General features: G+C 46.2%; 1 long non-coding RNA gene across 1 annotated transcript; it reads right to left on the bottom strand.

Moving 5' to 3' along the window:
* Positions 1–40,886: 40,886 nt before the first annotated feature.
* On the bottom strand, positions 40,887–63,161 carry LOC122210171. Its single transcript, XR_006197951.1, has 5 exons — positions 63,086–63,161; positions 50,557–50,653; positions 50,002–50,101; positions 49,158–49,301; positions 40,887–40,972 (listed from the first exon to the last, which is right to left on the bottom strand). It is a non-coding gene; the product is annotated as an uncharacterized LOC122210171 (long non-coding RNA).
* Between the last annotated feature and the right edge of the window lie 8,928 nt (positions 63,162–72,089).

The following is a 72,089-nucleotide window of genomic DNA, read 5'->3' as shown; positions in this document are numbered from 1 at the left end:
CCTAACCCTCAATTCTCATGTCTTTTGTCTGGGATTTGAGATTAGGTCAGGGGTGGACAGCGGATCTTAGCTGAGCCAATCAGATTATTGCTCCTGGAAATTTGGAATGGGACACGTGCGGCAGTCCGTTGGCAGTGGGGGTGCCATTTTGAGACCAGGATGAAGGCTCATTTAATGGCACAGAAAGGCAAATGGCTCATCTTCTAGGAAAGGAGAATAAAGCAGATCAAATAGATATGAAAATGAGAGAGAGAGACAGAGAGACAGAGAGAGAAAGGGAGAGAGAAAGAGAGGAGTGCTTGGTCCCAGTGTAGTTTTACATTTCCAAAAGTCAGTAGTCTTAGTAAAACATGGTGACACTTTCAGCCCCTTGACTTCTGTCCGTAGAAGCCCCTAATCCTCATTTTTATGACAAGGCTCTCTTGACTGAAGCTCCCTCCATGGGGGTTGTATGTGCGAGCCAATCCTGAATGAGGGCTAGTAGGTGCTGGGCATTGTGCTAAATGCCAATGGAATGAACTCCCACAATTCTCAGAAAACTCTTCAGACATATGTCCCTTTTTTTTTTTTTAATTTTTTTTAACATTTATTTATTTTTGAGACAGAGAGAGACAGAGCATGAACGGGGGAGGGGCAGAGAGAGAGGGAGACACAGAATCGGAAGCAGGCTCCAGGCTCTGGGCCATCAGCCCAGAGCCTGACGCGGGGCTCGAACTCACGGACCGCGAGATCGTGACCTGAGCTGAAGTCGGATGCTCAACCGACTGAGCCACCCAGGCGCCCCAGAGATATGTCCCTCTTATCACTGTCCCCATTTCCAAGATAAGAACGTTCAGAGAGATGAAGGAACTCACCTAAATTCACACCGTGGCAAAGCCTGAGTTTGAACCCATGCGGTCAGACAGCAAAGCCAGTCCTCCATAACTCCGTGCTCCCCTCTCCCTGGTCTCGGCTTTGTGAAAGGAATAGCAGTCCTATTTTACACTTGTCAGTTGTCCTTATCCACTGCACCCCTTTCTCCCCTGCCACCCCCACCTTTCTCTGCCTCTGTCTCTCTCCCAGTCTTCAAGAATATTAAAGATGATAAATCTAAGTTGAAAACGTGCATTTTTTTGTGAGACGGTAGACTTTATCCCTTTTTGTAGAGACAGACACGACAATTTATAAACTCTGACACTGCTCTGATGGAATGGAATCAGGCCTTTTCAACCACCTCGTGGTGGACAGCTCATCACCCCTTTCTCTGACCTCTAGTATGTGATTTAGGAGGAAATTGGGTCGGGAGGGGGAACCCTCTAGTGGGTGATTAGAAAACCTCTCTCTCAAATTCTGTAAGCAGTGGATTAGATTTTATCAGCCCTCATCCACCTCCTCCCCATGCTTCACTCCAGGGAGTGCATCCTGGGTGAAGGAAGGCTAAGACTGTCAATTTGTTAGTTGAAAACAGTTTTAAAATCCATTTCTCCCTGTGAAATGTGTCAGCCACAGAGAAGTTTCTCTCTGCTTTGACGGAGCTGTATGTATGTCGTTTAAGATAACAATGAAAGATGCTCCAGGCGGGGGACCTGGGTGTTCTTCCAAGGGGCCACTGTGACGTGGGAAGGTTTATTTCTCATTTTCCGCCATGTGATCATTCTCCTGCCCCCACCCCAATCCCCATCCCAATTTTATGATGGATTTCACTTTGCAAAACATAGGTGCGGGTGGTTGACTTTGTACATCAGCTTGACTGGGTTAGGGGATGCCTGCATCCCTGGTAAAACATTGTTTCTGGGTGTGTCAGAGGGTGTTTCGCCCTCACAGAGACTAAGGTTTGAATCAGTGAAGGAAGATGGCACTGTCCAATGCAGGTGGACATCAGCCAATCCACAGAAGACACCTGAAGAGAAGAAAAAGACAGAGGAGGGGCAAATGTGCTCTCTCCGCTTGAACTGAGACATCTGTTGGGCAATGGGGGTCCTGGTTTCTGGACCTTTGGACAACTTGAATTACACCACCAGCTTTCATGATTCTCCAGCTCACAGACAGCAGACTGTGGGACTTCCTGGCTGCCACAGTCACGTGAACCAATTCCTGTTTTTTAGATATATCCCATTGGTTCCATTTCTCTGGAGAACCCTGAGTAATAGTGTAGGCTTCTAAAAATACTTAAGTCACGTTTATCTCTTTTCCTACCAACCATCCTGACAGTATTTCCTCAGAAGGGCTTAGGTATCTAAAGTTATCCCAAAACAGGGGGTGCCTTTGAGGACCTTTGCATATGTCTGTACTAGGGGGAGCCCTTGAAATACTCCCCATGCCTTAATCCTCAAAGGATAACAATAGGTCTGAGCAGTCAGCCACCCTCCTAGATGGTGTACATGCATAGCCCCTCGATTAGCAACTTGTTAAACAGGATGTGAGTGTGGTCTTTCCAGTAAGAAACAGTGAAACCAATGGCCAATCATAAATGCACGTGAGATCTAGTGGCTATGTGTACCATGTCTCCACTTTTCTCTTAAAGCTCCTCCAAGTCCCCAGGGAATCACCACGTGAGGGGCATCCACTTCCCTTTCTCTCTCCGTCTCCTTCTATCATCCATGAACCATCTATCGAAGCCACGGGGGTCTTTGCCCCTGGGAAAAGGTCCTTGCTGAGGATGAGAGGTCCTTGAGAAGACTGTTCTCCACTCTCAGACTGTCCATGGTGGACATCGCACTAGCAAATAAGGTTTCATTTCTTCAGATCTGACCCCCTCTCCTAGCAGGGTCTCATGGGTTGTGATGCCAAAATACCCTTCCTCCTCCCCACCACCTGCTCAGAAATTAAGCTGTTCTGCGCGTGCAGATGGGCAGGTACCGTCCACATCCGCTCTTTCTGCAGATGGTGCTCAGAGAGGCTCAAGGACTTGTACAAGGTCCCAGAGCTAAGTAGCTGTGGTCTTTTTTTGGGTCTGAGATGCTGGCCTCCAAAGTACGGCATCTGGCCACACATTTATTCATCACATAGTAGGTGCCTACCACGTGCTAGCCTTTGTGTCAGGAATACAAGGATTCATTTAAAATAAAAAGTGGTCCTTCCCCTCCAAGTATTTGTAAACTAATTGGAGAGTGAGATGACCACAGAACAACTGATCTTACATATCCAGTGAAGGAAGGAAGGAAGGAAGGAAGGAAGGAAGGAAGGAAGGAAGGAAGGAAGGGAGGAAGGTGGAAGGAAGGGGGAAGGAAGGAAGGAAGGGAGGGAGGGAGGAAGGTGGAAGGAAGGGGGAAAGAAGGGGGAAGGAAGGAAGGAAGGGAGAGAAGGAAGGAGGGAGGGAGGGAGGGAGGAAGGAAGGGAGGGAGGGAGGGAGGAAGGAAGGGAGGGAGGGAGGGAGGGAAGGAAGGAACTCTGTAACAAGATGCAATGAGAGCACAGAGGAAGAAACACAGTACTGGCTGCATATCAGGGCTCAGGAAACACACTTTCCTTTCCTCCCCCACAGAATGGATGAGGCTTGACTGACTTGCTCAAGGTCACAGGTGCACCGAGTCCTGTCCACTGCCCCAGGGCTCCTTCCTGTGTGTACCACTGTCTTCTCAGGATTGAAAATGCTTTGGGGCCTCTTGCTTCCAAACCGATAATGAAGAAGAGCCAAAGCTAATCCCTGGGAACAATCTCTATTGACAGAGAGTTTGCCTTAGAACTGGAGGGGTCAAGGAAATAAATTAAACAGCAAAGACACCACTTAAGGAAATGGTGGGATCAGCCATGCTGATCAGAGTGGCAGCGGTATGATGAACAGTGTCAGCCCAGCGTGTGAGGGCAGGAGGGGCCGTGGAATCTGCAGATAGCAGGCAGGAAGAGCCCTCGCCGGGCAGCAGGTGGCCACCAGCCAGTGCCCAGGACAGGAGGTGCCGGGAGCAGAGTGGCCTCGGGCTGAGCAGTCGGCCCCGCCTCTCCCAGGTGGATGCTCTCTGCCCCCGCCGCAGGGAGGAACGGAGGGACCAGAAATTCAGAGCACCAGCTCTGCGCCTGCCCTCAAATCAGCTCTCTCTGCTCTTCCCCGCAGGGTCTTCATAATCTTTGAGCAGAGCACTTGAGCTCCAAAGGCCCACCCCATCTCCCTGTCTCCTCTGGTCGTCTTCTCCTTACACCAACACTCCCGCCGACCCCCTCTCCACACCACATCAACAGCACCGGAACTGGCCTTCCTGCTTCCACAACCCCCTTTTCCTGAAAAGCTCACACACAGAAACCTACTTAGAACCCCTCCACAGTTTCCCCACATACCTCAGGATAAATCCCTGGCCCTTCAAGAGGGTTTATCCTCCACCGTTCCCCCTCCTGACTCTCCAGACTCACCTCTCCCCTCTGCCCGCTCCGATCGTTCAGCCCCAGGCCCGACTGAACTCCACTTCATTCCCTTCCCTTTTACTCTGTCTGGGGAGAGCAACCAAACCATCCAGTTTTCTCTCCACCTCTCAGCTCTGCCCCACACTTACCTGTCTCTTTTCCCCTTTGTCTACGCATCCTCGTGGTGCTGGCAACAAGAGGTGACTTCCCTCAAGAGGCCCTCCCTGATTTCCTGTCCATCCCCAAAAGTGGATTCATTGCACCCAAAGTACTCTGGGTTGGTTTCAATGACAGGATTCAGCAGAGTGCAGGATCATTAGCAGCTGACTTATATCTGCCAACTCAAGGGCAGAGACTGACTAGGTGCTGCCTGCTGCTTTGTCTTACCACACGCATTCACAATCTTCCATTCGCTCTGTAATTATCTTGTACGTACTGTGTGTCGGAAACTGTACTAAGGACAAGGGATGCAGGGGTGAGTAAGGCAGACAAGGCCTTAGCAGACACTCAGCAGATATCTGTTGAATGAACATGTCCCATTGAAGTCTTTAGAAATGATCCAGTCCAACCTTCTTGCTGTTCAGATAGATAAACAAGACTCAACCAACAGTTGCCGTGAACTCAGGTCCACATAACGTGGCTGCTTTCAGAATCAAGACCCCTGACTGTGGGCCCGGAACTTTTCCATAGCACCAGCTCATCCTCAGCTGTCTGTAAGGCCGACCAACACGGTGCTTCCCTCCAAAACAGGAGGTGGGAGGGGAGGCCTGGCTGACTGTGGTGACCTGATGTGATTACTCCACTGATCTTTCTGGGTGTCCCCAGCTTTATGTTTCCACATCAGTGACTGGATGAGTGACCTTGGGCAAACCGCTTACTCCTGATGTGTCCCTTTTTTTTTTTTTTATTGACAAAGTCTTATGTGAAGATCAAAGGACATGCTGACAGGAAAAGCTACTGAAAAGAAAAAAGGGTGCGGGGGAAATTCATATTTTCTGAATCCTGTGTGGGCAGCTCACAGTGATTTAAAGCAGGATTACCCAATACTACAATCACCCAAGCCCTGAATCCATTATTGTTTCCCACTGCCCGCCATCTTTGAACAGAAGGTGTCATGGTAATGATTAGGAGTTGGGCTTGGAGTTGGGTGACAAAAATTCAAATCCTGATTCTGACTCGCATCCTAGATGTGTTTTTCCTTGTGCTGCTTTACCCCCTTGGAGCTCCATTTCTTCATCGGGAAACAGGAATGCATTAATAGTGACCACGTTATCCACTTGCTATGAGATTACATGAGATTACACTAACATAGTGCATGGGACTAGGAAGTACTCAATTCACCTCAATGAGCCATTCAATCACTTATTCATCTAGAATTTATTTAGCATTTATTATGTGTCAGAATCTGCCCTAGGTATGAGCAATATTGAGGTGCAATATACATGAGCAAGACAGACATGTTCTCTGTTCTTAAGAAAATCACAATATACCAAAGGGAGCAAATATTATACAGTTGATTCCACAGAGTAGTATAAATTAAAAATGGGGTCAGAGCTGAAGGAAAAATACAAGGAGCTGGGAGGCTGTAGAATTGGAAACATTTCAGACTTTGAGGGATTTACAAGAGAAATGAAGTACATCTTCCTTAAAATAACGGAGAAATACACAAATATACAAGGAAAGTCAATGTGGCAGGCAAAAAAGTAAAGGGAAAATAATAACTTTACTAATAACCTTTTAAAAATATTTTTTAAAAGTTTATTTACTTATTTTTGAGATAGAGACAGAAAGAGAGCAGGGGAGGGGCAGAGAGAGAGGGAGACAGAGAATCCCCATCAGGCTCCACGCTGTCAGCACAGAGCCTGACATGGGGCTTGAACTCATGAATGGGGAGATCATGACCTGAGCCGAAACCAAGAGTCAGACACTTAACCTACTGAGCCACCCAGGCATCCCTACTAATCGCCTTTTAATGGCAGGCACTGAGCTAAGAACAAGGAATAATTATTTTATTTAACACTCACTTCTATTCCACAAGGTGGTATTATCATCATTTTCTGGACAAGGAAACTGAATCTCACTAAATAGGCAATTCATCCATGGTCATAACATGGTAGGGTCACCATTAAGACCCAGCTCGGTTGGATTTTTATTCCAGATTGTGTAATACAGAAACACATAAAACTTATTTGAAATATAACTAAGAGATCAGTCTAAATGGGAAACAGTCGTTGGAGAGATAATGGTCAAAGGAATGACTGGGGGCCCAACTGTGAGCGTCAGGCTAAGGGGTCTGAGTCTGTCTGACATGTAACTGGGAGCCACTGAAGGCTACTGCTGGTGAGTGTCCACGAGCCACATTCCTCATCACAGAGAAGGCCTCTGGCAAACCCGTGCAACTCAGCAGTCTCTCCAAAGCCAATGTGAAAACACTTAAATCACAGCATCTGGTTGATCGTGAGGATTCCACAATACAAATCATTTTTGTAGAAGCTGCACTCAGCTGTATGTCCCTAAATAAGGTAACTCTTGCTGATGAGGTTTTCTAGACAAGGGAGAGCGAACCTTGTGTACAATCTGAAGGCCTGTTGACTAGTCATTGAATTCTGGACTTTGCAACCTCCCTGGCCAGTTATACATCACAGTGGTTGACACAAAGCTTGCCTAAGGCTCTGAATGCTGAAGCTGCATGTCAGAAATGCTTTGGCAAGATATAAATGACTTTTAATTTGCAAGAGGTAGAGTATGTGCATGTGTGCATGTGTAATGTGCTGGGGAAGGATTTACAGTTCAGAATCCCAGGCCGGGAAACAGTGTGAATTTCTGTGCGTAAATCTGCTCAGCCGTTTCACAGGAATGCTTTCCAGCGGGACCAACAAGTGATTTTATTATGTTTTTGTTCTCTCAAAATCCCTAAGTTATCGGCCCAAAAGTTAGTACCCAAGAAAGGATGGAGGTGGAGGGGGGAACATTTGATGAGCACCAGCTATGGAAAAGGCTCTGTCCTTGACACTTTGCAAGCATTCTCCAGTTAAGCAAGTCGGTGCATGATGCTGGTGTTTATTCACACACAAAAAGTCTTTCTGGGATCCTGGGAGAGAAAAGTCAGCCTCTTTGCCTTTGAATATGAACAAGAGAAGGCACCTTGTCCTGCTGACAGCCACGAATCAGCCCTAGGATTAGCTGAGGCTGAACAGAAGAGAGAAAAGGACAGAATCAGGGTCCTTGGTGCCATGGTCAACACCTTAATCACCCAGCTCTATATTACGAACTTCCTCTTGATCTCCGGTTAGGTGGAATGGGAAACGGACATAATGTTTAAGCCAATGTGAGGCTGTTTCCTGTTACTTGCAACTGAAAACATCCTTCTATTACAAGAGATAAGTAGCCTACAATTATCAAATACCCTACCTTTATCAAGCCCAGGGCTTCTGAACCTTGGCATTATTGATCTTATAGGCTAGCTATCTCTTTGTTTTGGGGACTGTGATGTACAATGTAGGACGTTTGTAGCAGCATCCCTGGCCTCTATCCACTAGATGCCAGTAGCATCCCTTCCCCCAGGTTTAACAACCCAATATTGCCAAATGTCCCTGCTGGGTAAGATCCCTCACGCCCCCCCCCCCCGGTCCCCCCTCCCCATAGAAAACCACTGATCAAGACTGGACTTTTAGGACTTCATCAATTATATCCCTTCAGAGCAATAATATTCTTAATCAGACAATAACAACCCGTCTATGGGACACTTGGTCTGTGTTCAGTAAAGGCAAGTTCACAATTATGACTCTGACGCCCAGCATGATCCTTATCATCATCGAAGAAAGATGCAATTATGTCACTAGCGTCTGCTAACACTAAGTGTGGTTATGGGCTTGGAATCATTTTACAAACTGCAAGGCATTTGGTAAGCTACAAAGTGCTTTGCAATGGTAACAAGGCTTTGGAAAATGCCAAAGACTTTCGAAATGATAAAGTGACACATGCAATGGAATGTGTTCACCATAAAAAGCTTTGTAAACTGTAAAGTCCCTTGGAAAAGGTGCAGCATCTTATAAACTTTAAAGTGTATTGTAAATGATGACTTATAAACTAAAAAGTACTTTGTGAAATGGGTCATACTCTGTGAATTACAAAAAAGATTTAGAATGGAAACACTTTAAGTTGGTATTACTCAGATGGAAATTGATCCAGGCATGTTAGAAAAATTTTCAACTTGAAAACTGGGGTGCCCTTTTCTAAGTACCAAGAAAAACTAAATGAATATTTAAAAAAAAAAAAAAAACAACCTTCTTTCGCCAAAGTATTTACTTCTTTCATTTATTTATTTTTGTCGCAGATGAGTCAGAATCCAGCTAGTAGAAGATTCAAACGTTATGTTTGCTTCACTTGGAAAAGAGGCTTCCCTAGAACGTACTGGAATATGGGACTGATAAACACTAATCAATTAGCCTTTAGCAAGCGCAGCATGCTCCGAAATCTGAAGACAAATATTTGGACAATTTTTACTTGGATTTCTGAAACAGCTCCCAGGGCTCTATTACATGTTTTTGCCTCAGCCTAGAGAAAGAGGTGCATCTTACAGCGAGCCACAGCTATTATGTCTCGGGAACCTGCCATTTAAAGATTCCCCCGCCATACACACGCATGCACGCACGAGCACGCACACACGCATGAGCGTATTCACATGCGCGCACACCGCCACCACGTAGGACAAGACCACCAGGCAAAGCTGTCTGAGCACTTTCCCAGCCTCCACTAATTGCTCCGGGAGCATGTCAACCCCAGAACCATGGAGCCGTCAAACCAGAAGGATCCTTAGAAAGTACTCTATTCGGCGATTTTCAAAGTGCATGCCTTGAAGCCCCAGAGCTCTGTGGAACGACCTCCAGGGGTCCCCACGAGGCGAAGAAAGGAGGAGCACTCTGCTCTAACTGGAGCACGCCCTTGTTTGTCTGTACTACAGACTGTAATTTTATGTAAAAGTGTGCCTGAAAGCAAGTGTTGTGCAAAAACACTTGTGAGGAAAATGTTGCTTATCCAAATTAGCCATCTTACAGATGGGGAAAGGGAAGGCCCAGAGCTGCCTTTTGCCAAAGGTTCCCCAGGTGGAAAAAGAAGGGAAGCTGGCATCTGGGTCCCTACCTCGATGGCCGACGTTTGCTCTCTCTGACGCTGTTAACCGTTTCTCTGTTCGGCAGGCCTTGGATGGAGCCCAATTTCCTCTTTCCTTCTCCTGTTCCCCTGGTGGGTTGGAAGGCGAATTTGTCTCGGGCATGCATAAGAACCCACAAAAATGTGCAGAATCCAGAAAAGGCACGTGACCATATTTGTGGGGGCCTTCTGGAAATGCCGAATCCAGAGAGGATAGAAACTTTGTGTTCCAGGGAGAAAAAGAAGAAAAGCATCCCACTGCCAGATTTGTGCAACCTCCTGGGATGGGAGTGGGGGAAAGGGGAGCTACACCTGCCCCCCACCCCTATTCACCAGAGGTGTTCATCTTGCCTCCGTAGCACTCTGTCAACAAGCCAGGAGATGTTTTAAATGGGACTTCTGTCTCCCCACCAAGCCAGTGGTAGATCTGAACGAATAATATAAATTCTCTAGCCATACCTTGGCATTTATTTCAATGTAAGTGTATTTTTTCCCAAGTATAAAGCCCAATAGTAATTTATCAAGAGACAAATCATTTTTCCTTGGCAGTGAAGTCTGCAAAGTTCCCATTTTTAAGGCCTTAAATCTCCCTATTTTGACAGAAGTAAGAAAGCATTAGAAGCTTTGATTTAGTTGGATCATACAAAATAGTTTCTCATAATTATCCTTTTGGATGATATATGTGTGTCTTTTCCCCCTTCTTATTAAACCCGAGGTCTCCATTTTTCACCCAGCTGTATTACTAAATTAAATTGCCTTTTGTTGTATTCAAGTTAAACACTTTGCCGAAAGCCTTTTCTTGTTCGGGAAAATAACATTTACCCAATATGTGCCCATGTTTTACTGTTTGAATTTACTGTTCACAATTGTTTAGTTTGCTGGGTAATTTGGGGATATTGTTTGTTTTAATAGGAATAATGAATCACTGTAATTTAGTGTAGTATCTTGGAGTAAAGTATCAAGGAGGTAGAAAAGGGGATATTGAAGACCCATCACATGGAGAAAATGATTTTTCCCACTGCAAAAGCAGATGGGGAAAGGTTAGAGGAAGTTACTGGAAGCCATAAACAGCTGTGAAGATGTTCTGTAGTCTCGCCAGCTTTTTCTCAAGTGGAAAACAAGCCTGGAACAGGGTGGGCGAGGCTGAGCTGGGCTGGTCTGCTCCTGATCCTTTGTAAGACTTCCTCCTTCCCTGCGCCACTCAACCCTCCCAGTTCTGTTGGACAGTTGGGGAGAATGTGGGTTTAGAAAGAGGTGTGGAGTCTGAGGGCAGACACTGCTGCCCCGTGGGGACAGGGGCGAGTCATTTCTTGGGCTCCCAGGCTCCCCGCCGTGAACACGGTAATAAAATGTCCACCTCGTTTGCCCTACCTGGTTCTTGTGGGAACCTAAATACAACAGCATATAGGCACCCGAGAGAGTGCATTCAACTAGAAGGGCCCACCACGATTATTAGCAGCCGCCACATCAAGTGCCCTTGGGGGAAGGAAGGAGGACCTTCATGTTAAGCCTCAGTTTCTTTCTAAAAACAAGCAGCTAACCCAGATGGCTCACTTCACTCTTCTTCCCGATCTGCTAGGATCTGATGGAAGGTTGTACACATTCCTTTAGGGACCGGTTGGGGTGAACCACCATCCTTGTCACTTCTCCCATCTCTGTTTGGTGCTGAGGATGGGTGGTCAGTGCTTTTAAAAGTTCGTAAACTAATCACTACATCCCAAAGACCCTCCAGCCTCCTGCATGACGATAAACAGGGTTCCTTGATAATCTGTGCACATCTGGTTTTCTTACTTTCTTTGTGGTGTTGAAGCAAGATCAAACCAGGTTGAAATCCCAGCTCTGTCTCCTACTAGCTGGGGAAATTGAGTGAGTTACTTAAGTCCTTGGAGGCTGACCTTGGAGTCCAAAGGGATGAATCTGAATCTTGGCCATGTCATGAGTTTTAGACAACTAAATCAGTATTGCTATTACGATCCTTAAATCTAAAAAGTGAAGACGGTGTGCCTGTCTTGTGGATTTGTAAAGACCAAATGTGGTAACACAAAGCAGATCCCTTCCAGTGGGGTCACCTAGAACCTATCTGATAACCCCAACCTGTACAGGAGGCAAAGCAGGGTCAGGCTGCTGAGCCAGAGCCAGAAGTACAGACTGACTCTCACCCTCGGTGGTAGAGAAGGAGGCCCTAAGGGCACAAATTAGGGTCCCATCCTGAGAGAATGTCAGGTTGAGCCTTAGTAAGATTTCTTTCAGCGTGTCAGAAGAAAGCAGAAAATCAATGATCTACACTTCCACATACAGAAGCCAGAAAAAGAAGCGGAAATGAAATGCAAAATAACCAAAAGAAATGGGGGGAAAGGGGAAACATAATAAACCAGAAAACTTTTAAAAATGAAGAAAATCAACAGAGCCCCAAGTTGATCTTTCAAAAAGATTAATAAAAATCGATCAGCCCCTCGCAAGACTGATCAAGAATAAAGAGAGAAACCACAAATGATCAATACTGGGAACAAAAGAGAAGACATGGTATGAAAAGCAAGATTAAAAGAATATCATAAATATCTTTGTGGCCATATGTACGACATTTCAGATGATACAGGTACATCTCTTGAAAGATACCAATAACCAAATCTGACTAAGGAAAGAATTTTAAAACTTGAGTAGGACTTTTTCTATTACAGAAGTTGAAACTGTTTTTTTCTTTAATGTTTATTTATCTTAGAGAGAGAGAGAGAGAGAGAGAGAGAGAGAGAGAGAGAACATGCATGAGCAGGGGAGGGGCAGAGAGAGAGAGGGAGAAAGAATCCCAAGCAGGCTCCAAACTATCAGCACAGAGCCTGATGTAGGACTTGATCTCACGAACCATGAGATCATGACCTGAGATGAAATCAAGAGTCAGACACTTAACTAACTGAGCCACCCAGGCACCCCAGACATTGAATTTGTAATTTAAGTACCTTCCCACAAATAAAAATTGAGGACCAGATGGCTTCACTGGTGAATTATATACTACATTTAAGAAAAAAATAATATGTGTTCTACAAATATTCGTTTCAGAACAGAGAGTAAGAGGGAACAATTCTCGTTTTCTTGTTTGAGGTCAACATAATTCTGAAATTTCATAAAGACATTATTACCAAAACAGAAAAAAAAACTGCACATCAATATTCCTCATGAACATAAAGGTAGAAATTCCAGACTAGATATTATCAAATTAAATCCAGCAATATTTAAGAAACATGATATATCCTGATCAGGTAAGGTTTATTCCAAAATTCAAGGTTGATTTGGCATGTGAAAAAAACATTAATCTACCTTATGAGATTAACACAAATATGAAAAAAAGTTATATGAACCTACCAACAGATGCAGGAGTTCAACAGAATTCATCATATACTTATGGAAAAAAAAAATCCCAACAAACTGGGACTAGAAGGGAATTTCTTTGCATAAAAGGCAGCTACAAAAACAAACAAGAAACAACAGCAATCTTTAGCATTAACATCGTTCTTCCTGGTGAAATGCTGAACGTTTTCTTATTTTATTATACAGGATGTCCTAACTGGCACAATAACACATGGGAGAAATAAAAAAGCATAAATATTGGAAAGAACAAAAGTATTTTTATTTACAGCTGACATGATTATTTATAAAGAAATCCGAAGGTATCTACCAAAAACAAACAAAAGTAATAAGTAAACTCAACAAGCACACAGATTTCAAAATCAATACTCAAAAGCTATATTTCTCTGTCTGCCAATAAAAATTTGGAAAATAGTTTTAGATTCTATTAATTAATACCACCAAAAACTGAAGCTCAACTCCTATTTTACTCCATACATAAAAATTTGAAATGGATCATAAATCCCAATATATAAGCTAAAACTATGAAACTTCTAGAAGAAAACAAAGGAGAGTATCATTAGAAACTAAGTATAGAGAGATTCCTTGGAGACAAGATGAAAAGCATGAATCATAAGAGAGAAAATCCATCAAGCTTTATCAATATTAAAGACTTATCATCAAAAGACACTATTAAAAATACAAAGACACTATTAAAAATACAAAGCTATAAGCCAACACCTCAGAGAACATATTTGCAACACAAATATCTGAAAAAAGGGGGCTTGTATCTATTATATATAAAGAACTCCTATAACCATCATAAAAAGACAACACAACTTTTTTTAACGGACAGGAGACTTGAATGTACACTTCACAAAGCCAGATATATGAAGTACATGAAAAGCCTAACACTTTAATCATCAGGGAAATGCAATTTAATAGCACAATGAGATATCATTTCATAGCCACTATAATGGAAAGTCTGACAATACTAAGTGTTGGCAAGGATGAGGGCACTTCATAGAATTCTGGTCTGACTGTAACATCTAACAACAATGTGGTGAAACCGTTTGGCAATGTTTTTACAAAGCTACACATAAATATTACTCAAAAATGATAGTCCTTGGTATTTATCCAAGGAAAATGAAAACATATATTCAGAAAATATGTGTACTGGAAGTTCTCATGGCAGCTTTATTCATAACAGTCAAATATTGAAACAACCCAAATGCCCATCCGTGGACAGATAAACATGGGGTTTTTGAGATTATACATATACATGTATATATGAATAATCTATTGATATATACAACACAGATGAATCTCAAAAATATACACTGACTGAAGGAATACAGATACTGAATAATTTTATTATGTGAATGCCAGAACAGGCACACACAGCCCCAGCATGTCATGATGAAGTGTAGATGTTACTGGGAAATTTCAGCCACCCAAGTCTTACTAAGTCTCTGCCAAGTTCCCCAGACAGGCTTCCTAGTCCCCACACCACAGAATAAGTGGGTTGGGCATATGAATCCACCTGTGTAGGACAAGGCTAACAAGGTGGAACCATGCCCCAATTTGTCCTGAATGGTGGGTCCAAGAAATGCATGTCAAAACAAACGCTATACTAGCAAAGCAACTTTTTCCATTTTATTATTTTTTCTCATAATAAGTATAGTCTTTAATCCCCATCCCTGATTTCCCCCATACTCCCACTCACCTTCCCTCCAGTAACAATTCATTTGTTCTCTATAATTAAGAGTCTGCTTCTTGCTTTGTCTTTTTTTTTTCCTTTGTTCATTTTGTTTCTTAAATTCCACTTTTGAGTGAGATCATATGGTATTTGTCTTTCTCTGACTTATTTCACTTAGCATAATACTCTCTAGCTCCATCCATGTCATGGCAAATGGCCAGATTTCATTCTTTTTGATTGCTGAATATATATTCTGTTTATATATATATATATATATATATATATATATATATATATATATATATATGTAAACATATATATATATATATAAATGCATATGCCACATCTTCTTTATCCATTCATTAGTTGATGGACACTTGGGCTGTTTCCATAGTTTGGCTTTTGTAAGAAACACTGCTATAAACATAGGAGCGCGAATATTCTTTTGAATTAGTGTTTTTGTATTATGGGGGTAAAGAGTAGTGTGATTCCTGGATCATAGGGTAGTTCTATTTTTATTTTTATATTTTCCATTATTATGTTTATTTATTTTGAGACAGAGAGAGACAGAGTATGAGCAGGGGAGAGAGAGAGAGAGGGAGACACAGAATCTGAAGCAAGCTCCTGGTTCTGAACTGTCAGCACAGAACCTGACGTGGGGCTCGAACCCACGAGCAGCGAGATCATGACCTGGGCCGGAATCGGACACTCAACTGACTGAGCCGCCCAAGTGTCCCAAGGGTAGTTCTATTTTAATGCAAAGCATTTTTTTCAATATATGAAATTTATTGTCAAATTGGTTTCCATACAACACCCAGTGCTCATCCCAAAAGGTGCCCTCCTCACTACCCATCACCCACCCTCCCCTCCCTCCCACCCCCTATCAACCCTCAGTTTGTTCTCAGTTTTTAAGAGTCTCTTATGCTTTGGCTCTCTCCCATTCTAACCTTTTTTATTTTTCCTTCCCCTCTCCCATGGGTTTCTGTTAAGTTTCTCAGGATCCACATAAGAGTGAAAACATATGGTATCTGTCTTTCTCTGTATGGCTTATTTCACTTAGCATCACACTCTCCAGTTCCATCCACGTTGCTACAAAGGGCCATATTTCATTCTTTCTCATTGCCACGTAGTACTCCATTGTGTATATAAACCACAATTTCTTTATCCATTCATCAGCTGATGGACATTTAGGCTCTTGCCATCATTTGGCTATTGTTGAGTGCTGCTGTAAACATTGGGGTACAAGTGCCCCTATGCATCAGCACTCCTGTATCCCTTGGGTAAATTCCTAGCAGTGCTATTGCTGGGTCATAGAGTAGGTCTATTTTTAATTTTTTGAGGAACCTCCACACTGTTTTCCAGAGTGGCTGCACCAATTTGCGTTCCCACCAACAGTGCAAGAGGGTTCCCGTTTCTCCGCATCCTCTCCAGCATCTATAGTCTCCTGATTTGTTCATTTTGGCCACTCTGACTGGTGTGAGATGATATCTGAGTGTGGTTTTGATTTGTATTTCCCTGATGAGGAGCGACGTTGAGCATCTTTTCATGTGCCTGTTGGCCATCCGGATGTCTTCTTTAGAGAAGTGTCTATTCAAAAGCATTTTTTTTTAAATGGAATAACTCCCAGAATTCCAGGGGAAGGTCCACCCAGTGGCTCTCACCAACATTAGACCCTGGTTAGGGACTCTAATCTCCCACGTGTCAGCGACAGGCTGGGCCAGGGGCTACAAAAGGTGTCTGATCCGTGCTACATAAGGTGCTGCCCATGAATGCAATTGTGTACAAATGTGTGATCTTGTTTGCCATTTATAATGGGGGAACGTGTGTGCAGGACAGGTATGTGCATCTGTGATGTGTGTGCACACAGTGCATATAAGTGTGCATGTGTGTGCTTGGATATACATGTACGTGTGCGCACACATGTGTGTTTGAAACCGATGCTCAGGACTCACAGAAGCAGATGCTGCTTATTCTAGAGTGACACTGAGTGATTCAACCACTAACACGGTGCTTGGCCTCTCTCCTACCACGATCTCCCAAAGACCTCTCAGGTGCTGTGGCCCTCCCTCCATCCTGATGCTGACATATAAGTCCCCCAAGAGCCTTGTTTACAGTCTCCATGAGAGCAGTGGGCAAACTTAACCCAGACGGCAGGAAAAAATGGACTATTCTCAATAGGTCTGTGGTCTCTGCGAGCTGATGAGCTGACACGCGGGGAGGGGTGGGTGGGTGTTGACTTAAAAATCAAGAGATTTTTATATTTCATGAGGTGTTTGGGTTTTATCAACGTCTCCTCACCCTCTCTGTTCTCGATGTTTCATTACTCTTGCGATCAGTTCTGACAGCCTAAACAGAACTTGATCCGGACAGTTTATTCTTTAAATGAACGATCCTCACATCTTCTGACATCCCTTTCCATCCTGCCTTCAATATGTGCCCTTCAACATCTGGCAGAACCGGTTGTAGCTGCCAGAACGTCCTTAATTCAATAATCAAAACAGGTGCCAAAGAAGTAAATCTCTGACTGTTAATTTTTCAAGTTCTATTCTCCCTCTCCACCTACCTAAATTGTTCAGAAATGAATGTCAGCTCTCTGCTGGGCCGATTACAGGCCACGGGCAGCCTGTCGGAGACAGAGAGAAAAGGGAAGAAATGCACAGCTGATACCCAGAAGGAATGTTTTAAAACCTCTTCCCAAAATGAAGCATGGTTTTATTTTATTCTTTGTTTAGAATGAATGAAGGTGAGGGAGGGCTCAGAGCAGGGAGTCGGATTGTCAGAGCGTGCTGAAAGAATGAATCCCCTGTGTCAGAATTACCAGAAAATCTTGCAAATTCTGTAAATTCGGGCCCCACCACAAATGGACTGATTCAAACTTTGGAGTTAGAGAGAGGGAGCAAACATGTGAAGTTAACCAGCCTCCTGGGTGAGTCTAGACCTAGTATAATTGGAGATCAACAGATCTAAAGATTTTTTCCACCACCCCCCCAAAAGAAACTAATCAAACCAGGGCCACTTACAAAAAGCAATTCAATCAGTCTCCTTTTGTCTCCCCCTTTGAAGAATATAAAACAGCCAAGTGACTTGCTTAAAATTAGAATTGGGGGCCATAAAAGTTTATTCAGTAAAGACAATAAATCCTGAAAAATAAATTCCAGTTTTATTTTACATCCAGTTAGGGGGTGCGTGGAAGGGAATGGAAAGGAAATAATGCAGAAGGAAAGAGAAAGAAAGAGAACAGAGAAGAATTTGCTTTTTGTGAGTAATTTCTATAGGATATTTGCTGCTCTAAACTTTCCACACAGATTATTCTGTTTCATCCAAGGAAGAGAGAGAGAGGGTAGGGGGGGAAACAGGGAGGATGTGACAGATTGGGGAAGAGGGGACACAGAAAAAGACACAAACAAAAATCCAGATGAAGTCAGAGAAAGACACACAGGAATATCGAGAGATATGGAGAGAAACCAAGAGCCATAGAGATCCGTTGAGAATGACAGTGCAGAAAAAAGTGGTATCAGTCAGCTCCAGCTGCCGTAACAAATACCCCAGGCTGGTGGCTTAAACCACACAAATTAATGCCCCACCCTCCTGGAGCCTGGAAGTCTGGGATCGAGGTGTGGGCAAGAGCTTGTTTGCTTTCTTCCTCTTTCTTAGGCGTGCAGACATCCATCTTCCCCCTGTCTGGTGCCTGCCAACGTCCAAACTTCCTCTCCTTCTCGGGATGCCAATCATGCTGGATTAAGAACTGCACCCCCCATCCCATCACCCCGTGTGAACTTACTGATGTCTATAAAGAGGCCATTTGCAAATACAGTCACATTCTGAGCTACCAGGGTTGGAACTTTGTCATATCCATGTGGGGAGACACAATTCATGCCGTAACCAATGCTAAGAGACTAAGAGGAAAGTGTAGGATACAGTAGGAGATCCCTAAGACCACCCAAAGAGGGAAAGATGGAAAGGAAACATTTTGAAGTCATTTTTCGCTGTGGTCCCTCTCTTTTGTCTGCTTAGGCAACAGATTTCAGAGTCTTATTTAAGACACATAAAATGGTGTTTAGCTGACTAACGATGTGTTCTTTATAGATTTCCAGCAACTCTCCTCTTTGGCTCCTTGGCCCCATCAAGCTCCAACCATCTGCAATTCTATTATTCTAATTCATGCTTCGCTATTTAATTTATTAAAGGAAAACTTTGTTTACCTGACCATCAAATTCAATATAAAGAGGACATCCCTATCCCCAAGCGGCAACTCACTTAAATTGTAAGGACAGTATTTTAAGGGAATCATCTGACTGTAACCCCCCAAATTTAATATCCAATTGATTTAGCAGTTTTGCTCCAAGCGAGTCCTAAGGAACTCTCTACTATTTTGAAGTTCCCTCCGACTTGTGATATTCTTGTGATTTATAAGAGATATGCCAGAGCACCGTATACTGAGTATCGGGATATTCTTGATCACGCTAGGCAATGGAGCCATTGATATCATATTGTTAATAATCCTCCAGGGTAGAGAAAAAGAAAACCTGTCCTGTGGTTGGAGGAAGATTAACAGTAAGTGGAAATCTAAGGAACTCTGCCAGTTCCCAGACGCCTCAGCACGGGTTGGGAATGCTAGCTGGAAGAGATCTTAACAGATAAAGTGTGCAGGGCGGGGACTCTCAAACATTAGTGTGTAGAAGGATCTCCTGGGTGGAGGGGTACTAAAAATGCATATTCCTGGTAGAGATTTTTAATCAGTAAGTACAAAGTGGGGTGCGATCATCTTCATTTTGACTGGAAATCCAGGGGATTTGGCTCAAGTGTTTATCGAATCGTTCGTTAAGAAACACAAGGATGCTGGGAAGGTAGCCTTGGGCTCAGCCAAGCCTGGTCTCTGACCGTTACATCCTGTGGCTCAGCACCTCACAATCAGCGCGGTCTGCATAGTGGGGTGTGGATACAGCTCAAAGGCATATTGCAAGGATTGTACAAAACTAGGTAAAACAAAGTGCTTAACACAGAGACCTGCAATAAATACCAAGGACTCCAGAGGTGTGCTTGCCCCAATCCCTGTTCAATTAGACAGTTTATTTATTTAAAATATGTAATTGGGGCACCTCGGCGGCTCAGTCGGTTAAGCACCCGACTTCAACTCAGGTCATGATCTCATGGTTCATGAGTTCAAGTCCCGCACTGGGCTTGCTACCATCAGCAGAGAGCCACAGAGCCTGCTTCAGATCTCTCTGCCCTTCCCCACTGGTTTGTTCTCCCTCTCTCTCTCTCTCTCTCTCTCACACACACACACACACACACATGATAAATAAACTTTCAAAATAAAATAAAACATATAATAAAAGCACATGACCTTCATGTTCGACAGACACAAAAAACTCACGGGGTATTTTCCAAGACTAGAGTCCACCATGATAGTCTTTAAGGGCACGGCTCTGAGCCATCCCCCACCCCGCAGCCAAACACCTCCCCACAGAACTGTAGGCTGGATGCCCTCTGTTGCTCATTTAGCGCCATCTGTACACTATTTTCTCAGCATCCTCAGGAAGTCCACAGTCAGTCTTGGAGATGCCCTCCTGATCTCCACGGTGGACTATCAAGTAATATATTCGTTTTGGCCTGGCCCTCAGGGCCTTGCTGATTCTCTCCTGTGAAAGCAGCACTACCTCAGTGAAATTACATTCAACGGTTCTCCAAACCACAGATTTCAGAGAAATCTCTTGACCCTAGGGGTCTGAGCGGAGGTATCTGAGAGAAAACGGTCTTTCAAAAAGCAATGATAGATTGGTGGTGTCTTATGTGGGTCACCAGCGGTTGGGGAAGTTCACATGTGACACACTGCCACTCCCATCATCTTGAGCAGCTCCTGACACCAACAGGGTCATCACCACTCCCTCTACTATTGCTACTATTACTCCTGCTCCTGTAGTAAAATGATTAATATTCAACATCATCATCATCACAAAAATAATAGCTAACATTAATATGTGCTTCCTATATGTCAGACACTATGTTAATTGCTTTGTCTATATTCTCCCACTGAATTCTACAACTAAAACGGGGAATTACTTATCATTCTCTCCATTTCACTGGTAAAAGATAAAAGTTTAAATTTTTTTATGTTTATTTATTTTTTGAGAAAGAACAGAGCGCAAGGAGGGGGAGGGGCAGAGAGAGAGGGAGACACAGAATCTGAAGCAGGCTCCAGCCTCCGAGCTGTCAGCACAGATCCCGACGTGGGGCTCAAACTCATGGACCGCGAGATCATGACCTGAGCCGAAGTCGGATGCTTAACCTACTGAGCCACCCAGGCACCACAAAGATGGGAGTTTAAAGGGGATGCACATCTGACCACAGGCCTGAGCCAATGCAGGGCAGCGCTGGAGACCCAGCCCGGCTGCATCTTTTGGCTCCCAATTGAATGGCGGGGTTCCCGACTTTGAGTGTGGGACTCCCTCTTTCACACTAAAGACTGAGCAGACCCTCCCACAGCAGTACCTCCATGTTTAGTGTCTGCTGAGAAAAGGCACTGCGGCAGAAAGCTATGATGAATTCCACAAATGTTTCAGTGACTTTGCATATTTTGCTAATCACGGAAGCATATGCAAGCGGATAAACACGCTGCCTATTTTGCCGGAGACGAACCAACACTGACAAGACAGTGCATTGTGGCAGACGAACTCAGGGAAATATTTCAGGAATGCCGGGGTCCCTCTGGAGGCCCGCTGCCCTCAGTCTGAAATGGGCTAACAGGTCCCCTGGCCAGAAATGGACTTTATATATTTTTAATATAATTTTTGTCAAATTGGATAACATACAGTGTATAAAGTCAGCTCTTCATTTTTAGAGTAGATTCCCATGGTCCATCATTTACACACAACACCCAGTGCTCATCCCAACAACTGCCCATCACTCATTTTCCCCTCTCCCCCTAATCCAACGTTCATGCAAGTTAATGGCAGGCAGTCCCCAAAGGAAGTCCCAGACTTCTGTCCGCTGTCGGTATATCAGTTTACCAAATCACTAGTTCATGTCTCAGAGTCCTAACTACCCACTGTCCCCATCTATGCCTGTCCCATGAAGTTGGAGCATTGCTCTGGAAAAGCATCAGCGAACCATAGCCTGCTGGCCAACCCTAGCCCACCCACCTCCTGTTTTGTAAATAAAATTTTACTGGAACAGAGGCACGCCCATTCATGTGCAAAATGTCCGTGTTGGCTTTCCCATCACAGCCCAGAGTTGAGTAGTTATAAAAGAGACCACAGGGTTGACAGAGCTGGAAATATCTCATATATGGCCCCGTACAGAAAAAATATGCTGACCAGTGAAGCTAAGGTGGGTGGGAAATTTGGATTTGCATCATCTGATGTCCTATCAAACATGCTGGAACATTCTGGAGTTTTGTTGCTTTAGATACTCACAACAGTTATCCAGACCTTCCAGAAAAGTTAGGTGGGAGGGGGGCGGAAAGAAGGATAAAAGTAAACTTTCCACGAATGGAAGAGAGGCCTCTCATGCTGCCAGAAGCCTCTGTAGGGAACTCTGGGCATATTGTGAAGCCATGAGCCCTTCCAGAAGAAAGATGTTGTCTCTTCTCTGTGACTTAGAGTAACTGTGCCATGAAAGGACTGTTACATGCTCAATCAGTTGTATGACCTAAGATGACAATCAGAAGTTACATATCATCCTACAATATCAAGGTTTAGCCAGAGACCACAGGGAGGTGAGCACTGGGAGGACAGCATATGAAAAGAGCCAGTGACTTGGGGTCAGAGACATAGTGTAGGATCTCCAGCAGACCCATCACTTAGCTGTGTGACCTGAGTGAGGGCCTCAGCCTCTCTGAGATTTTCCATTCATGTTGTCTCTTGTCTGGGACGCTCTTGCTGGAACAACAGCACTCCCTAGCTGACAGTGGCCAGCCCCTCCTCATCTTCCAAATATCATCTCAAATGTCACCTCCCTCCTCAGGGAAGTCATCACTACCTGCCTCCTGACATCACCTACCTTCCACACCGTCCTTTTCACCACCTGCTCAGAGAACTTAAATACTCACTTGTTCATGTTTCTATCATCTGCCTTCCCCTACGTAGATTTTTAACTCTGCAAGGACAAGGACCTTTTCTGTCATGTGCACTCCAGTCCCAGAACTGAAAAACGTGCCTGGAAGGTAGTTGGGGCTCCAAGAATACTAGTTAAATGAGTGAGTGAATGAATGCACATATGAATGAATGACATACCTCTCAGGGCTGGCAAGAACATCTTACAAGATAATGCTTTGTGAGGTGTTATACGGATGTAACTAACAAATGGTGATCTGCCCAGTGTCCATCTGAGAACTGAATACACCAGCCCAAGGGAAAAAAGTTCTGAACCAAAACGTTCACTAGTTCTGGAATATGACGATACAAATACTGTTCATCTGCTAGATCTGTTCCTTCCAACAATGCAGAAAGTTCTGGAAGCCCAAGTCATGCAGAGATACACCACATTTTATTGTGCCTCTCAGATACCATGTGTTGCACAAATTGAACCTCTGTGGCGACCTTGCGACGAGCTAACCTATCGGCACCATTTTCCCAACACCATTTCCTCACCTCGTGTCTCTGCGTCACATTTTGGTAATTCTCACGATACTTCAAACTTTGCCATTCTTCTATCTCTTATGGTGACCTGTGACCAGTGACTATGACTCACTGAAAGCTCCGTTGACAGTTAAAACTTTTAAGCAATAAGGTAATTTTTTAAAATTTTTTCTTTTTTAACGGTTTTATTTATTTTTGAGACAGAGAGAGACAGAGCATGAATGGGGGAGGGGCAGAGAGAGCAGGAGACACAGAATCGGAAGCAGGCTCCAGGCTCTGAGCCATCAGCCCAGAGCCCGATGCGGGGCTCAAACTCACGGACCGTGAGATCGTGACCTGAGCTGAAGTCGGATGCTTAACCGACTGAGCCACCCAGGCGCCCCACAATAAGGTGATTTTTAATGAAAGTACACATGTTGGGTTTTGTTTCGTTTTTTTTTTTTGACATAATGCTGTTGCACGCTTAACAGACTACAGCAGAGTTAGACGTAACTTCTAAGTGCACATACATTTGACTCGCTTTACCGCGACATTCACTTTTTTGCAGTGATCTGTAACCAAACCTGCCATATCTCCAAGGTATACATGTATATATTCAGAGACTTGTCACCACACACACACACACACACACACACACACACACACACACACACTAAATTACACTAAATTACCTGCCGATATCTGTAAGAATGGAGGAGCTAATTGGGAGCAGACATCCTCTCCCAGCTTGGACACAAATGTCCTCACACGTAACCTGACTTGTAGAATGGGAGAGGAGTGTGGGCTAAAGGCAAGGCTTCTGTTTCTGTGTTTATGTTCCAAGTTCCTAGAATGGACCTTGCCCTTCCTCCCAGACTGTGGAGCTATACATGTGAGCCCGCTGCTGGTCCCCCCTCCCAGCCCGGCCTTACATCACCCGACTCGTTCTCATGCACTGAATTTCCTCCAATGGTCCAGTTGTCAGAAAGCCTTTGATGACCTCTACTCATAAAATGGGTCAGAACCCTCATGGTACACAATTTTCCTGCTTACCAGGGTTCAACATAATAATTCATATAACCTGAATTCATATAACCTGAATGTGTCCCTGCCCCCTCAGAGACTTGTTTAAATTTGGACAGATCCCCAATACTATGAGACACGCTAACCCGAATTTCTCCCCTTCGAGTTCTGTAAGTTCCAGGAACCATGCCCCATGCATCGCTCTGCTTCTCCCACACCCAGTCTTGGACACTCAGAAGCTGTTCTACACTGTATCCACTCTTCACAAGTGAGGGCCCCCCTCTGGTGCACACTAAGCCTCTTACGCCAGCTCCTGGTGTGCATTAGAGAAGACACGGGGATGCACGTGGAAGCTGTATCATCATCTCCGTTAATGGCAATAGGCACAGCCATCTCCTGTCCCCACCTGCCCTTCTCCCTTCTCGTTTCTGCACAGAAATCCTCCCCTTATAGGAAGGGCAGGTCTTCCTATAAGGAAGGCCTTTCTGTCCCAAACCAGAGTTGCGCAGGAAATTGTCTTTTTTTTTAATGTTTATTTATTTTTGAGAGAGAGAGAGAGAGAGAGAGAGAGAGAGAGAGAGAACAGGGGAGGGGCAGAGAGACAGGGAGACACAGAATCTGAAGGACGCTCCAGGCTCTGAGCTGTCAGCATGGCTCAAACTCATGAACCATGAGATCATGACCTGAGCCGAAGTCAGAAGTTTAACCAACTAAGCCATCCACGCGCCCCATGTGGGAAATTTTCTGAGTAAACACAGTGCTCGTTAATTTTTTTTTTTTAATCAGAAAAACTCCTGCCAGAGTTTGCTTTGCCCGGGGACCTTGATGGTGTTGCCAGAAAATGATGGGCAAGGATGCTCCCATTTGGCAAAGAGGCAGTTAGCTGGGCAGGGTGATTGGGAAGAGTATACAGAACACCCACTTGCCTTCCAAAACCTAACGTCAATGCTAAAGTGCCTGAAGTTATCAACCCCCTGGCCTTGTCAATATCTCCAAGCCACATGGGGCAAATTAACTTCTCTTAGCCTCTAAGATTCTAACTCTGATGTCACTTCTGATCACCAACTGAGAATCTGGGACCAATTACAATGTGCGTCAGGAGGTTTCTCCCCACACCACCAACCAGTTCTCAAACGCCAGCTGGGTATCCTACAATTCAACTTAACTCTGACACCATCTAGCTGGAGACGGCATTGGATCCTGCAGGTTAAGGGCTCGTCCTACAAGATTGCCACCCTGCCCCCACCTTCAGATGCCGGTCACAAGTCCTGGTTATTTGTCACCCGTGCTTCTGATCGACCATCTGCACATTAGAGATTCCAACAATCCCCCTCCTTGGGTTTGATTAATTTGCCAGACTGGCTCACTCTAAAGTGAGTGGTTTATTACAAAGCCTATAACTCAGGAACAGCCAGATGGCAAGATGTGCAGGGCAAGGTACAAGGCAAAGTAAGAGCCCAGAGCTTCCGATACTTTCTCGGACCAAGCCACTCTCCCCCAACCCCCATGTGCCCACCAACCCAGAAGTTCTCTGAACCCCATCTCTTTGGCTATTTCTGGAGGTTTCATCACACAGGCATGGCTGATTAAATCACTGGCCACTGGCCGTTGAACTCAACCTCCAGCCCTTCTCCCCTCCCCAGAAGTTGAGGGGTAGGACTGAATGTTCCAACCCCCCAATGATGTGCTTGGTTCCCTGGCAACCAGCCCCCATCCTTAGGTGCAACCCCAGAGCCGCCTCATTCACATAACAGGAGACACCTTTATTTCTCTCCTCACTTAGGAAATTCCGAAAGAGCTGGCATTTCGGATAAAGACCACATGTATATTTCTGTTCATAAATCACAATATCACAGCCTCTGTTTCCTCATTTGTCAGGTAGGGATAGGGATGCCAACCTTATGAGGATTACGTTCCACTTCCTTTTCCCAGACCCCTCTCCTGCTCTTCGCAAAAAACAAAAACAAACACACACACACACACACACACACACAAAACAGATGCTAAAATCATGGAGTGGGAAATGGCCCTAAGTGCCACGAAAGATCAGGTGTCCCTTTGGACCTGATTTTCCTTCTCTTTGCAGATGCTTTGTCTCAGCAGAACATGGGGCACCAACTCAGAGCCCAGAAAAAGAGATCATTGCAGATGGCAAAGTGCCTTGCCCCCGCTTCCCCTATGAATTTAAGAGCTATGCCGGCTGCCATCGTCTCTACCAGAATCCATTCACACATCTCTGAGTCTGATAAGGGCGTCCTAAACCTTCAGTTCAGGCAGCAGCTTGGTGCTTCCCTCTTGCTCCCGGAATACGACTTTCCCCACTTTTTCAAAGAGCTGAGGGAGACCGCGCTAACTGGGGCTGCCTCTCCCCCAGCGCAGCTGGAGAGCCGGGAAAGAGCGTGAGTTTCCTGCCTGTGCCCCAGTCACCTTCCAAACCCCTGGCATCAATGGGATGTGAGTGCTGTTGCTGTCCCTCAGGAAACAGTCTTCCAGCCTCAAGCATGATTTATTAATTTCACTGCTTTGGCGGGGTCATTTATCAAAATTCCCTCAACAGTTCAATTAGGAACGGCCTGCCTCCCAAATTGGGGTTGGTTTTCTCATCTCCCCTAGCCAGCTTGTGGTTTACATCACTGCCCTGACCACCCTTGGTTTGGGGAGCACCACATGAAATAAATCACACCACCCACACACCGACTTCACAATTTTTGCTGCACGACAGCACCACCGAGGAGATGGGGCAGATAAATATTTTCCCTGTTGTTCGGTGCCTAATTGTTGCTTCTACAGAACCCAGGGGTGAGACTTCATCCTTCCATCCATCCTACCACCCTAACAGCACCTGTTCCCCACTGCCCTTGGGGAACCAGGGGTGGTGAGACCTTTCTGCTGGCTCAAGCTCCCATCATCCCTCTTGTTGGTTTCTTGTGACTTTGTCTCTCACGTCCATCTCTCTCCCTCAGACCCGGATTTCCATACGGCAGCAAGAGGCATGATTCCAAAATGCAAATATGATCTCACGGCAATCCTGCTTAAAACCAGCCATGGCTCCCCACTAACCTGATGAGAAAACCCAAACTCATGGGTTTTCTCATGGCGGTCAACCCCTTGGAGTCTAAACCCACCATATCCACAGTTCCCAGAACAGGGCATATGGCCCAGAGGACATTCATAGACTGAATAGCCTGGCCGTTGCTCTTCCCAGCCTCACCTCCTCTCTCTTATTCTCAGCAACACCAACTGTTTATATTTATAGTCTCTCCCACAAACCACACTGGTTCCCACCCACTCCCCCTTTCTCATAAAAGTAACCTCCCTGCCTGAAGCATTCCTACCCCCTCATGAGCCAGCATCTGTTCAACCCTGCATTTCCACCCATCACCTCCTTTTGGGAGCTTTCCCTCAACATCCCTCCCCCCGCAACCACCACCATATTGAACTAGAGACCCCTCCTTCCACAACACCCTGAGCACAACCTGATGAAACAGGATCACAAGGACTGGAGGGAACCATCGTGCCTTACTCCCTTCTGTTTCCCCAGCACCTAACATGTAACCCAGGTTCCCAGCACTGGCCGCCAAATCCATCCCGAGCTCCCACAGTACTTCTCCATGTTTCTTAGTTGCCACTTCAATGCTCTGCTTCTGAAGAAATGGTCAAACACAAGAGTTCCCTCTCAAGCTCTTTCTATTTCTATTTTCCTCCAAAGGGCAGCCTGTGGCTTTCTATGTCATAGATTTCTTTCCCAGAAGAAACATGAAGCATTTTCCCCAGAAAACTAAAACCCTTTAAAATGCCCCCACCCCCGCCCCTCCGCTGACCACACATGGTGTCAAACATGTTTCATTACCCTCCTACCTCAGAGTGAATGCCCATCCATTCCCTCCTACCTGTAGGACAGGTAGCCTCCTAGAAAATCTGGCTGTCACCTCCAAAGTTCCCCGAACCCCTTCCCCTGGGGGTCTAGGTAAGAGTCTTACATAAACAAGTCTCTGGCTGATATGTCCCCAAATCCCCACCATGCAAATTAAGCCCCCACTGTGACCCTCATTAGAATAATAACAATACTGAACACTCCCATGGTGTTAGATTTTTTAGTTCACTCATGCTTTCAAAAACTATTGAATGTTCCCCAAGCAAGGCATTGGTCTTGGCAATGGAGAATCAGCAATTAAACAAGTCAGCAGGTGTGGGCTCAGGGGCTGCTGTGAACTGGTTTTGAATCCTTGGTCTGGAAGTAACTCGTAACCAACCTTACCCTGACCCTTTCAATCTGTTAGCCAATTCAGATTCTTTGACCTGACCCTGTGTGCCGCTATGTAGACAAAGTTCCTGTGCTTGGACGCTAGTTCCATCCACAGTGGTTAATTTCCCCCGTGCCATCTAGACTAGCCCCATAAGCCCTACTTTACAACACTGACCCTGGCAGTAAGTGAGAAGAGAGCAAATCTCCAAGGAATTATTACATGAATTCCCCGTAATTAAGTAATCAGTTGTGCATTTTCTTTTTAAATCCCCGTGTTCTCTGCTTGAGGGCGGAGGCCACCCATGTCTGTCCTATCTCCCATCAGAGCCCAGCGCTGCACAACTGGGTCTTCAGCAAACACGTACGGAGTGATGAATAAATAAGCAAAGAAATGCATCCCTACGTTACAGGGTCCTCAGCCCAAGCTAGACTCTGACGCAGCCCTTCTCCACTGTTTTATTCCATTTTGACCCTAACAGCAAAGATCCCCAGAACTTTATTCATTGCAAAGCAAGCAATCGGGCTGGTGCAAGCAGCAATGGCCTGTGTGTTGGTAATGCCATTGCACGTTGATGGACTTCCACGGTAATTCAACATTATTATGTGTCAAATATAATTTATGGTTTAATACAATGCCAGTTTTATAACTGCATTATTGCTATATATTTACATCTGGAAAAAAATAAATCACACTGAAATTTTCCACTTTGAAGGACTTCGTCTGGGATTAAGTGCTGTGCCAACCAAGGCTGCATTTTCTCGAGCTAAAATTTGGGGGTAGCTCCAGGCCTTGAAAAGAACCAAAGTCAGCTCATTGCTTCCAGATTGCATCCATTTTTTTGGAAACGGTTCAGCATGCTTTTGTCTTAAATTTCCCAAACGTGCACTGGACGCCTACCCCTTGCTTTTAGGAACTCAGGAGCCCCCGGGAAGTCTGGAACTCCACCCAGTGAGAGAAACCGTCCCTCTTAGTGCTATGAAACATTAAAGAAATGCCCCAAACACTACATAAATGGCCTCTCATCACTTACACTTTTCCGTTACCTAGGGTGATATTGTTGTTTTGCTGGTTTTTCAGCCAACAATTTAGCAGAAACTCTTCTATTGCAATAAATATAGATCTCTATCATTTTAACACAGGTATCTGATTTACATACATGTTATAATTGATACAAATCCTTACCTCACTCGTAGCCATTTGAGGTTGCTTCTTATCTCTCATCATAAACAACACTGCCAAGAACATCTTCAGACAGTCATTTGCACACTCGTGCAATTTTTATGTCATTGAGGAAAATCCCTAAATAAATTACAGGATCACAGGATTAAAAACATTTTTTTTAATAATGAAGAAAAATAACAACGTTCCCTCCAGCAGCCTTGATGGACACAAATGCTTCCACTCAGCTCCTGACACCCACTCAGACGTCACCTCTGCTGATTTCCCTTCTGCTACACCATTAGCAGAATCAAGAGAGGAGACTCACTATCACCGCTCGGCTCCCTCATTACCTTATAAACCTTTTCTGTGCCAGTATCACACTACAGTGTAAATTAGGCACGTATGCATCCATTCACACTAGTGGATTATAATCGTGTACGACAGGTGTTCGACCTGCCCTGTCCCATTTCTCTATATAATCCCAATGTCAGACACATGAGAGGTATTGTGCACATATGCACTGAATCAAAATGCAGTTAGGGAATTACTGGAAAGGCTACCAAGTTTTAAGTTTTTAATTCATGATCTTATGGGCTATAGGAAAACCTTCTGAAAAGTTACAAAAGGTCTTAAATGTAGATTCCCCTCTGGAATAATTTCTGTGTGTGTGTGTGTGTGTGTGTGTGTGTGTGTGTGTGTGTGTGTTTCATTACTGGGTGAATTGTATCCTCCCTTCCTTCTCCTTCCTGTTCTCCCTCTTACCAGAGGTGCCTTTGAGAACTGGTCACCTGGCTTCTTGAAATGGAACAGCCACTCACTCTCAGAAGAGAGGAGACTCAGAAGGTTCTCTGTCTTGGAAGGGCTCCCCCCAGGTAGCCTTACACTGTAGGGGGCCCCTGAGATTGCACTTACTGAGCTGCTTGTGTGGGTGGTGGAGACACTGACCCTAGACACGAATTTGCCTTTGCTGAACCCAATGCTTCCGCCAAAACCCTGGTCCCTGGACTTACAGAACAAGATCCGGTGCTCAAAGGCAACTCACTGGATTTTTTTTTTAAGTTTATTTATTTATTTTGAGAGAGAGAGAGAGTACGTGTGTGTGCGTTTGTGTGTGTGTGTGTGTGTGTGTGTGTGTGTGTGTGTGTGTGTGTGCACACATGCGCGAGTAGAGCAGGGGCAGAGAGAGAGAGAGAGAGAGAGAGAGAGAGAAAGAGAAAATCCCAAGCAGTCTCCAATGTGGCGCTCGAATTCACGAACCTTGAGATCATGACCTGAGCTGAAATCAAGAGTTGGATGCTTAACTGACTGAGCCCCCACTCACCTGATATGATGAGCCAGCTTAATGCTCCTTGGGCTAGACTGCACCACTGAAAAATTTCCACGTCCTGTTCTTCGCAATATCACAGACTTCCTTCTAGAAAGAAATGCACTGTGCCAGTTGGGGCAGGTTGTTATAACAAAAATGCCATAGACTAGATGGCTCGAACAACAGAAATGTATTTCTCACAAGGTGCTGGCAGACCCAGTGTCTGGTGAGAGCCCACATCCTGGTCTGCAGTTAGCTGTCCTCTTGCTGTACCCACCCATGCCGTCCTCTTGCTGTACCCACCCATGGTGGGGAGCCTAGAGAGGAAGTGGGTTTTCCTGTCTCTTCTTATAAGGGCACGAATTGCATCATTACTGTCCTCATGACCTGACCACCCCCAAAGGCCCCACCCCCTAATACCATCACACTGAGGGTTAGGATTTCAGCATAAGAATTCTGCAGGAACATAAACCTATGGTTCGAAACATGCACTTCGCCAAATATATAATAAAAACCTTCTAGCTGTCCCTTCATGATCTCAACTAGTAAAAAAACAAAAAAACAAACCCACATCTTTGGGAAGGTAGTTGGCTTCTCCACTTTGCAATAACCATTAAGCCTTTCTTCCCTATCCCAAATGCGCCTTGTTATTATTTCTACCTGTTTTATTGTTGATGATGACTATCAATTAGATGCGATGTAAACAGACCATCTTACTTTGAAACAATATACACAAAAATCTCCCACTGGGAGAAATGCAGAACTTTACTTAGAATCCTGGAACTGGGGAGTCAGAAAAGACAAGAAACCATCTGAAGCAACATCATACTTTTTGCACAAGGAGTCAGGATCAGAGAGGGAAAAGGGTGGGTTTGGGGACACACAGCATCAGCCCAACAGAGGCTGTATCCCAAGTCCCCCTTACAAGGCAGCACTTATGATCCTTCTTTGTCTCATCTCTTTGATAGACATATAATTGCCATAACTAATTGGAAAAGGCATCAGGCTCGCTTTATGATGACACAGGGTGGAAAGGAAACTCGTTGTCACTGCACAATTTATGAGGTCGTTGTTAGATTCATTACTGGAAGATCACTGGGTGTAATTAGTGACCCAAATCCAAGTAGATAAAACAGTTTGGCCCTTGTTTAAAATCTTGTCTTAAAATTGAGTAATTTCCCCTACTCTAGACATAGTGCCTTTGAGGGTCATATTTAATGATCATACATCCCAGTGTGAAGTGACCCCAGGAGAACAAGAGACGACTTTGTAAATTGCACTCTGACTAATTTGCCCATCAGCTGGCATTTTCTCAGCCACCTTCACATTATTTTATGAGACTTTAGTATGATTCTTATATTTATTCAATATTTTTCTCTAACTAAAATGTTTTTTGATATACAACTCATGCCTGGGACATAGCATTTGATCAATAAATGTTTGTTGGAACTCTTTGAACAAAACCATCTGAGTAGTATCTACTCTAACCTTGACAGCAAGGTTGAGTGGTGGTGGGTACAGCAAACTTTAAATTCCCTATTTCGCATGAAAACATGGATTGAGGACTCCTTGGATTCCTGGATGCTTAAATCCTCATTCTCAGACTTCCGCTCTAGCTTCTAGTCTCCTTTCCTTGTTTCCTCCTGGGTAGAGACATTGAGTTCAGGCTACTGAATCTCAGGAAGAAAAAAAAAAAAAACACGTGGAATAGTACTTTCTCTAAAGAAAGAACTAAGATCCCTTGCAGCTGACGTCCTTCTGAACAATGGGAAACTTTCTAAAATAATTTCGATGGTCAAGCCATCTGAAATAAAAGATCCTGACATGGTCTCTCCCCAAAACAATCTACAAGAAAGACTACAAATGGTCTTCTGGAGATGTTGAGGAGACACTGGGGGTAGTCACAAACTTGTAAGGTTTTAGAGATGAGGAGAGTTGAGGATCTAGAAGTAGCTCCCATCTTCTCAGGGGTTAGGTGAGAACCCTGAGGTCCAGAGAAGTTCAGCGACTTAGAAAAGTCGCACAGTGAGTTAGTGTCAGAGCTGGATTAGAACCCATTTGTGGGACATCCTTCGTTAATACACCCTCTCCTCTTCCTCAGATGTATGTCTGGACCAGGGTTTCTCAACCTCAGCACTACTGACATCTGAGGCTGGACCATTCTTTCTTGAGAGAGGCCACTCTTTGCACTACAGGATGGTTAGCAGTATCCCTGGCTTGCACCCACTAGATGCCAATGGCACTAGTACCTCAAGTTGTGGCAAGAAAAATGGCCTCCAGACAACACCAAGAGTCCTTTAGCATAGGGGAGAGGGGCAGGTGTTGCAAAACTGCCCCCAGTTGAAAACCACTGGGACAGCTCGAGATAGGGCTGGACTCCCTAGGGCACTCCCCTTGTCTCTGGCCACCACCTTTCCTTAAGGCCATTCTTCTAAGTGGGGTAATCATTGTCTAAGAGTTGCAAAGTAAATCTACTCTGGTTGGTTCCATCGGACTCTTCTAGAAATAACAGAGCTTGTTCACAATAGAGAAATAGCCTGACCACTCACCCAAACAGGGCCTGGTATTTTCAGGTCCAAAACTCACCTGGGAGGGGACCCAAAGGCACCTAAGTCTCCCCATGACCAGATTCTTAAAGGTTCAATGTAGAAGCCAGATGTCAGTGTATTCTTGCATAAGGACAAATAAAAACCTTCCATGCCTCACCCCTGAATGCTGATTAATGAGTAAAATACTAAATCAGACATTTATTCAACAAACATGGAATCCAAGAGGGACTGATTTCTTAAAGTAATCTTAGATGTTATTTTAGTTTTTTTTTTTTAACATTTATTCATTTATGAGAGACAGAGAACACAAGCAGGATAGGGGCAGAGAGAGAAGAAGACACAGAATTGAAGCAGGCTCCAGGCTCCAAGCTGTCAGTACAGAGCCCAAATGCAGGGCTCAAACTCACAAGCTGTGAGATCATGACCTGAGCCGAAGTCAGACGCTTAACTGACTGAGCCACCCAGGCGCCCCTCTTAGATGTTATTTTTAAATAACATCTTAGTGTTATTGAACTATGACAGCTTGCTATCTCCATCTTCAGTCTAAAGATCTCCCAATGCATGGCCCCAACATCCCTCCTTTCATTTCTTTACTACATGTGTGTTGAACTCTTATTGGATATAGTAAAGCAATATGGTCATCCACAAGACAGCCATGTTCTTTGACCTCGTGATTCAATCAACTTCGGTCAATTTGACCAGCAAAAGTTCTCAGATCCTCTCATCTTCCCCATCCCCACTGTCTTTATCCTTAACAGCATCATCTCTCACCTGGTATAGATGCCTCCACTCTCCTTGTCCAATCTCCCCTCAAGCCAGGCCCTAAAGAACCAGCACAAAGATTTTTCTGCAGTGTGTTCCTGGAAACATCACTGTTTCCAACCAACAGGTGGCTTCTCGTTGCTTCTATAAAGGCCTGACTTCTAAGATTTAGTACACTTTGTTCCACCATCCTCAAACACCTTTCCCTGCTCTCTGACTCACAACCTTCTAGACTTTGAGGCTATTTGGCATGACTTGCCCCTCCACTAGTTTCATGAACCCTTCAGGCTTGCTTATGTGTCATTCCAAATACAGTACCTGGGGCTCACCTCTAATATAACATGTATCACACAGACATATATTCCCCAGGCCGAACGCAATGAGTGGCTCTTCCCAAGAAAGCAGATCTATACAGAATCTTTGGTAAAGAACCATGAGTTGGTCATCTAAAATAAAGTCCGGGAAATATGAGTTTGTTTTACAAGTGTCCACACCCACCTTTCTATTTCTTCTTTGTTGGGCCCAAGATTTGTCCCTTTCTTAGAAGACCCGACTAGTGAGGCTCTTTGCAGAAGTCAATGTGGAAGGACTTAGCACTCATTACTACCGCTGTCTCCGTCAGGAATTCACCACACGTCAGATGTGGGCCGTTGCTTGCAAGCCATGGTTCCATTCAGGGAAACCAGAGAGCCTAAAAATAGGAAAAGAGGGACCAACTCAGGTTCGAACAAGAATCTCTTGAGCGTCCTTTTAGAGCAACAGAGTAGACAGTGTTCTAGTTACCTACATGGGGAAAACCAAAAGGGGAGTGGGCTTGAGAGCAGGCGTTAGTCTCCATACACTTTAGCTCCGGCTTATATATATTTTTAAGTGTGTTGTGTTAAATCGCTGATAAATGCCTCTGCTGGCTGCCCAAAAGTCTCTGACCACCCGGAGGCTGAAACTCGCAGTCCATTCTCCAACTTCACATCCAGTCGTGATGCATCCGTAGTAGTACCCAGACCCAGTGTGCACTGAGGTTTGAAATAAATTCATTAGGATGCCATGCTCACACATGTCTAGTCCACTGTAGTTGGGTCTGGGTTTGCCTGTGGGGACCTCGTATTTACTGTACTCGTCGTTCTGTTTCAGTCTGAGAAACGTCACCCCGGAATGCCTCTTACAAGTTCCTCTTCATAGAATGACAGTCTTTACAAGGGCTCACACTGTACCAGGTGATTATTCTTCACAGGAATGCTCATCAATAATATGCTACAGTTCCTGCCCGAACACAGATGTCTGGTAAATATTACATGCTTATCCATACTGAGGGAGGGGAGTAAACAATGAGGGTCCTCATGCGGAGCTCTCCTCGAGAATCACACTCATTTTGGGGCGCTGGGACTAGGGTGCTCAGCAGAGGGGAGGTGGGGAGGAAGACGTCCATGGCATGGCAGCTCGAGTCTGGTGTGATTCTGACCACCACTTACTAGCTATATGACATGAAATGAATACGCTTATGAACCTTCATTTTCTCATCTATAAATTGGGGAGGACAATAGTACCTAGCACACAGTAAGTGCTCAAATGCTAGTTGTGCTTTTCATTAGGAGAGAGGACACAGACTGTGATCTAAGACACTGGGTCTCCTCACTGCATTTTCTGAAATAAAAGATTTCTATGTTTCCCAATTCTGACTTACAGCATGAAGAGGAGAGAGAGAGAAAGCCCCAAAAAGAAATGGCTAATGAGGCATTCTGTTTATGGAAAAAGGATGAAGATTGGCAAAACACCCTCCCTTTAAAAAAAAAAAAAAAAAAAAAAGACGGTGAATCCTAGATACTCTATTTACTGTGTGGCCTTAGTAAGGATACTGGACCTCTCTTATCTCTAGTTTCCTTGCTTTTAAATGGAGGATGAAAATAGCTACTTCACAGGAATGAGATGGGGATTCAACAAGGGCACATAATGCAGGCACAGAATAGTGTGCAAATAAATCGTAGCGAAATTGTAGGATTCTACAATCCTGACCCACGGTAGCCCTGTCTGCTATGTGATAAAAGAGAAAGCAAATACACATTCTGTAAAAGAGGAAGGATGGATAGATAGATGATAGATAGATAGATAGATAGATAGACAGACAGACAGACAGATAGATTCTTATCAGGTAGAGATGCTTTCCCTTCCCCTCCCTCTCTCTCTCTAAATACACACACACACACACACACACACACACACACACACACACACACACACACACAGGATGGATGGATGGATGAAGAGATGGATAGACAGAGAGAGAGAGAGATAATACAAGGGTAAGGAGAGATGTTATCTGTATCTGCATAACAAATTATCCTAAAACGTAGTGGCTTAACACAACAATCATTTGTTTTCTCCATCTTTGCCAGTCAGGAATCAGAGTGCAATTCACCTGGGTGCCTCTGCCTCAAGATCTCTCACTAGGCTTCAATCAATGTGTTGGCTTGGGATGCAATCTCATCCGAAGGCCCAACCAAGGGAGGATCCACTCCCAAACTCTCTAACATGGTTGCTGCCAGGACTTGGTCTGTTATGGATTGTTGGACTGAGGCCATGAGTTCCTTGTTGGCTGTTAGCTAGGCCCACCGCCAGTTCCTAGCCACCCAGCCCTCTCCACAGGGCAGCTGAGAGCCTGGCAGGCTGTCTCCATCCCAGTGGACAAGGGACAGACTATGAAAAAACATGGGATGGAAGCCAGTCTGTGTGTAAACTGTTCTTAGCATTAACAGTCCCTCCCTTCTGCCCTATTCCACTGGTGAGTCACTAGGTCCAGTACATACTCAAGGGGAGGGAGATGAGTGGGGAACAACTTAATGGCTGCTCACTACTATCCCAGGGAATATGAAAAAGCCTCCATTACTCTATCAAAGCCCCTGGACCCACCTGTTGACAGGAGGCAGCTCATTCTTCTGTATCTTCCCATTTTAATTGCATATTTGACTTTTTCCCACCCATGCTCATTTCCTGTGCTTTTGGATGAGGTCTGTGAGGCAGGATTGGGACAGTGTGCTTGGTGGAAAACAAAGGAAGGCAGTGAGCTTTGAATGATTAGCAAGGGAGAGGCAAGCCCTTAGCTGTCCTTATAATACCTGAGCATTTCACATTGCACATTTTCTCCATGCACAGCTGCAAGACGGAGTTACCACTTTGGAAAATTAAATTTCATAGAAAGTTGGCCATGGTTCCACTTCCCTCTCCCTATGGAAGCAAAAGATGGAAAGATCTCTGACTTGTCACAACTGCCAAATCATTTTGGGGCAATATTTTGAAGGAGCCTGAGTCCCTTCTCTGGAGAGATTCCCTAATAGAAGGCCTTAAAAGCAGCTGAAATGAGGTTAAAAGCTTTTGAGAGTAAAGTGATAAAATATCCACGTGATCTGTATAAGACAGAAATAAAGACACACACAGAGAGACACAAACAAATAGACAGAAATTAGATGCTTCTCAGAAATTAGGGAGGATGCTTTCTAGAGGGAACAGTCTCCTGCTGAAGAGAGGATTTAGTATCCTGACCTGCCAGCAGCCGTGTTGGATGGATTCCTCCATTAGTTTATTGGAATGCTCATAAAATAAAGGTTAGCCCCATCCTAAGGATATCTTCCACCTTTTCCAAACCATACTATCAAGTTGTATTAGCTCCTTGGGTTAAGCCACCATAACAAAGAGAATGTGTGCTAATGTGACTTGCCCGGAGTTAAGCTCATTTAAAAATCTAGAATACCATGGAGAAGTTCCCCAGGCTAAGATAAGTTTAATGAGTCTAAATCCCAGCAATGAACTCACCTCCAAAGTTTCTGAAATACTTAGCCCTGGGAAGGGCATCATTTGTTTATTCGATGCAGAAAGTCCAGCCTCCACCCCCATCTCAGTAATGTGGGTGCTTGAGAATTAAAAGACAGAATGAAGAATTTGTATTAACTTTCTCAGTGCTGTGTGATTGGAAGGTGAGCCTCCATATACACTCAAAGATACTTATACACCCATTCTGCCCAATGCAGAGGGTTGGAGACCTTTGTCTTTCAGCTTCGTGTATAGCCAGTGTTCTGATCAGCCCATCGTCACTCCCTCCTTTTCGTAACAGTGCCCAAATCTTTCAGGAACCACACTTTGGATATCCCACATTGTCCTTGGGAAGCTGTTAATCATGGCGTCCTTTCCTGCCCTTCCCCAACTAAAGGGTGGTCATGTGACTCAGGCTGACCAGTTGGAGGACTCCTTCATCCAGATAGGGTTTGGATCCAGAAAGAGCATAACTCAGATCAATTAGTCTTCTTTAAATTTTGATGTGTGGGGGCGCCTGGGTGGCTCAGTCGGTTGAGCTTCCGACTTCGGCTCAGGTCATGATCTCGCTGTCTGTGAGTTCAAGCCCCGCGTCGGGCTCTGTGCTGACAGCTCGGAGCCTGGAGCCTGTTTCAGATTCTGTGTCTCCCTCTCTCTCTGACCCTCCCCCGTTCATGCTCTGTCTCTCTCTGTCTCAAAAATAAATAAACGTTAAAAAAAAAAAATTTTTTTTTAAAAAATAAATTTTGATGTGTGGGTAGTTTGGGCAGAAAGTTCTTTCCTTTTGGATTTTGAGCCAAGAGAATGTAATATTATGGCTACCAGCAGCCCTTTTTACCGCCACGTGAGGAGGGGAAGCCTGAAAAAATAGCCACAGAACACTGAAATGAAAAACTCAGAGCCCCAAGGAATATTGTCTAAGCCCCGGTACAGCCCCAGACTTCCCAAATAATGGTCAGAGATTTGTGTCACTAGCCATGAAAAGCATCCTGACCAAGGCTATGATAAATACTGGAGCCATTATAAAGCGTTAAGCACTGACGATACCAAGAAAAAGGCCATAATATTTTGTCCTGAACGTGTCCTCAGTCAAGGATTTATGGTGAGTGGTTCAAAACATGAACACCAGAATCAAACAGACCTGCATTTGAATTCCAGTTTCACCATTTCCTACTTCTGTGTCAGTAGTAGGCAGAATTCTAAGGTAGCCTGGAGATTTATCCTGCACTCACCCTGGGTACGTGCTCTGCATTAGACCCTTCCCCTTTATGTGGGCAGGGCACGTGAATATGAGGAGGTCTCGCTCCAATGATTAGGTCACATTATATGGCAGAGGTGAGGGGATTTTGAAGGTTCAGTTGAGATTCTAAGTCAATTGGCTTTGAGCTCATCAAAAGGGAGACTGTCCTGGTGAGCCTGGCCTAATCAGGTGAGGGTGTCTTAAAAAGAGATTGGACCCTTCTGTAGAGAGAGGCATTCTCTTGCCTGCCTTCAACAATCAAGAGCTATGCTTTGAACTGCTTACAAGGAGAGGCTGCCTCTGGGAGGCCTCAGACCCAGACTATAAAGAACAAGGTTCTTCCAACCTTTCAGGAGAGTTTGGAGGAGAACCCTGAGACACAGATACAAGAATGCAGCCCTGATCAACACTTCAATGGCAAACTTCCACAACCCTACTTGGAGAACCCAGCTAAGCCTTTCCCAGATTCCTGACCCACAGAAACTGTAAAATAATAAATGTGTGCTGTGTTAAACCATGAAATTTGTGATGTGTGTTATGCGGCAGTAGAAAAGCAATACAATGTCTGCTCAAAATGAAGCTTTCTGACCCTGAATTTCTTGGTCTAATAAACGATAATCATAGAAACACCTACTTTTATTGGCTCTTGTCAATATTAATTGGCAATTCCTATGTAATTCACTGCTTGATCTATGGTTCAATACCTATTAATTGCTAGCTTACCTCCTCACATGTTAAGTGTGTGTGCCCATATGGGGTACTTCCATCACCAAACACCCAAACATCAGGAAGGTCATCAATCTGTAAGGTCATCCTATCTATCTTCTTGCTTTTATAGCAAGGGAAGCAAGGTCCAGAAAGGGACAGTGACTGGCCCCAGGCCACAAACCTTGTTAGTAGCTTCAATAAGGACTTCTGGCTCTCAGCCAGGTTCTGCCTGAGTTGCCCCCCTTCCAAAAAAGGAGGCTCTTTTGCCATACTTGATACAAACATTCCAACAAGGTCAAATTGTTTGAAGGGTCCAATGCTTTTAACTCCTGTATTTTGTTATCTATTGCTATGCAACAAGTTATCCTAAAACTTAGAAGTGAAGAATGGAAACATTTATTTTGACTTATTTAAATTTTAGCTATTTAACATACAGGACAATATTGGATTCAGGAGTAGAATTCAGTGATTCATCACTTACATTCAACACCCAGTGCTCATCACAACAAGTGCCCTCCTTAGTACCCATCACCCACTGAACACATCTCCCACCCACCTCCTTCCATCAGCCCTCATTAAGAGTCCCTTGTGGTTTCTTTCCCCTTCTTCTTTGCCCCCCACCCCATCCCATATGTTCCTCTGCTTTGTGTCTTAAATTCCACATAGGAGTGAAGTCATATGGTATTTTTCTTTCTCTGGTTGACTTATTTTGCTTAGCATAATACATTCTAGCTCCATCCACATGATGGCAAATGGCAAGATGTCATTCTTTTCGGTGACTGGTAATACTCTATAACATTCCACGGAGTAATATTTGACTGATGAATGGATAAAGAGGATGTGGTGTATGTATAGACAGTAAACACATATTATCTCATTGTTTCTGAGGGTCAAGAAGCTTGGTGTAGCTTACCTGGCTGCCTCTAGTTGAGATGTCACATGGGGTTGCCCCTAACCCGTGGACAGGGGCGACACTCATCCGAAGGCCTGACTGAGGCTGGTGTCCATGTCAAGCTCACTCACCTGCTGGAAAGGGGCTCCAGTTCCTTGCCACATGGGTCTCTTCAGGAAGCTGCTTGCAAGCCAGAAGCCAGTTTCTCTCCGAGTGAGGGATCTGAGACAGAGAGCATTACCATGATGAAAGCTGCGACATCTTTTAGAAATTAATGTTGAAGTGACGCATCATCACCTCCACCGAGTGCCACTGGCCACAAAGATCAACCGTAGTACAAAGTGAGAGCGCGCTCCACCAGCGTGTCATTGCAGGAGATGCCATCACTGGGGGCCGTCTCAGGGGCTGGCTTCACGTCTCTCTGTAATGCCTAAATAGCCACACCACTGCCGGGGGAGATGGGATGACTTCGTCCCAGCCCTTGTGGTTAATAGAAATATAAATACCGTGACAGTGGAACCCCTGCCAAATAGCACATGAAAATGGCATTTGAAAAGTGCAATTAGTACTCTTTTTCCTGAGAAGGTCTGCTCTGTTTAATGATCTACATATCAGTGCGTTCCAAGCAGAGGTATTAAATGTCTTAGAATACATTACAACATTACAGCATCTTCAAAAGATATCAGCAAAATGACCATTACTTGAATTGGCTATAAGCAAAGCTTCAGAAGGTCCAGGTGGCCTTGAAATGCAGAGCCTCACTGTGGCAAGAGGGAAGGGCTATGGAAGTCTGGCTTCTAGAAGTCTACATCCCTTGTTATTAACAGGCTCTGCACTCACGTTGTGACCACAGCCCAGCTCCCAGGCTCCCCCAGCGGACCCCTGAGCCCTGTACAGATGAAACGTTGTTTTGCAAGAACAGAATGATCACAGGTGGGGTATGGGCAGGCTTGCCCCAATATGGTGACCTCAGTGTGGACATTTCATCACATCCCTGACTTTGTCCCCCTGTCTGTTCTGCAAACTGGCCAGGTAAATTGTCCTGAAATCTAAATCTACTCATGTCACCTCCCTGCTTTTTAAAAAGATTTTGGAGGTGTCTCCTGGCTTCTGGGGAGGGGGGACATATGAAATTCGTAGCTAAAAAAAAAACAAATTCTGGCTCTAATGCTTCTCTCCATCCTTCTCTGGGTGACAGTTACCTTGAAGTCTCTCGATGTCCACGCTCCTTTTGCCTCTGGACCTTCCCCACTACTCCTGCTTGGTGGCCCACTCCACCCTCCTCCCCCCCCACCTTCACCTCCCTGAACCCCACACCTCCCCTTACTCAGTCCCATGACAGCTTACACTCTCCCTCAGAGAACTTGCAACAATAGCAGATAAGCATTTAATTGTATTGTTAGTTATTTGTTATCTGTTCCCTGCTTTTAAACTATAGCCGCCCTGAGAGGAGGAATAGTATCTGTCTTGCCCCACTGCTGTATCCCCAGTGCCCAGGACAGTGCCTGGCACATGTGGATGCCCCAAAATATTTGTTAAATGAATAAAGATGGAGAAACACAAGCTAGATCAGTTATTACCAACCACCGCCCATGGACCAAACCCAGTCTACCACCATTTTTACAAATAAAGTTTTATTAGAACACAGCCATACCCACTTGTGTTTGCCCATCTTCTGTGGCTGCTTTCTTTTTTTTTTCTTAAGTTTATTTATTTATTTTGAGAGAGAGAGAGCTCAAGCAGGGGAGGGGCAGAGAGAGAGGAAGAGAGAGAATCCAAAGTAGGCTCACACTGTCAGCACAGAGCCCAACATGGGACTCAGACCCATGACTGTGAGAACATGACCTGAGCTGAAAACAAGAGTCAGATGCTTAACCGACTGAGCCACCCATTCTGTGGCTGCTTTCGTGCTACAAAGGCAGAGATGAGGAACTGCCCCAAAATCATCTGGTCCATGAGGCAAAAATATTTACAGTCTCACCCTCTGCAGAAAAGTCTGCTAACTGCCAGACTAGATTCCAATCTCTCAAGAGGTAACAGGAAAACCGGAAAGTTTTATGAGGAATAAATGCAATTTCCTCCCAGGCCCATCCTCCATCCAACAAGATGGTGTAGATGGGAATGGAGCTGTGTTTTGGAAACTTCAGGAACTCAAGGTGTGGAGTGCCTGAAAGGAAGCTCTTGGACAGGGCCCAGGAGGCACTACTGATCATGCTGCAGTTAGAACCGAACATAATGAGCCAAGGCATTGATTGAGGCATAAGTGATGGCAAATACAAACGTGATGACCAGAGGTGACAGTGTTCATGGTCAAAGTCAGAGGCTGAGCTCTGGCGTTGTCACAAGCACCATGGAGGAGGAAGGGCCTTGGCTTCTTGTCATTCTTGGTCTTAATCGGCTGTAATGGATGTGTCACCTTCCAGGGCCAGGTGGACCCACAGCACGCTGTGATTGATCATCGGTGCCATCTGAGTTTCTCAGCAACCTCGGCCTATTCATTCTGCACTAAATGGACAAGGGCTCATTGACATCCATGAATGAATTCATCGATGTGCGGAGCAAAGTGTCAACCCAATGGGGCAAGGTAGACCAAGAGGCATTTGAGAGCTCAGGTAAGCAGCTGGGGTCTGGGCAATGGCATGGAGAGTCCAGCCTGGGCTGGAAACTAATGGCAGGGACTATAATGTGCACATATACATTGTGGAGGGGCAAAGACCATGAGAACAGTACCAGGGAAGAGTTGGCACTTGGGGCAAGGCCTCTAAAAACAAGGTCTGTGGAATGTCAGCCTTAGGCTCACAGAGCTTATAAAAACTGAGACTTCTGGAACCATTCCATATCCACTGAACCAGAATCTCTTGGGGGAATCTGGAAATCTATATTTTTAACAAAGATCCCAGGTGATTTTTGTGCCCCTGAGAATTTGAAATCTACTGAACTAAGACGGTAAGATTCCTGTCTACTTCGGTTCATACTACCTAGACTCATAGCCAATGGGTGAGGAAGGAGGAAGAGGTAAGTAAACACTTCTCGTTGGAACAAAAGGGGTAATTCTGGGATCTTACACTAAAGAACACAAGTTTTCTTATGTACTCCTCTTGAAAAGCCATGATGTGCTTGAAAGAGCTGATCTGGCCATCTTTGGTCCACTCAAAAGCATTACCTTACTTAACTATTGCACCAACCCTGAGTCAGTGATAGTCTTTCCTGAGAAGGCTAGACTAAAGCAGGGAAATAATATGCAAGAATCAATAGCTGGTAATGACAGAGCTGGCCTCCCCTCTTCCCTTCCTCCCTCCTTCCCTTCCTCCCTCTTCTCCTTCTTTCCTTCCTTCATCAGAGTGGGTCAAAAGAATGTCTTAGGTCTGATCACTAGGAGGCAGACTGTGAACCAAGGATTCAAGTGCAAGTAATTCCTCAAGGAAGGGGTCCAGGAGCAACCAATAAGGAAGTGGAGACGTTAGCACAGGGAAGAGAAAGCAGGTAACCAAGGGCAGTTACAGGTGAAGCTCCAAATGCACCCTGAACCCACAGCCATCTCTGGGCTGAAAATTATCTCCAGGCCTTGATGCAAAGCCACCAGACTTTTGTACTTGCCCATCAGTCCTTGGCAGCTGCCGTTGGGGTGAGAGGCAAAACTCCCAGACATCTCCAGCTTTCAGAATAAAATCTCAAGAAATACCAGCATCCAAGGGCATTGTTCCAGAAGTCAACCATTTTGGAGCAATTTCACACTTCCCAGCCTGAAGCTCCGTCCCAGCCCTTGTCTGTGTTCATGTTGGTGTCAGGGCCCCCAGAATGACATCTATCATAGGACTTGTGATGATATTAAAGTAGAGAAAACTTATGGGCCAACAAGGGCATCTTTTATCACCCCACATCCTTTCTCTTCCTTTTGCCAAGGCTGTGGTTTTTTTTCCTGTAAGCAGGAAGGGTTGAATGCCCACCAGCTGCATACAAATTCTCCCTGTGTTCCTTGCTTAATCTACCTCCAGCTCAATTTTTTTTAGGAACTTCCTGCTGATTCCCCATCACCTTCTTGCTTCAAGTTTTTTAGGGCCTTGATGGAAACTCTGGTCTGCAAAAATTATTCACCTTGGGGCTGTCAAATACAAAATGCACCAGACAATTAACAAGAAGATTTCATGCAGACTACTACAATAGGAAGATAATTCAGTAATAAGGATGTCTCAGTGGAAAGGAAGAGTGTTTGAGGTGGGTTTGGAAGTCATTTGTCGGGAGGGTTGGAAGGCATTTCACAAGCCTTGGGGGAATCATGAAAAGGTATAGAGACCCTCATATCTGGGTCACTGAGGAAAGCGGAGGTGGGTCTTATGTTGGAATATGTAAGAGGGAGGGCGGTACTTTGTGATAAGGCATTTCCCTGGAAAACAAAAACATAAGGATTTTTTTTTATGTTTATTTATTTTTGAGACAGAGGGAGAGACAGTGCGCGAGCAGGGTAGGGGCAGAGAGAGAGGGAGACACAGAATCCGAAGCAGGCTCCAGGCTCTGAGCTATCAGCACAGAGCCCGACATGGGGCTTGAACTCACAGACTGCAAGATCATGACCTGAGACGGTCAGACGCTTAGCCGACTGAGCCACCCAGGCGCCCCAAGATAAGGATGTTTCTTAAGCCTCAACGTTTTGGGGCACCTGGGTGGCTCAGTCAGTTAAGCTAACTCAGCTCAGTTAGTTTAGCTAACTCAGTCAGCTAAATCTCCAAGGCATGTTGAAGAGAGGGAGTTTCTGTGATTCACGGACTCCTGAGCCAAAGCTCTATCCTTTGAGAGGAGCTGGGGTCATCACTTGATATTTTCCCCCAGACTCCTGTCTTTGTGAGGATGACCTCCCCAAGGTTCAATAGCTTTGGGCTTGGTTACTACTGGTCTACCTCACAGCTACGGAAGACCGTGGCTAAAGGGAAAGTAACCCAGCGCAGGAACAGAGAAAGCACGTGCACGAAGTCAAGCGCGGCCACCGTGCAGAACAGCCGCTGAAATCAGGCAGCCACGAGCTTGGACTCTGACTTCCCTAAGCAGAAACCGTGACTTCTCACATATGGCGGGTCCATGCCCTCTTACAACTTCTCAGCAATCTTTGCAAGGAATGCCTCTGTTATCTGTAGGGTAAAATGGTAGGAACAGAATGAACGCTGGACCCAACTTAGTGTAACAGGCATACAGCCACCCTCCACTTGCCAGGGAATGGGTGCCGTCGACCTGCTCCTGCGGGCCGGTCTTCATCATCCTATTGTTTGTCTCCTGCCCATTCAGGGTCACAAACTCAGCTTCCTAATCCAACAGCATGGACTTGTATAGCAGTCTAGATTTTGCCCCACATTTCATCACACTTGATCCTCACAGTGAGGGAGGGAGCATCTATCCCACTGTACCTATTTTTCTGAAGTTTGCTTATCTTGAGAGAGAGTGTGCAAGTGGGGGAGGGGCAGAGAAAAAGAGAGAGGGAGGGAGGGAGGGAGGGAGGGAGGGAGGGAGGGAGAGAGAGAGAGAGAGAGAGAGAGAGAGAGAATATCCCAAGTAGTTCCGCACCATCAGTGCGGAGCCTGATGCAGGGCTCAAACCCACAAACTGTGAGACCACTACCCCAGCCAAAATCGGACGCTCAACAGACCAAGCCACCCAGAAGCCCCTCCACTACATCTATGTTTAAAGAAGAAGCCAAGGGGCGTCTGGGTGGCTTGGTCGGTTAAGCGTCCGACTTCAGCTCAGGTCATGATCTCACGGTCCGTGAGTTCGAGCCCCGCGTCGGGCTCTGTGCTGACAGCTCAGAGCCTGGAGCCTGCTTCCGATTCTGTGTCTCCCTCTCTCTCTGACCCTCCCCCGTTCATGCTCTGTCTCTCTCTGTCTCAAAAATAAATAAACGTTAAAAAAAAATTTTTTTTAATAAAATAAAATAAAAAATAAAGAAGAAGCCAAGAATGGAAAACGACTTGCCCAGTGTCACACTGCTGGTAAGTAGCAGAGTTAGAGAAACCCTAGTCTCCTGGGTGACATTCCCGACATCGTTTCTCATCTCTGCCAAGTTCCTCCCCTGCGTTATTTGCATTAATAAGTGGGACTTGGAGACAGAAACAATCTTTTCCCTAATCGTGGACTTCAGCTACTCCTCGAGACATGTATTCTATGTTTCCCCAATTACTTCACCTCTGGAGACAAAGAATATGCTCCAGTGGGGTTTTTCTAACCAGGATGATGCCCTTATCTGGCAAGGATGCTGCCCACGGAGAGATCTTTCCATTTTCCCCCAAAGGTTAGAGAGAGAGAGAGAGAGAGAGAGAGAGAGAGAGAGAGAGAGAGCACGCGAAGCCTTTTAATTCTGTTTTCATTTAAATAGCCACGGGAATTGGGAACTCAAGATAACCAATCAGTTATTTGCTAGTGGAATTTTCCTGGTAAGGAGAGAGAGCACTTAGACCCAAAATGTATACATTTCTTCCAAAATGTCATTCAACATCTATCTCTTTCCCAGATAGTGACAAACGTTCCGTGTTCCTGTCAAAATGCCAGCTTTCAGCACCAGCCTTAATAATAAAAGCCAGATCCAAAATCCAACAGAGAAATTGCAACTTTGCCAGCAAAGAGTTTATCATCCCATTTTATTTTAAGGTGCCAGGGTTACTTTTTTTTTTTTAATTTCCTTTCTGTTTTCTCTTAATTAAAAAAAATCATCAGTCTATTCCTTTCATTTGATTTCCTTCCTGAGAACCTTTCACTAATACATGTTTTTCTTTTTCTAAAATATGATTGTGGGATGTCTCAAAATAATTTGCTTAAAAAATACCCACACAGACATCACTTGCGGTTCTAATTTGGCTAAAGCTGTTAACAACTGTGTGACACTAAATAATAAACAGTATGTAAAAATAGAGAATTGCCCTTATTTATTTTGCAAGACTGATTTTCCCCTGATTTTTCTTTCCTCTCCTTCACCAGCAGCCCCACACCGAACACACACACATACACACACACATCTATCTGAGGAGACAGGGGGAACTTATAGCCCAGAAGCATGGCCAGGTTATCCTGTAAGCAGGTATCCTGTGAATAAGATACAGATTTTTCCACCTTGTACTTGCACATCTCTGCAGACACTCTGGGGATCACAGTAATGAGAGATGCACTGGCCTGAATCCAAGGGAGGGCCTCAGGATACAGTGAGGACCCAGAAAAGTAAGGAACACTAACCGTAGGGGCTGAGATGTTGGAGGAAAGAGACCTCTACAGAGGACTTACTATGGGATTGTTATGTCCTATGCACCATCCTGATTGCTTTACGCAAATTCTCCCATTATAGCCCCCCACAAACCACCATGAGATGGCTATTAATGTTACCCCCATTCTACAGATAGGAAAACTGAGGCTGCTAGAGGGCAAGGGACTTGCCAAAGTCATCCAGCCATAGGTGACAGAGCCAGGAATTCATCTGGGGTAATCTGACTCCACAGTGCAAGCTCTGAAGAGTCCAGAAGGCTCCAGAACACTCTGTGCACATTGCATTGTCATTCAGAGACCTCTGCTCTCTCCCTGTCATCCTGGGGCAGCCCTCCTAGCCCCACCAGGACTCCAGAAATCCAGAAATCGTGCTCTGGAGAGACGTCTGAGCCATGGTCGGGGCTGCCTCACCCCTCCTTCTTCCCCCATCAGACATCAATGACGAAGGGCTGTCTCTGGGACTGTGGCCACAAGTCTCTTCCTGTGGCTCCTTTTGGTCACTGAGGCCTGCTGTCCTGTTTCTTGGCAACTTTGCCTCTTTGTAGTGTCCAAGTGTTAATTGCTTAACACCAGAGATTGTGCAGCTGTTGTCATGGTACCTCCTTGGCCCCTTCCCACCATCATCTAAGACACACGTAGCAATTGTGGCCTCCAGAAATCTCCCACCTGGGCCCATCTGTGGTTCCTTTGGCCTAGCCCCAAACTCACTCTTTGGCCATCTTTCCTACCAAACACGGCCTCACCTAGGGTCAGAAACATGTTTATGATGCCTGGGCCAGGAACCACACTCTGCAATTTGTAAGCAGTGCGCTCAGTTGCCCCCAACCACCCTTTGATGTGAGGACTGTCATTATCCCTCCTCTACAGATGGAGAAATGGACCGGAGGTAAGTGACAGAGCAAGGACCTGACCCCAGCACTATCAGACTAACGAGCCCATGTTCTTACCACTATGCTAAACAAATAGTTACAGCAGTGTCAATAATAACAGGGACAAAATAAGCTTCTGAAAAAGAGGGAAAAATCCACAAAATTCATTCAACTCTCTGCGAGCAGGTAAACTCCAAGAGGGAAGGGGACTTGTCTCAGATACCAGAACAGGATTCAGTGCACGGCAGATGTTTCATCAAGAGCTTTGAATAAATGCATGAATGAATGGTGTGTGGACTCACCTGGTTCCTTTATTCTTTCAACACACAGACCACGTGTCAGGCTGTAGTCTAGAAGCTGGGGTTACAGAGATGAGCAGAGTATGTTTCCATCCCCCAAAGAGCTCAGGGTCCAATGTCAGGGACAGGCACATCTGGTACAGGTTCCTAGGCGAGAAGGAAGCCCAGAGAGATGTTCACCTTATATATCTAGTCACCACACCAGGCTCTTTGCAATCACAACAGGCCAGGTCTCCCACTCAAGCTGTGGGTAGCAAAGGTCGTCATTCCCCTGAGGAAGTTTATCCTTCCTGTCATCATGGACTGAGGGGCAAAGACGGACTCCAGGAACCCCAAAGCACAGGGTCCCGCATCCGAGGATGCTGTACCGGGTTCATCTGTATGGCGAATAGCTGTATGCGTCAGATGTAATGAATCTGGTAGATTGCTGCTTACAGGCGGCCCAAAATTATTCAATGGCTAGCGCAGGGAGCAGCTGATAAACAGCCAGACTGTGAGAGTATGTCAGGGCTTTGCCACCTTACAAATTACATAAGAATGGGCAAATTAGCATAGATGAGGAATCGATACACACAGTCCCTGGATCTTTCTTTTTCTGCAAGTACCTGCATGGGAAGAACTTAGAATAGACAACAGGCCATCCTCTTCTGGAATATGCTGGAATACAGAGGAAGGTGGCTGAAAGAGGGCACCTCCAGTTTACAAATACTGGAAAGGGGAGATGCTGCCTGGGTTGGAGGTGGGGCAGTGGGGGCAAAAGAGGTACTCGGTGCCGTGAGCCCCAACATAGCCCTTATCATTAGCCTTGGACTCAGACATCTCTTCACTGAGATGTCTGTTCACTCACCTGTTCAACACATAGTTATGTTTTCTGAGCACTTCCTGGGTCCCATGCACTGTTCTCCATGTCTGGGGCACAGGAGTAAATGCCTCTGGGGACTTACATTCTGCTGGGGGAGACAGACAATAAAAATAAAAATAAACAGGGGAGCCTGGGTGGCTGAGTCAGCTAGGGGTACGACTTTGGCTCAGGTCATGATCTCGCGGTTCATGAGTTTAAGCCCCGGGTCGGGCTCTGTGTTGACAGCTCGGACTGGAGCCTGCTTCGGATTCTGTGTCTCCCTCGCTCTGCCCCTCCCCGACTTGTACATGTGATCGCTCTCTTGCTCTCTCTTTCAAAAAAATGAATAAACATTTAAAAATTTTTTTAAATAATGAAACAAAACAAAAATAAACATATAACAAAAGCAAGACCAGCAGGGGGCGATACACACTGTGCAGACAGCTAAAAAGGATGCTGGGATAGAAGTCAAAGGATGGAGGTGGGATGCCATTCTGATTAGAGGGTTCAGGGAAGTGACTTGTGGGGGTGACGTGTGAGCTGAGAGCTCACCCTCCCGACCTGCACTGTCCGCACGGGTAGCCACCGAGCGCTTGAACTATGGCCAGTCCGAAGAGAGCTTGCCATCAGCATAGAGTCCACACCAGACTTCAAAGACCTAGTACAAGAGAAAGAGGTAAAATACGTAATTAATCCTTTTTACAATATTGATCAGATGTTATGATGATAATATTTGGGGCAATGGGGATTAAAGAAAGTTAATTTCCTATTTCTTTTTATTTTTTAACGTGGCTACCAAAAAATTTAAAATTTCCCACAGGGCATCCATTCATGGATGGCACTGCATTTCCAATGGATGGTTCTGCTCCCGACAGAAAGAAAGGAAAAACAAGAGCAAAGGTTCTAAGCGTTGGGGCAGCGGGACATGTCTTTGTCCTAGATCTACCGCTCGTTGGCTATGTGAACTTGGGAGTTTCAGAGCATCCTTGGTGCTGAAAGGGGTGTTAATCACACTTTCCTCCTGTGGGCAATGGCAGGAATGCATGAGATAAGGAGTTTACATTAAGGATTTCTTCTCGATTGCCTGCCATGTGGGAATGGAACAGAGCAGGTATGATGGTGGCCCATGTAGCCATGGACATAACCCTTCCCTTCTGGAGATTCAGGAGAGCAAGGCTGAAATAATCTACTGGGCTTTCTTGGCTGTCAGCCTTCCTCTGCCTCCACCGTCTGTCTGTCCCGAGACCCCAGCACAGGCCCTGGGCCTCGCCTCCAATCCCAGCACCCCCTTCTTCAGCTGCTGTGGTTCTTTCTAGGTGTGAGCTCATTGGAAAAAACAAGAGCCAATTTTCATCACAGAAACTTGGGAGATTTTACTATCATATCGACGTCTGGCTGGGAGCAGAATGAGCTTGTCCAGCCTCACTTGAAATTGGCTTTTCTGAAGCAGGCTTCTAAGGAAGAAAGGATCATTCCACCGGATGGACTTCAGGATACCTCTCCAGCAGGAGCGGAGGTGGGGGCAGGGGACGGGGGACAGTGGCCTTCCACAGTCACTTCTGCTGTGGACTCAGAACCTCCCCTCCCAGGTCTCTCCCCAGCTCGCTCTGTTGGAGGGCTCCCGCTGTGGATGGCAAGTGGCGATGTGGCGACATGGGGCTAAGAACCACTGGTTGAGGCGGACGGGGTCGTAGGGAGCTTTCAGTGAGGTTATTGAACCTGCTTTAATGCACAGCAGGTACTGTTCTTTTACCACTCTCTTCTCCATTTCCTGTGGCTTGGGAAGAAGGGGAGGCCCATCCCATGTCTCCGCTTCTGTCCTGAGAGAATCAACGTAATTCTACTCCACAGCCTAGTGGGCTCTTAGAATTGAAGACAGCATGGTGGGCTCTTACCCAAACCCACTTCTGGTCTCCAGTGGTCATCTATGGGCAGCACACTCTATCCTGTGCTTTGTAGACATTATCTATTTCTCCATTTGACAGGAGAGGAAAGTAAGTCTCAGACTTCACGAGACTTGACAAGGCCCCGTGAACAGCTAACTGGCAAAACCAGGACTCCAAAGCCAGCATTCCCAATACTCCATTCCTACCTCCCAGGATCATCCCAGAATCACCCCAGAACAGCAGGTGGTCTGTCCTCTGCTTAAAACCTCCAGCGACGGTAAGCTCACTACCTCACAAGACACCTACCAGCTAGCACTTACTGTGCATGAATTGGATGCCACACTCTGTTCCAAGGGCTCCGGTTACTCAAATTATCCTGATTCTACTCCTGTGAGGCAGGTACTGTTGCTTCCTTCTTTCCAAGGGGAAGATATCGAAGTCTCCTCTGTTCACTGACTTGTCCGCAAGATAATAAATGACAGACCAAGAGCTAACAAATACCAAAGCCCAGACCTTCAATCCTTCTGAGGAATTTCATGACCTATATGCCTAGGGGGACCCAGGAGAGTCCAGTGGGTCCAGTGGGCACGGCAACTGGGCGTCTCCACCACTCACTAGAGACCATCACCAATGCCTACAGATGGGAGGGCATGTTTCCAATGGCCGTCATCCTAAAGACGCCTCAGACCCTCTGTACACAAGACAAACCCCGCCTAGAATGAAAGCTGTCTGTGAATGACCCATCAGCATTCCTTAAGAAGGCCATGCTGCTCTATTCACGATCGCCTCCTACCGTATGTGATAAGCTGTGACGTATGGTGTTCATTTACTCTACTGCTCCCGCAGAAATATGGCGGGCACAATCAATTTCCTTGTTTGTTCTCTGACCCACTGTTCTTGGGTTAAGCAGCCTGCTTTGTCTACATTTGTCAGTTGATACACGCTTCTCCCTGCCATAGGCACTGCTATTGATGAACATCGTCAGAATACGGAGCCTTGAATAATGTATAAAGGATTCAACATGCAAAGTGTCCCTAGGAAAGGGAGGGGGGTTGGGGGTGGGGAGAGAGAGTGTTATATGTTTTCTCTGTTGGAGCGCCTTCATTTACAAAGCATATTTGTCAAGTCTTTTGCTAAGAGTAATGCCACGGAACAGCCTCCCATCATTCTTGTTAATGGGACTGTCTGTGTGTTACAGTAAACAGCTATAACTCTTCTGCTAGAGCCATTGTACAAAAGGCAGAGTTTTTCAGCATCCAATTAAGGGTGTCTCCAATTTGCCAGCCAGCTTCATGAGTGCTGTGGCTCAGCCATCAGGCAACCTGGGCATTGTGAGGCTTCTCAGAGGACAGAGGGAGCTGGGAGGGCTGGGCTGCCCTGCCTACACTCAGCCAAGGGGTCTGGAACTCAACCCTCATCCTGAACAACCGCTGCTATCCTTCAAAGGCTACCACGTCATACCAGCTGAGTGTTCAAAGATGTCGGCCTGGTATGCCAGGTCTTTCCCAGACTCTTACAAAGACAGGAGAACATACGAGCTCTGGGACACATCTACATGCATTCCAATCTCAGCTCAGCTACACGCTAGCTGTGGGACCTTGGGAAAGTTACTTGACTTCTCTGAGCCTTGGTCTCCAATGTGTAAAAGGGGACAAATCACAACACTTGCTTTAGAGGGTTGTTTTGAGAATCAAGTGAGACTAGGTGATGTACAGTCAGTCACACAGCCATTGTCAATCATCATCACCCCTAGCCTCGGACATGGCTTTTTCCTCACCTCTCTGTGCCTAGTAGATCAGTATGCATTTTTCACATTTCACCTCCTGACAACTGCACTCGACACTCGTCTCCATTAAGATTCCCAGTAGGGAGGGAGCTGCCAAGAACCAGGTCCACACATGTCTCCCATAACTACCTTCTGGGGTAGGTTCCACAGCCCCATTTCACAGATGAGAACACTGAAGCTTGGAGGGTTGCAATCGCTCACTGAAGGGTTCATGGCTCTCAGGTGACAGAGTAAGAGCTAGATACCCAGCCTGCCTGGATCCAGAGTCCTGTGCTCCCCACTTCTCTCAGGTCTAGCCATGATGCCAGCCCAGGGTCAGGCCTCCCCACCTGGCCCTAATTACAACCTTTTCGGACCGTATTCCCACATGCATGGGTCTCAAGGAAGCATCTAAAGTCCTTAGAACCACAGAATGTCTCAGTTTTATTCTTGCATGTATTTATTTTTTAAGTGTGTGAGATGCTAAGAACCTAAGGTTGTCATTCATTTCATGTGCCTGCATTTTGTGGTCTGAGAAGCAAGGGTCTGGTTTCAGGAGCTCACCCAAGGCCATGCATAGAGTGTGTGGCAAAATCAGGGTTAGCACCCAGATCCCCTGATCTGTAATGCACCCCAACCAGGCAGACACATGATCTTTCCAAGATGTCTATTCACTGGCTCTGGTTTTCGTGCCTTGCGGGAAGAGGATGGAAGGGTCTTCAGTCACCTGCCTCCTGTCCTGGTCTGCATCCCTCTGCCTACAGTCCTGCCGCCTCCTCGGTGTCACTTTGTCCAGGGAGATGGAGAGTGGCTTAAGCCTTCCTCCAAGAGGAAAGCTTTCATATCCACTCACTCGGTCCCCAGCAAATCATCTGAGCATCAGCCGTGCTCCCCATCTTGTGCTGGGAGCTGGAGAGCTGGTGATGGGCAAGACACGGACTTCATTTGCAAGGTTCTCCTACAACACTGGGGAAGAAGGAACAGTAACCAGGTGCACACAGAGGGGCTGAGGGGCGCGTGCTGCAATCATGACTCTGTGGAATGTGTCCAGTGCTCGGTTTTGCATGGTGCTCTTCTAAGTGTTATGAAAACATTAACCCATTTACTCCCCCAAACCACAGACAAGTGGTTTACCATTTCTTTGATCACCTAAAGCACAGAAAGGCTCTTAAAGTGTTCCTTAGTTGATGGAAGCACATGCAAAGGGCAATAGGACCACAAAAGAGCATCCAAATTTGGGAGAGATTTCCAGACAAGACCTGGTCGTGGAGGAGATGATTCTTCTTAAAAGGGAAGTGGTTCCCCCAAAGATGGTTGCACATTGTGAGCAGAAGCCCAGATGAGGATGTGCAGGCACAGGTCTAAGACACTGGGGCACGAGAGAGCGTGACTTGTTTGCGGAACCAAAGTAAGGCTCCTGTGCTCTAGGGGAGGCCTCTTCCGAGGCAGGAACAGACCGAGGACATCTCTCAATGTCCCATTCCTCAAGGCCGTTTGTCCCTTAAGCAATTTCACTGAGCACTCACCGTGCGCCAGGTTGTGAGATGACAGAGGTAAATAAGACCCAGCATGTACCCACAAAGGGCTCCCCGTTCAGAGGGACAGGCAGACTATTTTAAGGATTGCATTGCAAAGACAGTGCTTGACAGTCGCCTGGGGCACTACGGAGTGTGGGTGACAAGCGCTGAACCAGGGACATCCAGAGAACGTGGTGCCTGTGCTGCATCTCAGTGTGACGAGGAAGAAGCCAGGTGTTCCCTGCGTTTGAGGTCAAGGGGCAGCAGCAGCAGAAGACGCGTCAAAGGAGCACACAGCGTGAGCAAACGTACACGGACAGGAAGTTACCTGTCGTGTGCAGCATCCTTGGCTGTTACAACAGCCATCCTTCCCTTGGCGCGTGTCCAGGCATCAGCCCACCAGGTGTTCTGGGAAGATAGTCCCCGCCCTCGGAAATGAACCATAATCTGTCTGGACCAATCACGGTCATGTCCGTGATTGGTGTAGGCACGTGGTCCAGTGGTAACCAATGCGGGAGCTTCTGAGGAAGATATTTCACCCACAGTAAGAAACAGACAAGGAGGCACGCCTGGGTGGCTCCGTTGGTTGAGCGTCAAACTCTTGATTTCAGCTCAGGTTATCATCTCATGGTTCATGGGATCGAATCCCTCAGCAGGCTCCACACTGACGGTGCAGAACCTGCTTGGGGTTCTCTCTCTCTCTCTCTCTCTCAACCTCCCCTACTCAAGCATGCTCTCTCTTAAAATTAATAATAAAAATAAACTTAAAAAAAGAATAGACAAGGAAAAAAACTCCCCTTCCTTCCTGAGGATGCAGGAAGGCAGGATACCTCTCTCCAGGTTTCTTACAAGGATGAGGCTGGAAGGCAAATGATTTATATTCTACGTGCAGAACAAAGAATGAAAAGAAGTTGTATCCTTATTGAGATCATAGTGCCTCCAAACCAACCAGCCGGGGACGGTCCACCTCTGGACGTTTTATTATGTAAGACATTAAAGACCTGTATATTCTAAGCCTCTTATTGGTTTGTTTTTGTTTGTTTGTTTTGTTTTTTTAATGTTTATTTATTTTTTGAGAGAGACAGAGCGCAAGTGGGGGAGGGGCAGAGAGAGAAGCAGACACAGAATTCGAAGGCTCCAGGCTCTGAGCTATCAGCACAGAGCCCAACACAGGGCTTGAACTCACGAACCGTGAAATCATGACCTGAGCCGAAGTCAGACACTTAACTGACTGAGGCGCCCCAAGGCTCTGTCAGTTTGAATTCTCTTTCTTATAACGCAAAGTATCATCATGGCCAAGGAGAAGCTACCAGCAGCAAAGTGTGACTAACGCAAAAGGCAGCAGTGGTCAGTGGGGATGGGAAGGTAGGTTTGGGATGAGGAAATTATCCCGCACATTAAAGGAAAGTTTCATTCCAAGGTCAGCAGAGAGAAGGAGAGCCAGGGAGGTGTGGGGCTGCAGGAAATGGAGGTTTAATGTTTGTGTAAATTGAAAGAAGGAATCTACTTGGAAATGAGAAAAAGCAAGATTAAAATGGAAAACACAGCCCCAAAGCTATTAATACCCAACAGATCCAAATTGAAAAATAAAAGCAATGGGTGAAGCATATAGTTCTCAAAATGAATTCGTGTCATAAACCATTAACATCAGCTCTACCTTATTACCTGGAATTCCAGGGAGAGGGGCCGCAAGCCGCACGGGGCACATGTCTGATTGGAGGTGTGCCAGAACCCTGCTCCCAGGCCAACCCTCCTCCCTCCTCTTGAGACCACCCTGCTCTCAGCATCCTCTCTCACTCTTTCAGAGGCCAGGGAAAACCCAAGCTGCCCTTGTCCTGGAGAGGATCTCAAGCATCAGCAAATGTGGTTGCCAAGAGGTTCTGAAGGTGTGCAAGCTCCTGGTGAGGTCACCCCTTCTTTCCTCCGTTAGGCATCCCTCCCTATATAGATCTCCAAGACCACCCTGTCCATATTAATGTCCATTAGTATTGAGCAGTGTCAGCTCTGACCAGTAAATGTCACCTAAACCTGGGCCTCATTCAGGGGAAAAGGGGGCCTGGTCGGGGCTGTGATGTCCCTGAGGATCCTCAAGGCCCCCCACTGTAGCACCCACACACATTACCGCTTCAGAACCCTTAGCTCTGGCATATGACAGCACGTTGTTACAACGGCTTGTGCTTTGAACCCAGACTCCGATTCAGATCTTAGCTCTGCCATGTCCCTGCCACATGACCTTAGAATCGCCAAGCATCAGCTTCCTGACCCACAAAATCAGGCTAAGCATGCCAGAGTCTCATGGGGACCGTGAGGATTAAATCAGAAGTCGTACAGGAGTGCTGAGACCAACAGGAGCTCAGGCAATGTTGATTTCCCCCCACTGGTCTCCCAAGCTCTCATGGCCTCTTCTGAGGTTGTTCTTCCTGCTCTAGAAAGGGTTTGGGGTCTGCAGGGTGCTGGAGAAGAGACAGGATACTTGTGTGTGGCCCATTTTTCCATCCTTGAAAGTTTAGGTCCTCTGTAGGCTGAGAGGCTCCGCTGCAGAGAAGCATCTCCTGGGAGACTGAAGGCCACGTGTCCTCTGCACAGGAGACTCAGGGTGGACCCACAACACCTGAGTGTCTGGCCACCAAAGGCTGACCCACTCTCAGCACCCACATCAGCCAGTGAATAAGTCCAGAATGGCCTTCAGTCGGGAAGGATCTGCCACAAGCTGTCTGTCTGCAGAATGCATCAGAAACCCCTTCCCTGCAAACAAGCTGGCCCAAACAAGCCACGCTGTGGCTTCGTGTGGAACACTAAACAGCTCTTTGTTCTCCCTCTCTCTGCTCTGCCCCTCTCCGTGTCATTACCACACAGCAGCCAGAGCTATGCGGAGCCACTCAGCTCTTCCCCCCCGCCCCGAGCAGGAAATGCAAAGCCGTTAATTGGCCCTAAAGTTCTTCTATGATCTCACTCGTCTTCTCTCTCACTACTCCCCCGGAGTCCCTTCCTCAGCCCAAACTTCAGTCTCCTCACCTGTGAAATAAAGACGATGCTGGCTAAGGGTGACGGGGGACTAAGCAGGAGAAAACACAGAAGACACGTTGCACCAGGCTAGATGGCTCCCGGATGCTACAGAATTTCCGAAAAGTGGTTCCTCACCCAGCAGACGGGCTTCATCTTGTCTAAGTAAGTACCCTCTCCTCTCTTCACAGGAGACTCTGCTGGCACCCCATTTCTCCTGGTCTCTGCCAACCGTGCTGCTCAATACACACACACACACACACACACACACACACACACACACACACGCGTGCGCGCACCCCTAATAGACAGCCAGCCATGGAAGATTAGCTCCAGGAGAGCTGAGAGGAGCTGATGCACCATGCCGCTAGAAGCAAATGAGCACTCCTTTGCACAGAGCTGCAGGGCACAGCAAAAGGCTGCCACAGCCCCCAAAGTGCCCACATGTCTCCCCAAGGCTCCCCACCTTCTTCCACGAGCCCAGCCCCAGTAGCCAGCTCAAGACCAAGCTCCCCTCCCCAGCTGGCCCCACCTTCTCCTCCACGATGCACACTCTGGCTGTCTGGGCTCCATGGAGTCAGCACCGAGAAGGCCCGTGCACGTCTCTGCCCTTGACCTGAGTCTCACTGCCTGGGGTCCAAGGAGCGCCTCACGTGAGCCACAGTTAATTGATCATCAGTCTCCATGGGGGACAGGCCCTTCAGCTCTTCCTAGGGACCCCCAGCAAATGTGAGGCGCAGTCTAGTCTTTCAGGGGACTCTTCCTGTCTCACGCATCCACTCCAGCTTTAGGGGTGTCTTTCTGTTAGGCAATTCTTCATAATCACCTAAAATATAGTTCTCACTGGGGCAACAGAACGCATCTAAGACCGAGATGGAATGCCCTCCACCTGGGCATCTGTACGACCTGGGCATCTCTGTACAGCACTCTGTACGACCTTTGTGGGTTCGGGTCCCGTGCATGGTCCCACATTATGCTATCTCGTCATCTTATCATGCTTGCGTCTTCGAGCAAGCGTGGAGCTCCTTGAGGACAGAGGCCAGGTCTTCATCCGTTGTTCCACTGAATTGTTTTGTTAATTATTTTTTAATGTTTATTTATTTTTGAGAGAGAGAAAGAAAGAGTGCAAGCAGGGGAGGGGCAGAGAGAGAGGGAGACACAGACTATGAAACAGGCTCCAGGCTCTGAGCGGTCAGCATGGCTCGAACTCATGGACCACAAGTTCATGACCTGAGCCGAAGTCGGATGCTTAACCAACTGAGCCACACAGGTGCCCCCCATGCAATTGTTTTTTTTTTTTTTTAAGGCAAAGCAAAACAAACAAACAAAAAAACAGACTGTGGAGCCTCACAGACATGAATTCAAATTCTAGATCTTCCCTGCACCAGCTAGGCAACCTGACGAGACACTTAGTTTCTTTGAGTCTCCTGCTCTTGTCTATAAAATAAAGACGAGAATCCCTGCCATGCAATGTTATGGTGTTGAATAAAGTGAATATAAAGACAGACACGAATGAGAGAAAGAAGAGAAACCAACCATTGCTGAGTATGTACCATTACTCCAGATGCGGAACAGATGCTGAATCCGAGTTCCTCCTCTGCCTTGTTTCTCACACACGCCCTCCCTCCGCCCTGCATGCCCTCCTTCCGCCCTGCACGCGCCCTCCGCCGCTCAGCACCCCATCCACTCTCTGTGCCCCTATCCGATGTCAGCATCGCACTGAGTGCTGGCGGTGTGACCACAAAGCAGGCGCACTCCCCATCATCAAGGATTTTGCGCTTTAGTGCAGGATAAAGCAAAGGAAACAGAGAAGTTACATTGTCATGAGACAAGAGGACGGCTGTGCAAAGACTGGCGGGACCCCGCCAGAGGAAACGTCTCAGGGACATAATAGCCAAGTGATCCCTGAAAGCCGAGCTAGACGCGGCAGGATGAAGGAAAGGCCTGAGGCACGTTCAGGGCGCTGGAAGGGGGAGGGGATAAGAACGCAATAATGGGTGGAAAGCTAATCATGCCCAGCCTCATCAGCCAGGACTAAGGGACAGGCACGTTTCGATGGCAAATGACAAAAACTAAGCTCAAACTAGGTTTACCCAAAAAGGAGAAGACAGTCATCCACCTAGCCTGGTAAGGTACCTGCATAGCCACAAAACCGGAAGATTCAGGAAGCAGGGCCTCAAAAGCCCCATCCATCCTTCCTCCACTTAACATCGCTCTTCAGACAAGGTGCAGTCAAGTGCTTGGAGAGGAGAGTCCGTATTCCCCTGGTTTTATCAGTCCCAGCAGAAAAAACGATTTTTCAACATCCCTATATGTTGCCCAGGCTGGGGTGCTTCTGGCTCTGCTTGGGTGACGCCTCCTCACACTGAGCCACTTATGGTGGCCCTTGGAGGGGCCGCTCTGATTGGCCAGCTCCAGCTCATATACTCAGTGCTGCACAGACAGTCACAGGGCCATCACACCACGGTCAGGAGTATGGACAGCACTGGGTGGCCGAGTCAAACATTTAAAATCTCTGGCAGCTCAAGAAATCACGGCTGGATAACACAGTCTTAAGAGGAAAGGAGAGATGGGCAGCTCGGGGCCTTTCTGAGGTCTACAAACAAAACATGCCCAAAGAGTTTACTTTATTTTCAATTTTTCCGAAGACATTTTCCCCCAGGGCATCCAGGGCTGGCTCTCTGACCTTGGAAAACAGACCTTTCTGGAGATTTCAGCTCCTATCACTCAGAAAATGGAAGGGGTGGGGCGAACAAGCTTTTCTCCAGACCCCAGATATCAGGAAACCAAGACCTGAGTCCAGTGACTGTCAAAGTCAGGGAACGGCTGGTCAGTCACCTTTACCGGTGTCCTACCCTGAGTAGGCCGCAGCTCTCCCTCTCTCCCTTTGCCTTTGCCAAGAGAAGAAAAGGCAGCTATGTTCTTCCCTGCCGTGTGGCCGAATTCCAAGGGCCGCTTGTGACTTCTATAAATTTTCCTTTATTTATTTATTTTTTCCTTCAAGCCATCTGGGACTCTGGAAAGCAGTCTCATTCAGTTTCGGGTGTTTTTCCTGAAGGCAAAGGATGAGTACCCTGGGGAAGAAGCTTGCCTGACTCTCAGGGTCGTGAAAGTTTGGGAATCTAGGCTCCTGTGGCCTCATCAGTCGGAGGGGGGGGTGTTGGGTAATGGACCGTTCCTGGCGCCTGCTGGGGAGTTGGGCAGGCTGCTGTGTAGACCGCAGAATCCCATCCTCCGAGTCCTCAACAACACCCCTAACATCTTCTCTGCACTCTCTCCTACGCAAGATCATTTTGGCCGAAAAGTCCAGAAGCATAAATCCCAGCATAGTGTTGAACTGTATCAGTTCCTTCTCGTGACCTTAGATGAGCCACCTGATGTCTTTGAGCCTATGCCCAGGTCTGGAAAACGAGGATGTAATCTGATTGTCTTCTTCTGTCATCCTGTCTACAAGCAAACACCTCACACAAACCTCACTCGCCTCTCATTTTGTGGTAGAAATGGCAATAAGAGGGGCAGCCAATAGAGTTGAGTTGTAGGACATTTTGGCCATATGGTGCTAAGGGCTGAATCGTCAAGTCCCCATCGTCAACCCAGTGGTGAACATCCTGGCCCAAGCCTCATTTTACAGACGAGGAAACTGGAGCACAGAGTGGCCAAGCAAGCTGCCTGCGATAACACAGCCAGTAAGCGGCAGAGCAGGGATTTAAGCACAGACTGTCTGATTCTACAGCCCATGATCACACACCATTATAAATACCAAAGTGCCTCTCAGCGGGGCTTATGGACAAATAACACAGCTTCTACCCCTGAGCTGCTCTCCATCCAGAAGGGAGGAAGTCTTTCATGATGTTGCTGTTATATTTATTTTTCCATCTGCAATGTTTGCGTTTGAGGTGACTCTCCGAATTACCTTTTCTCCTGCCATTGCATGGGATTGAATAAATATTGGTTGGAATTATCAACTTTGATCCCAACAACTACACTACGGTATAGTCGTTATCAGCCCATCTCGCAGATGGCAGAATCGTGGTCTCAAGTCCCAAAGCCGATAAGAGCTTAGATCCTGGGCCTATCAGACTCCACATCTTGTCGATTAACCCCCAGGCTGCAGAGTCTGTGTGGGGTCCTCTCCCCCACGTGCTCCTGCCTGCCTGCCTGCCGTGGCTGCTCACCTCTCAACTTTCGGAGATCTGAATCTACATCTGTTACGTGGAGACCTGAGGGCTTTTTTATCCTGGTTCAGATTTCACAGATGGTGGGGTGACAGGGGAGATCATTTACCAGAGCCTCAGTGTGGAGTAGGGATACCATGGAAACAGGCAAGAACTGCATGGTTTGTTCTGTTTTGACCCTATTTTCATTTGGATGGCTGGATATAAATCAGCGCTTCATATCCCACATCAACCACAGCTGTCTGGGACAACCACTAGATATTCAGGGAGGTGAGGCACCTGTTCAAGGCCACCAGCCTGGACACAGGCTGACCAAGGAATTGAACTCAGGTATTCCTGACTGCAAAGCTCCCCTGTTTCCTGCATTTTATATAATATGTTGTCACCAACATTACACGATCACTTATACCAGTAGCTCTCAAGGTGGCAGGTCACAAACCAGCTGCACCAGAATCACATGGGAAGCTTTTAAAAGTTCAGATCCCTTTGACCCATCTCTAAGACTGATTCTGTGTGTCCCAATCAATGTCTGGGAATACGAAGGGGGTTTCTGGTAGGTGCTTGTTCTGTTTTTGCTTTAAGCTTCCTGGGTGATTACAAAGACCAGCCAGGCTTGGGAAACACAGCCAGGAGTGCAACACACAGCTGCCTGCCCTCCACCTCCGTATCGAACACAGTCCACGGACCTCTTCTCAGAAGGTCCGTGAGGACAGCCCATCCCTGCGACAGATGTCAACGACTCACGTGAAGGAGGTATGGAATCCAGAATGGCCATGGTGGCGAGATGTTCTCAACACATTCTCCTTTCCAGAAACTTCTGTAGAAAGAAGTATAAGTACAAGGTGTTTACCCAGGGCAGAAACACTCAGCCATATCCCTTAAAACTATACATCCTCAAAACTTAAAAGTTCGACAATACCAAGTATTGGTGAGTCGTCGGAAATAGGTATTTTTTTAAAATGTTTTTAAATAAATAAATATTTATTTTGAGAGAGAGAGCATGCGAGCTAGAGAGGGAGAGAGAAAATCCCAAGCAGGCTCCACGCTGTCAGCACAGAGCCCAACGTAGGGCTCGATCTCACAAACCATGAGATCATGACCTGAGCCAAAATCAAGAGTCGGATGCTTAACCAACTGAGTCACCCCAGTGCCCTGGACATAGGTATTCTTTAACAGTACTGGGAGGAGGAAGGTAGAAATTGGCCACCCCATTGGAGAGGAAATTTCAGATTCTATATACAGTACATAAAAACTTTAGTATGCCCATATCTAAATTAGTTTCTATATTCCACCTTAGAGAAAAACTCACGTTAAGTGCAAAAATAAAAAGCACATTCGATGAAGATCAATTCTAAAAATTGCAAACAGCCTAAATATCCAGCAAGAGAGGGTGGTTAGACAAAGTCCATCTCTCCAATACTACAGGGCCATGTAACTGAACGTGATAGGTCTGGACGCACTGACATAAAGAGATGCTCAGACATACCATCAAGGGGAAAAGCAAACTGCAAACTAATTCAAGCACCAGTATGCTTTGGGCTGTGTGTATAAAGAACACTGTATACACACAAAAAGAGATAACTCTACATGTGCATATTGAAGTGAAATGAAAAGACAAATTTTGAAATGGTGCCCTTCAACCCAGTCCCAGTCTTTGCCTCTGGGAAGCAGACTCTGGACCTGCAGACAGGGGTGGAACTGTGTCCACAGGGCATGAATTCTCTACTATAATAATATAGTCGTGTGCACGGTTGTGACCCGTCAGCTCGTTGTCTTTGGAGCCATTCATCTCTTGGAAGAATCAGAGTCTTGAGTTTATTTTGTCAATAGTCACAGCCTGTGTTAATGGGGGAAAATTTTTGTTATTGACTCAAGGGTACGGAGAATGACAGCACTCTCGGGTACCAGGTCCCTACCATACAATGAAGGCTTGACATCAGGAGATGTGTGGGGCTCCCAGTGGGAGCTGAGAGAGGATTTGCAACATGGTTGGACAGGGAGAAGGGTGGTCCCATCCCTTGACACCTTCTTCCTCCTCCCTCCCTACCACTCTCATTTGGAACTTGATGGAGGAACCATGGCATGATGAACTGGTTCCGACCACCCAGCCACGGACCAGTTGCATGAAACGGTTTACCCACGGTCATCATCCTCGGGATCCGATGGGATGCTGTGTGTTCAGAGAATGTCATTTTGTGTTCCTTCAAGTCTCAGACTTTGTCCTCTGACTTCCAGAATAGGAACCCAGCCCCGAGACTACCCCCGCTCGGGTCATCTTTCCTACCACCTCCCCATTTGCAATCCGGAAAGTCAAACTTGTTGCGTTTGAGAAGCAGGCATCCCTGAGCCCAGTGCCGTGCAGCCCAGCTATTTCTGTGGGCTGTGTGCCAGCCCGGCCCCCAGCAACCTGCCTCGGCTGTCGGCACAACTCCGACCTGTCAAAACTTTCGGAGAAGAGTCATTAGTCTCAGAGAGACGGGGAAGGAAGGATGTTTTGCCTGGGGCATCTCTTTGAAAAGGTCTAACTTTCTAAAATGGTAAATAAGCCAGACTTCTTTTGCGGGGGTGCACCGAGGGGCAGAAGTGGCTCCGTCAGGGTATGACCTCCGGGAGCCAGCTGGTGTGTGAGACATCATTACTTCCCGAAGTTTTATCCCTTCCTCTGCCGCGTTTCTGCAGCGCAGCCTGGGAAGCCAGCTCCAAGAACAGCCTGCAGAGCTCCGATTACACAGGCAAGCACCGCGCTGAGGATTTTATTAGGTGGAGAGAGTTAAAAAAAAAAAAAAAAAAAAAAAAAAGCCAGAACACTAGCTGGGGGGAGAAAAGCCCTTCTGCCTTTAGATAAAGGCGAAAATTATTTTATAAGCGTCTGGAGCAGCAAAGCTTGTGAAAGGTGAATATGCCATTCAGCCGGGCTCCTAATCTTCAGCTTGCAGGGCCCACATTTCTGAGTCAGCTCGTGGAGACTCCAATGTGATCAGGGAAAGGAAGATTAGGCCTAACAAGATATGACTGAAAGTCTCAGGTCGCCTATGACAGCCTCCAAGTTCGGATTCCCTGCCTCTGCTCTGAGGTCTAAATTTTAGGGTCTAGTTACCTCTTACTTAAATCCCATAAACTCATGTTCCCTGGGTATTCATCTTTTATCCTCCTGTTCTCCTGGAATAAACTGCTCCAGAGCTAAACACCTTCACCAGTAGTGGCTTTGGAAGAACCACCGGTAGGCAATCGTCTCTCATTTTAAAGAAGGGAGGGGGGAAGGAGGGCAGGGAGCGGGGAGGAGGGATGTCTGCCTCTCTGAAACTGTGCAAGCTGCAAGCAGAGCCCTGCTGTGAATTCAGGCCTCGGGGGCAGGCGACGTGCCCCAACTGCTCATGTACGTGGGCGGAGGTGCAGCGAGCAGGGCAGTTCCCCTGCCCCTACAGTCTCTCTCAAACCCGCATTCTTCCCTGGTCCCCACGGCCACTTCCCCCATCCATTCCATTGTCACGTCTCCTCTCTGTAACCATCACCAGTGTCTCCCTGCCTCTGTCCCCCTCTCCCAACCTAGCTTAGAGCTGCTGTGGTGGCATCTCTGTCTTCCTCACATACAGTAAAACCTTGGCTCGTAAGCATAATTCGTCCCGGAAACACGCTTGTCCTCCAAAGCGCTCGTGTTTCAAAGCGAATTTCAAGAAGCATTGGCTCAGCTGTGACCAGGTGACGTTCGGCATCCTGTGCTGCTCACATGGCAAGACGTCCCTCGTTCATCAAGTTAAAAGTTATGAGAAATGTTTGCTCATCTTGCAGAACGCTTGCACAAGTTACTCCCAGTCCAAGGTTTTACTGGGTTTATGGAGCACCTACTATGTGCCAGGCAGCATGCTTACCACTGGGAGAAGAAATTGCAAAAAAAAAAAAAAAAAAAAAAAGGACAGACACCCTCCGTTATGAGCTAAATTATGTTCCCTGCCCGCCCACATTCCTACGTAGGAGAGCTAGCCAGCCTCCATATTTCAGAATGTGACTGTGTTTGCAGACAGGGTCTTTAAAGAGGCGATTAGGTTAAGATGAGGTCATGAGGACAGGAGCTCATCCAACGTGACTGGGGTCCTTATCAGAAGAGGAGATTAGGGGGGTGCCTGAGTGGCTCAGTTAAGCATCTGACTCTTGATTTTGGCTCAGGTCATGATCTCATGGTTCGTGAGATCGAGCCCCTCATCTGGCTCTGTGCTGACAGCTCAGAGCCTGCTTGGGATTCTCTCTCTCTGTCTCTGCCTCTCTCTCTCTGTCTCTCTGTCTCTCTCTCTGTCCGGCTCTCTCTCTGTCCAGCTCTCTCTCTCAAAATAAATAAATAACTTTAAAAAAAGGAGAGGAGATTAGGGTACAGACACATAAGATGATGTGAAGTCACACCCACAGGCCAGGGAGGGGGGAGTCAACCCTGTGACAGCTTGATCTCAGACTCCCAGCTTCCATGACTTGGGAAAATAAATTTCTCTTCTTTAAGCCACACAGACTGTGGTACGTCCTTATGGCAGCCCCAGTGGCCTAACACCCTCCACGGAGATTAGGGTTTAGTGGGGGAGACAATAATTAGCCAGATGACTATCCACCCACGTGTACAAGTAAGTACAAGAGTGAGTGATAAGTGTCACGGGGGAAAATGAACGGTGAGATGTGGGTGTGAACGTGGGCACCGAGGCAGATAAATACTGAAAACAGAGATAAGAATAGACACTGAGATGTGGACGTACACAGATCCAGCATATGGATACAGATGCAGATACAGATACAGGTGTGCTGTCCATGTGGGTACTGATGTGGATATAAATAGCAACATAAATAGCACTGCTCTGGTCTCAGGTGAGCTCAGGGATCCCCTGTGAAAAAGCAACATTAGAGTCAGGATCTAAAGGAGAATGTGGTCAGGGCGCCTGGATGGCTCAGTCGGTTAAGCGTCTGACTTTGGCTCCGGTTATCATCTCGCGGTTCGTGGGTTGGAACCCCGCGTTGAGCTGTGTGCTGACAGCTCGGAGCCTGGAGCCTGCTTCTGCTTCTGCGTCTCCCTCTCTCTCTCTGCCCCTCCCGGCTCATGCTCTGTCTCTCTCTGAAAAATAAACAACTAAAAAAAATTTGAAGGAGATTGTGGTCAACTAAAAAAATGTGTATATTTGGATATATAATTTTTATGATGTATGTGGGGAGAAATTTTCAAGTAGAGAAAAAGCGTATGAGAAGTATCGAGGGCTGGAAGCAATGTGATCATTCACAAAAGCCTATCTGAGGCTGGACGGGAGGGAGTGATGGTGGAGGGCAGTATGGGAGAGTCTGAAGGAGTCAGGGGCGGCCCCCACACAGCCTGGACACAGCTGACAGGGACCTTTGGGACCTGGCTCCAGGCCCTTCTGTCTTACATCTCTCCCTGTGGCATCCCCTGGAGACAAACCAAGCTACACATGGGTCTTCAAATGCTCTGTGCCCTCTCTTGCAGTCAAGCCTTTGACAAGAATGTTCCTTGAGCCAGAGCACCCGCTCACTCTTGTGTTCCGTCTTGCTGATCCCTTAAGACTTGGTTCGGAACTCAACTCTTTAGGGGAAGACTTTCTGAGTCCAGCAGGTGAGGTCCACTCTTTGTTTCTTCAACCAAAGTTTGTAGGGCTTCTGTCCTATGCAGAGAGACCTACAGTTTCTCAGAACAAGGGCCCTCGTGACGTCCAAAGTGCAATCCCTTCCCGTGAGGTCTCCCACTCTGGGGCCCCCGTTCCTGCCCTCATGCCAGTAACAGCAGTGGCACATCCTTGTAGACGGTCGTACACGCTGGCTGCTGCACTGGGCTGTCATGTTTACTTTGCAAACTCCTTCAGGAGCTCCTGACATTCAACAGGTGCCCAATGAACGTTTGATAAGTTGATGGGTAAACGTATTTCAATAATCACTCTTCACATGGAAGGTACTATTCCCCCTCCTTCTTCAGTTTTGTTTTTTTGTTGTTGTTGTATTTTGGGGGCGGGGGGGCTTATTTATTTTTGAGAGACAGAGCATGAGCAGGAGAGGGGCAGAGAGAGAGGGAGACACAGAATCCGAAGCAGGTTCCAGGCTCCCAGCTGTCAGCACAGAGCCCGACATGGGGCTCGAACTCACTAACCGTGAGATCATGACCTGAGCTGAAGTCAGATGCTCAACCAACTGAGCCACACAGGCGACCCAAGAATACCAAGTTTTTTTTTTTTTTTTTTTTTTTTGAGAGAGAGACAGAACATGAGCGGGGGAGGGGCAGAGAGAGAGGGAGACACAGAATCCGAAGCAGGCTGCAGGCTCCGAGCTGTCAGCACAGAGCCCCACGTGGGGCGCGACCTCACGAACCATGAGATCATGACCTGAGCTGAAGTCAGACGCTCAACCGACTGAGCCACCCAGAAGCCCCCTCTTCTTCAGAACAAGTGTTGGCAAACTTTTGAAAGGAGTCCCATAGGAAACCAAAAAAAAGCTGTTAACTAAACCATTTAAAATACAACCACCATTCTTGGCCCCCAGGCCATACTTTATCAGCCCTTCTTTGGAGTCCCACAGCCAGTAGGCAATCAATCAACCAATCGATCACCATTTATAGATGATATGATCAGGTCCCAGAGATGTTAAGTGACCTGAACATACGTGCACCACATGTTTATACCTTCAGTTTCCCTGGATCCTAGGGATCCCCTGTGAGCCACACAGCCTGGTTTCAGTCACCGGATGTCTTGCCTTTCAGCTGTGTGACTGTGTAATTACCTAACCTCTCTGTGCCTGAATTTGTACTTTAGTAAACTTAGGATGATGATAATTTTATTTGTTTACCTAGGGCCGCCATAATAAATTTTCACAAATGAGGGAGCTTCAAACAGCAGAAATGTACTCTCTCACAGTTCCAGACGCCAGAAATCCGAAATCAAGACATTGGTAGGGTGATGCTCCCTCGGAAGGCCCTAGGGAAGAATCCCCAATTGCTTCTTGGAGTTTCTCAAGGCCCCTGGCATTCCTTGCTTGGAGCTGCGTCCCTCCAGCCTCTGTCTCTACACGGTGTCTCTCCCACGTGTCTTCTCCTTTCTGCCTGTGCCTTCACCTCTTGTTGTAAGGACACCTGTCCTTGGATTTAGGGCCCACCCAGAAAATCCAGGACGATGTCATCTGGAGACACTGAACTTCATTGTATCTGCAAGGATTCTTTTTCCGAATGAAGTTGCATCCATAGGTATTGTGTGGACATATCTTACGGGAGCCAACCATGCAATGTACTATAATAATTGTATACAGATATAGATACAGATGTACATAAATATCTCAGAGGGCTGATACAAGGATTCAGTTGGTTCACTGGGCTCAGCACAGTGTCTGACACAGTGCAAGCAATTCACAGCACTGGGTGTCATTAATCAAAAGCATTCATTCACTGAGCACTGACCAGCATTTACCATCAGCTAGCACTGGGCATTCTCTGCACATTCTCTCATGCATCCTCAGGATAAGCTCGTGGACAGGGATGCCATGAACTCCAGCTTACAAGAAGCAAACCTGGAACGTTCTGCTATGCCCAGCTTCCTCCTATTGTCTTTGACCCATTCTTCTCTCTCTCCTTGAGCCTGTGAGACACTGCTTCTGGGGTGGGCATTTTATCTCCTGGACACTTTGCAGGACAGGCTGAGGGGAGTTAAAACTCGGCCCATCTCTATCTCTCTCTCTCTCTCTCTCTCTCTTTCTCTCTCTCATTTGCATGGTTTCCCGCATGCGGCGAGGGAAGGGGAAGAAAGGAGAAACTCTTAAAAAGGTTTAATTGCACCAAGATGCCATTGCCGCCAGCATTCCCAGTCTGACTTCTGTCATGCATTTTTCATGCAGCCTCGGGAGAGGGAGTGCGGAAAACTTTCCCTTCTACATGAAAGTCGATGAGCCTCGCGGAGCCCTGCACCCAGCAGCCCTTCGCACAAGAATATTAATTTAATTAAGCTTCTAATGGCAGATTTTACAATGAGTTCTGGGGACCTGCAGATACCTCTCCTGGATCTCGGCACTCAGCCTAGAAAAGGTAAAGAGATATGGCCTCTACCCATGTCCCTACCCCACGAATTCTAGCAGGTTATTAAAGACAGAGTCTTGAGAGGTAGGGACCCAGGGGGAAAGGTGGGAGATTTATTCTCAAACCCTAAATGAGGTAGAGGAAAAAGCACAGAAGACCCAGGTTCAAGTCCTAGGCATTTGCTGGCTACGAGTCAGTGGCTTAGCTTGTCGGAGCCTCATTTCTCATCTGTGAAATGGGAATAACAATAATGAACTCGTGGACAGGTTGTGAGAACTTAACGGGATGATGTGTAAGAAAATAACGTGCAACACAAGTGTTTACTCCTCTTTGTACGCTTCTCCTATGTTTTAGTCCCCTCTGTGTTTTCTTGCTTTCTCATCTGAAAGATGAGGGACCTACCCGGACCTGTGCCACTCCGACTCCTTCCAAATGTCATTCCTCTGGAATATGCAACAGATCCCTTCCTCTTAATCCATAGTTTGCCCAGAAAAGGAAGGTCCAAGGTGTGAATGCAGAAAACCACTCTCCCCCTTTCCCCTCTGTCTTCTGGACACTCCAGAGCTCTCTGCTTCCTATTCCCCACCCAAGCAGAGCAAAGAGGTTCCTTTTAGTCAGACATTTTCAGAAGGACTTCTCCATTTGCACCTGGAGCGCAAAGGAATGTGGGGGGTAAGATCATCTCACACCATTTGAAGGGATAAGAAAGATAATCACATCAAACTGCGGCACACTGCCAACTCTAACAGGAGAAAATCTTGAAATGGGGCAAATTGACAAGTATTAGGACAATCCTGGAAGGCTTCCAAGAGGAAGGAAACTTGAAATTGTGTAAAAAAGGTAATTAATTAATTAAGCAGTCATTTGCTGTGTACCCACTACCTGCCAGAAACTGCTCTAGACATGAGGGATGTGGTGATAAAAAAAAAAAAAAAAAAAAAACAAAAAAAAACCATAAAGTCCTAGATCTTATGGAGCTTACATTCTGGTGGAAGAGAGAGAAATGTACACAGTAATGGGATGAGATCATTTCACAGAGTAAGAAAATGAAATCGGCCGGAGCACTATCTGAGAGCAGCAGCTTGGGGTAAAGGGAGTAACATTAGACTGGGAAGGAACTTTTTTATGAGATCTAAGGATCAAAAGAACCACCCAGGCAAAAACCTGAAGAAGAGTATACCAGAAGCAAGAAAAGCATGCTCAAAGGTCCTGGGGCAAGATGTAACAAGGGATGTTTAACAACACTCTTTGAAAGCATGGTTGGAGCAGGGAGAAAAAGAGAGAGCAGTGCAAGGAAATACAGATTCTGGGATTCAATGGACACAAAGACAATAGAAGATCCTTAAGTATGAGCTCCTTACTACTGATAACAACCCAACCCCTTCAAAGCTCCCTTAGTGTTGTTCACCAAAGGACCAAATCAGTAGACTGGATCAAAGCATAAAAAAACTCAAAGAGTTGGTTCCTGCTTTAAATAATCCTACAACCTAGATAGAAGGCCATTTGTTAATAAAGAGGAGGGAATATAGCAGCAGCAGATGATATATAATAGTATATATAATATATATAAAATATGTAATATATGATATATAATATTATAATAAAATAATAATATAATAATATAATAATATAATAGAAGGGCATATAATATAACTCCTTCTATGTGTAACACGTTTTTAAAGACTCTGAATGCTTGCCCGTCTGTTAACTCCT

Source organism: Panthera leo, chromosome E3, assembly GCF_018350215.1.
Source record: "Panthera leo isolate Ple1 chromosome E3, P.leo_Ple1_pat1.1, whole genome shotgun sequence".
Lineage (NCBI taxonomy): Eukaryota > Metazoa > Chordata > Mammalia > Carnivora > Felidae > Panthera > Panthera leo.
Note: the sequence above shows the minus strand (reverse complement) of the source record. Positions and strands in the feature narration are given on the sequence as shown.